Raw genomic sequence first — 72,089 nt, forward strand, 5'->3', positions numbered from 1 at the left:
GGAGGAATGTTAATCTGTGTATTCCATTGCTGTAATAGATCACGACCCCATAAATTTATCACTACATCAGCCACATATGGTCTCAACCTTCCTCTCTGTCCTTCTGGTCCTATACATTCAATTCATCTCGTGTTTTGTTTTACCTGAGACAGGGTTCCAATCCCTAAGAATTAAACATTTACCTCATGCAGGGGTCATTTTTGAGGCCAAGATTTATTAGATATGATAATTACATCCTCCCCTGTGTCCAGTAAACCGTCAAACAGTCTATTATTCATCTTAACTATCAATCTAGGACTATGACTATTTATAGCAGTTTGCCAAAATATACGTTTTTTATTTCCTTCTGTCGTGTTTGATTCAACTTCCGTCACTAGTTTATCATCCAGAGCGGTATGAGATAGAGACTCTCACTGAAAGTGGATCTTGCTGTTTTGCCTAGAGTAGTTGGCCAGTGAATGTTCAGATTCTTCCTTTCTCCATCCCTCAAAAGTTGGGAATACAGATGCATTCATCCCAAGGTGTTATATTTGCTTATGTTGTGAAATATTTGTTTAATGATGCAAAGATATGTTGCATTCTTTTATGTTTCATTTGCTGAACTCTGTGAAGCTGTTTTACTTTGCCTGCCTAAAAAACCTGATAGGTATAATAAAGATCTTAGTGATCAATGGCTAGACAGGACAGAGATAAGTGAGGCTTCCAGGTAGAGAGAATACATATTAGGAGAGAAAAAAAAGGACATGGAGGGGAGGACACCAGGGGACAGCCACCCAGCTACAAAATCAGCCATGCAATAAGAAGGAAAGAAAAGACATATAGAATAGGGAAAGCTAAAAATAAAGAGGCAAAAGATAGATGTGATAATTTAAGGAAAGCTGGCTGGCTAGAACTAAGTCAAGCTAAGGCCAGGCATTCATAAGTAAAAGTAAGCCTCTGTGAGCTCGATAGAGGGCCCTCAAAGAACAAAGAGTAAAAAATAACCAACTATATTCCAGCTTTCAGGTGGGTGGTAAGAATAAGGACTTATGTTTAGGGGGACTGGTTCAGTCTTGTGCTGATTCCCCAGCTGTCAGACTGAGGTCCCTGAGCTCCCACAAACCCTGGTCAGCTGTTTCTGTGGGTTTCCTCAGCATGATCTTGACCTATTTTCTCATAACACTTCCCTCTCTACAACTGGAATCCAGGAGTTTGGCTCAGTGCTCAACTGTGGATCTCTGCTTCTGCTTCCATCAGATACTGAATGAGGGCTCTAGGGATCTAGGGTGGCATTTAAGGTAGTCATCAATCTCATTATTAGGGAAGAACATTTAAGGTAGCCTCTCCATTATTGCTTACATTCTCAGTTGGGGTCATCTCTGTGGATCCCTGGAGGTTTTCCTAGTTCCAGGTTTCTTGTTAAGTCCATAATGGCTCCCTCTATTAAAGTATTTCTTTTCTTGCTTTCCTTTTCTGTTCTTCCCCTGACCTGACCTTTCTGATCCCTAATGTTCTCCTCCCCCTCCCCCTTTTCTTTCTTCTACCTCCCTCTGCCCTCCCCCATGCTCCCAGGTTCTCATGAAATCTTGTTCCTTTCCCCTTCTCAGAGGTCCATGAGTGAAATCAGTATTTATCCATAGTGCACCAATGGGCTTTGGGAGCTCATTCCACATAGAGGGTCACTCTCTCAGCCTAGACACATGGGGGGACAGCCTAGGTCCTGCCCCAAATGATGTGACAGACTTTGATGATCCCCTATGGGAGACCTCACCTTCTCTGAGGAGTGGATGGGGTGGGATGGAGGGTTGGTGGGGGTGATGGGAGGGCAGGAGGGAGAGGAAACTGGGATTGATATGTAAAGTAAGATTGTTTGAATTTAAATAAAATTAATTTAAAAAAAGAATAAGGACTGAGATCCTTATGTGTACACAGCAAGTATTTTACCCATTGGGCCCTCTCCTCTGCTCCTCTTGTTCTTTTATTAAGGGTCTTCTTTTCATATTATCCACTGACAGAGCAAGAAACATAATCTTAAAAATCAGCTCTTTTTTTCTTTGTAATTTCTTCGACTCTAGCAGGGGCAAAGCAAGGACCTTAACTATCCGTTTTTGCTCTTGCAGGAATTCCATGGGTTGGCACAAAAAGGAAACTATGTTTAGAAGCTGTTTTAGTAAAAGCCTTTGTTGCTTGATTTGCGGGACTTATAAGAAGTGGAAGTGTCAGTGCCGTGCATGTTTAAGACTTGAGAAAGCTTTATCTGGAGATGAAACTGCTTATCTCTACAAGATATAGACTTGAGAGCTAGGTTAAAAATGCACAGTTATTTACCATGATCAAGTTGACTTATTCAGCATATGCAAGGATGGTTCAAAACATGAATAACAATGGATAGAATACAATGAATGTAAGATATAGATTGATTCAATGGTAGACACCCTATAATTATTACAATAGAGTCAGAAAAGGCATTTGACAAACTACAACACACTTTTATGGTGGCAGTCCTGGTGAAACTTGCAATATAAGGAAGGAAAATATCTCACAATGAAAGAAACTATATGTGAAAAACCTATAATCATTATATTAAATGGAAATAAATTCAAATAATTTACACTAAAAATCAAGATAAGACAAAGCAGCCATTCTGAGTGAAGTAAACCAGACCCAGAATAATAAATGTTGAATGATTTTTTGCATTTGTGGATATTAGCTTTGAATCTACAGATATGTATGTTTCATTTAGAATATTTATAGAGGTAAAAAGTGTGGTAAGTGGCCATGGAGTTCAGCTATCAGAAGGGGTTCATAAAACATAATGTTATAAAGACTTAAAGGGGATTAATGGAGCATAAGAGTTAAATTGGAGTAAGGAAACAGAAGGAAAGGTAAACAAAATCTACTTCATATATGTACACACACACACACACTAGTTTGGATGGAGTTATAAATAGTAGAATGTTAATGCTCTTTCTAGATACCACAGACTAGTAAATAAGAGTCCAGTGCTAGAAATGGATTATCTGTTTTAGAGATGTGTTGCTCAGTCAGGTCCTATTAAACCCTCTAAACATTATAGGCTATTGGCAATGCAATTGGTTACCCTCTAGAACTTGACACTATTGCTGAAGACATCATATAATTAAATAGAAACACAGAAATATCAAGCTGGTACTGATGTGGAGGCTTCATTCCTATATGTTAGCTTTAATAGAGCTGAAAGGTACTGTATATAATACCAAAGGAATTCATTTTCAATTTTACACAACTTGGAATAATGTGATTTATGATAATGATGGCCAGGCATTATGTGTCCATTGGTACAATAGTAGAATTAACATCGTGGAAGGAACCTACCACTTTCTGATTGGATTTAAGTTCCACTCTGAAAATGAAACTCATATCTGGAACCATTGTGGATAGCCATGTTATAGGCCCTTGGGAGATAACCTACTACTGTTATTCTACTAAATGGACACAGTATTAAACCATCTCTCAACCATTGTCAATTAAGCTTATAATTACAGTAGATGGTAATTGAGACCCAAAACTGGCCAGTTGTAGAAAATAAGAGATTGCAGCTGCTCTGCCCTAAATGGAACATATATAAGTTGTTCTCCACAGCTCACAGATACTTGCAGGAGACGGAGGCAAAAAGACCATAAAAGTGAGAAACCTTTGATGAATACAAGGAAACAGTTTCCTCTAGACACATCAGAGCAGCTGCACATATGAACCCATTGTTACTGTGATAACATGCATGCACAAGACCTATACAAGCACAATTCAGACAAAATCCTAATATAGGAAGCATGAGGTCGGCATGAAGTTCCATTTTTTATCTGTTTTGGTTTTCTCTTTTTGTTCATCTGTTTTGCTTTCTTTGAGAGAGAACATGAAGTTGGGTGGTTAGGGAAGTGGGAAGGATCTGTGAGAAGTTGGAGGAAGTGAAATAATATAGTGAAAATATATTGTATTAACAGAAGACTCTTGGCTCTCCTAAGTCTACCATGTTCATGCTCCAGTGCAAAGTCACATATCCAAGGATATATGTGCAGAACAAATTGAACTTGTTGGTTTAAAAAACAAACTCAGAAAGTTGGGGGTTTGGGGAAGAAAGTATTGATCTGAGAGGAATGGTGTGGTAGTTTGTATTAGAATGGTCAGCATAGAATCATAGGCTCATAGATTTGAACACTTGGTGTCTTAGTTGCAGGAGAAAATGCAGGCAAGTCCTGACTGCCAGGCTACTTGGCATGTTGTGCTTTTAAATAAGAAACATGATACATCGTGCTCCTGAGTATTCCCAGAAGTCAGAATGCTGAATTCTAAAGTAGCAAGAGTAGCTGAGTAGAAGGCACACAGATGAGTCTGCTCTATCTTATGTCTCCTTTAATGTACTTCTTTGGCATAGAGACTGCCGTGCTTAGAAAGAAAATGGTTTCCATAGGCTCATAGGAAGTGGCACTATTAGGAGGTGTGGCCTTGTTTGAAATAGGAGTGGCATTGTTGGAGGAAGTGTGTCACTAAGGGTGGGCTTTGAGATCTCAGATGCTCAAGCCAAGCTCAAAATGGCACTTTCTCCCTGCTGTCTCTATATCCTAATGTAGAACTTTCACCTCCCTCTCCAGCACCAGGTCAGCCTGTGTCCCTCCAAGCTCCCCACCACACACATGACAACAATTAAATGCTTTCCTTTATACAGTTCTGTGGTTATGGTGTCTTTTCACAGGAACTGAAAACCTAACTAACACAAAAGTTGGTACCAGGGACTGGGATAATACTGTGATAGACAAGACCATGCTTTTGTTTGCAGGAATATGGAACAATTTGGCACTTTGGACTAGAAAAGTGGTTGAATGCTTAAAGCATGGTTTAATGGCTACTACAAGTATAAGCATAGAAGGCAGTTATGAGGGTGATTTGAACTGTGGATACTCAGCTCAAGATGTTTCCGAGGAGAATAATAATAGTATGTGGCTGAGAGATATTATTCTTGAAAATTTTGGCAAAGAATACGGCTGCTTTCTGCCCTTGCCTGTAAAACATTTGTCTGAGGTTAAGGAAATTTTCAGACAGCCTAGTATTAACTGTGTTGCTTGATTATTAGTGGTCACACCTATACAGATTTAAAATGGAAAGGAACAAGCTGAGTAAGGAATAATGCAAAATTACCATTGGTGGAGAAAAGAAGCATCAGGAAGTATACACAAATTTTGAAAAAGCCTGAGGATAAGTGGTATAAAGGGAGTGGTAACACTCAGAGCAGGGCCACCACCCAGCTAAGCTGCCAAATAGTGAAAAGGCGTTAAAGTGAAAATTAGTTAAAGCTTAGGGCCAAGCATAGTGGTACACTCCTTTAATCCCAGAAGTCAAAATGTATAGGCTAGTAGATGCCTGAGTCCAAGACCAGAGCAAGTTTCAAGACAGGCAAACATAGGCAGTGAATGAAATTATCAAATACAGAAACCTGGTGGAAACATATTTGAACAAGAGGGCCTTGTTCCAGCACCAGCAAATGGCAGAAACTTGGCAGCTTTGGCCACGTGGCTCTGGCTTTAGAGTTAAGGATAGATGAAAGGTATTATGAAATCTCCCTCCATAGTTAAGGAAAGCTGCTGAGGCCAGGCACATGTCAAGGGGTCCCTTCATGGAGGCCTAGATGGGCCATTGAGTGAATCTGTGAAGGTGAAGTCTGGATTGCCTTGGAGACACCAGAGCTATGGGATGCCTGCCAAGGAGAGCTGGCAGGAAGTAGAACCAGCCCAAGAGAATGAAGTATGATATTGCAGGCAACAAAGCTGAACTGACTTGAAGTTCTGAGGAGCATTTTAACATCGGACATGGAGATACAGACTTTGGAACTTGCCAAGTTGGTTTTCTGTTTTGCCTTGGTCCAGTATTTCCCCAGTATGCTCTCTTTCTTCCATTTTCGAATAGTAATGTACATCCTGTGTCATTGTATGTTGGAAGTATGTGATCTGCTTTTTGATTTTGATTTTATAGGTGATTACAGCAAATGGATTGCAGTCTCAGAAAAGACTTTGAACTTTGGACTTTAAAACATTGTTGAGACTGTGATAGACTACTGGGACTTGTAAAGTTGGACTTAATGCATTTCTGCATTATAATATGGCTACAAGCCTATGGGGGCCAGGGATGAAATGTAGTAGTTTGAATAGGCATAACCTCCATAGGCTTATATATTTGAATGCTTTTTCATTAGGGGGTAACGCTACTTAAGAGGGTTTAGGAGAGAGAGAGAGAGAGAGAGAGAGAGAGAGAGAGAGAGAGAGAGAGAGAGAGAGAGAGAGAGAGAAGGGCTTCCAGGACCATCCAGGAGCAAGCCAGATGCTCGAACCAAACATACTGACCTTTTTGAGTATATGGGCACTACTTGAAATCCAACTACTTTCTGTTGAATGGGATGATGTGGAGAATGGAAGTTGGGAGTTGGAAGTTGGTGGGCTTGTGGTCAGCAGGAGGTAGGGGTGAAGAAGCATTCAGTTGACCACCACCCAGAAGACCTCAAGAATTCATTCCTAGAGGAAGAAGGCAAAGGGCTAGAGGAAAAAAAATAGTGAAATGAGAACAACTGGTCACGCAATAGGGTTGAGCCAGGCAAAGGGCAGAATTGCCAACAAAGTACGGGAGAGGAAGTGGATTGGTTATGCCATCTAAGGTCCTCCCCAAATTTCTACAGTGACTTGACCCTGGTCTCCAACAAGACTTGTTAATGTCGTAGCAGATCTCTTTCCCCAAGTGTCTGTAAAGCAGCTGGAACAGATTTACAACTTGATGTCATAGCAAAGGCTATGGCTTTAGGCTAAAAAGCATGAACATATTCCTATGTCTATAGAGCCTGATGTTTTAATGTGATGAAATGCACCTTTAAGTCTGTGCTTAGAAGACAACCAAAGGTAATTTAAGATCTTGAGCTTGTGACTGAATAGTAAGTAATCAGTGCTCTATCAGTTTATCAGAACTCCATTTATCAATGGTAAAAACTCTGAACTTTTGAAATTGTAGTGTACGAATGGCATAGAAAGGGAACAAAAATCTGAAACAGTTCCCACTTTCACAAGCCCTTAAATCACTTAGTTATATCTTTACAACTTGTATTTACACATCTTAAATCATTCTCTGAGACCTCTGGAATTTATTTAAGCTTTCACATCCTCAGACCTTTATATAACTGAAAATATTTTCCTAGACCTTCAGAACTTGCACAGACTTTAACACCCTTTTTCCAACTAATCATCCATCATAGAAACAAGTAATTATTATCGAGAACAGTCATTGCAAATTATGTTCCTTTAGTGAAAAGTTGCAACTGAAATCTGTTTACACTTTAATAGGAAGCCTGTGACCAAGGCAAACCTGTCTGTATTTTTTATGAGACCTAGTAGCTTTAACTAACTAATGAACTGCCAAGGTGGTTGTACCCTTGGGGGAAGGAGCTGATTGTCTGCTGTTGACTAGCTGATAAAACTACAATTGGTCTAGACATCAAAGTGATCAGAGATTTGAAAAGGATAAACCAAAATGACAGACAAGTCCATAGGCCTTTACCAGGACAGTTATCCCAGGCTCCTGTGGTCTCCATGGTGTTGGGCATAGGAGTACAAGGGCAGCAACCTAGGCTGCCAGGCCCAAAAGATAAGAGGTATTTCTATGGAGGAGGAAGTGAGTGACTGACCTTACTTTGTCTAGGGAAAGTGGGATAACCAACTCTCCAGTGTTCTGCTTTCCCACAATTTGGATAGAGTCATGGCAACAGGTGAGGCATTGGGGCAATCTTGTCTTCTTAGAGACTTTGGGGGTCAATGCTAGGATCTGAGAGTCTCTGTCATGTAAGTATAAATATCTTAAATGCCATATTTAGCAAATCTCTGACAAATCTATTATACTTCTGAACATCTCAGGGCTTGTCTTTAATAGTTTATGATAAAAGAATAATTTCTGAATTTAAGCTTTTTAGTACCAAGAAAAGACTTATAAACACAGTCTACAAAGAGACTGGGAACTTCCTGATCCTTAAATATTGTACCATTATAGAATATAACAGTTCCCTGTATGACTCAGTTTACCAACATAGGTATGGCCTAATAATGCTAGCAAAAACAAGGTTAGACATATATCTTTAAATCAACTCTGTAGACCTGAAGACTCCCATCCCCTCCCACTCCACATGTAGGGTGATGCCCTCCATGAGGTGTAGTGGCACTGACCACGCCCATTGGGGGGTGGAGCCATGGGCAGAATGACCTGTGGAAGGAGGTCGGAGGGGGCCAGGAAAGGCGCTCTCTTTCTGGCATGACTCCCACAGGAGAGTATCGGGTTGAATTTCCTGGTGTTCATCTGTCTAGGTTGTAAGTTATTTCTCCCTGAATAAACATCTATTCGGCCTATTTGTTTATCCTGATCCTTATTTACCGCGATATCTGGTGTCAGAAGAGGATTTACCTGGGTTTCGCCCCCAGGCGGCAGAAGCCACCCCCCTTCCCCCACCTTCCCCAAAGGGCAGGGTTTAACCAGGTGGACTCACCACAGCTTTGGGACATTTGCCTCTTCCTTACTGCAAAGGAGATCTTTGCCTCTAAAGCAGACCTGAGAAGGTACTCACCGCTTAACATTTTTTGCCCATTTCCGCACGGGACTTTGCATTTGCGCAGAGCCGCTTGGCGGCACCCGCCCTGCTTGCACGCTTTTCGTCTTGTGTTCCAAGTAACTCCAAAAGTCCCCTTTTAACAAAATTCTGCTTGTCATAGTTTGTTAAGAGCTATTTTACAGGGACCGGAATCAGAAGGATTGTCTGCTGCCGGACAATATTTGGCGGCACACTTCTAGGTTGCAGAACCGGGATCAGAGGAGCCTCGGTGGCTAGGCGCTATTTGGTGACACACCTCCAGGCGTAACTACCATAAGCTGAGATATACAACTAAAAGCATCAAAGTTCCAGGACAGCAGAATTACACCTAAGGTAATTGTAAAATCCTTTGCAATTTAAGCTGATATAAAATCTGAGATAAATTGTTCCATAACTATGGCAGATAATTTTACTATGCAGAACTTTGGGAATTATTTTACTTCATATGTAGAAGGGATTTTAGCAGAAGAAACTTATGACTGGACCAATATATACTTTTATTTTGTAATAGCAATGGGTTTCATCATTAACATGATATTCTTAAAGAAATGGTTTGAGATTACAGCACACAATAAGGAACTTGTACAAACCATAGGAGACTTAGTAACAAGGATTCGAAACATTGAAAATGATAGAATTCAAAGCATAGAGACAAGGATTCAAAACATTGACAATGATAGAATTCAAAGCATAGAGACAAAGATTCGAAACATTGAAAATGATGATAGAATTCAAAGCATAGAGACAAAGATTCGAAACATTGAAAATGATAGAATTCAAAGCATAGAAAGTATAGAAAGAAAGGTTCAGAATATTGAAGATGGCGTTGGCGAGCTGACAGGTAGAATTTGTTTCATGTCAGATACCTCAATAACCAGAACAGAAACAATGCAATGCATTAACAAACTAGCAGAAACAGCTCGTTCCTGGTCGGAGGAAGCTACTAATAAGTTTAAAAAACTGGAACATCAGATAGAAAGACTAGATGACAGAATCTCTTCCTTGTCTGAGGATAATGGCAAGCTAGCAGATAGAACATTGTTTCTGGAAGGCAGTTTACACGCCATTCATTGAAGATTAAACTATCACAACTATTATTCTCTCTTCCTAGTTAGATATATTAGGTACTAGACTTACATTTTCTAGCTTAGGACAACTCTATTGTAAACTCCATTATGCCCCCACCCTAGGACTAGATATGTAGGTCATTTTGTTCTCGATTTTCCTTTTCTTAGAGCACACTTTTTATTCACTGTTTTGTATATAGTTTTGTATTAAGCCAAAATCTTTTCTTTAGACTAAAAGGGGAATTGTAGTGAGATAGTCCTTCTGTGGCACTGACCACGCCCATTGGGGGTGGAGCCATGGGCGGAAGTGACCTGTGGCAGGAGGTCAGAGGAAGAGCCGGGAAAAGCTCTCTTGCTGGTGGGACTCGGACAGGAGAGCATCCGTGGAAATTGCTGGTGTTCATCTGTCTAGGCTGTAAGTTATTTCTCCCTGAATAAACATCTATTCGGCCTATTTGTTTATCCTGATCCTTATTTACCGCGATAATGAGGGGTCATCTAAATCTGTCAAGTCATTTGGAGTAGGGACTATGACTTCTCTCCTATCCCTAGGTTAAGGGAATATCCCTCCAAGGAAGTTGTGCCCCCAATGTCCTTTTGTGCACCAGGAATACATCCTGGTTCCACTGTCTGATGTCCCTTAGACTGCTCAGTCCTTCTAGCTGAGACCCATGTTCAGGGGGTCTGAGTCAGTCCCATACTGGCTTCCCAGCTATCAGTCTGGGGGGGGGCGTTATCTCCTCCTTGTTCAGGTCAGCTGTCTCTATGTGTTTCTGCAGCCTGGCCTTGTCCTTCCTCTCTGCATCTGGATTCCAATTCAGCAGGAGAGCCATTTTCTAAGCCAGAAGTTCCTAGTTGTTTTTTGTTTGTTTGTTTTTTATTGTTGTTATATTGTTTTGTTTTGTTTTGCATCATAAAATAGGAATACCTCAGTCACTGGTTGTTTGGCTATGGTACTAAGTTTTAGGTTTTTATTTACTTATCAAGAATCATATATTAACAAAAATTATAATAAAATGTTATAAATTTTAAAATGTCCCATAGCCTTATAAATTTAAACATTTTAAAAACTGTCCCTTAAAGATATTCAGTTCTTACATTTCCTTCTAAAGAAGTTTAAGCTGTCTCAACTATCTGTTCTGGTAATATCCAACTAAAGTACCTTTTTAATTTCAAGAATTAATATATAGAATAGTTTGTAGAAGTCAAAAAAAAGTTTCAAAAGTATAAACAATTCAGTGTCTCTAAAATTAGTACCAAGTGGATGACTCTAACCTCACAAAGTCTGACTGCCAGCAAGATACATTTTTGAATATGAACACACTAAGGAGCAGTTTTAACATCTCATTAAATCAGCATTGTTTTAAATCCTATCTTTCATAAACCTTGATTTCAGAACAATAGAGGAATTATACAAAAATCTTATCCCAATTTAAAAGTATCCTTTGAAACTTGTCTCTTTGGCTGGCTCAAGCAATGTGGTTGCCCTCAGTCAGATTTTTAACTAGGCTGGCAGCATCAGGGGACGAAGCTACAATAGACACCTAGAATGCAGAACTGGGCTTTTTAGCACCTTCTCTTTGTTCAAAGAACCTCTGAATGGGTGGAGTTTGGAGAAAGAAAGAGAGGGAGGATCATAGAAGGACTATAATGACTCCTGACATCATTCTACAATACACATAGGTTAGGCCTTGCTCAGCCATCATCAGAGTAGCTTTTACTTGCAGCAGACAGGAACAAATACATGAATCCATAGCCAGATGTTACACAAAGAGTGAAAGACCTTAGAACACTAAGCCCTAAACAGGCTGTCTCCATCAAAGTGTTGTCATCAGGGCTCAGGTAATCCTGTGAAAGAGGAGGCAGAAAGAGTTTAAGAGCCAGAGGAGATGGAGAACATAAAACAAGGCCCTAAAAAACAACAGCATTGGTGCACATAAGAACTCAGAGTCACTGAGGCAGGATGCACAGGGCCTGCAAAGGGCTGCACCAGGTCCTTTGCATGTATATTCTGGCTTCCAGCTTAGTGTTTTTATGGGATATTCTGGGTATGTGAACAAGTGGGTCTCTGATTCTTGTGCCTTTTCTTGGTCTGTTTTCCTATTGGTTGCTTGCCTTGTCCAAATCCAATCTTGGGTTTTGCTTTATCTTATTTTATTATTATAGCTTATAAGCCTGTTTATTTTCTAATGAGAGACAGAAAAGGAGTGGGTTTAGATGGGAGCATATGTGGGGAGGAACTAGGAGGAGTAGAGGGTGGGAAAACTATGATCAGGATATATTATTTGAGAAAACAAATGTATTTTCAATGAAAGGGAAAAAATAAAATGAAAAATAATTTCTATAAAACAAAAAAGTTAGGAAAAGCCATCGAAACTTTTACTTCACTGCAACTCTAGTTTCCTGCACTGGGCCCACACAAATCAAGCCCTGTGATCAGTCAGTCAAGAAAAGTGGATGAGTTCAAGAAGCCCTACCCTCTATCACCGAACCATTGATAGATTCTGAGAGAAGGGGAATCGTAATCATTGTTTTCATTTGTGTATATATATATATCTTAACCCATATAGAAACCCTTACATCTATGGTCACACACAGCTCTGATTACTTTCAGGTATCAAGATGAAATAAATGGCCATGAATATGAGAAAGAGAACAAAGAGGAGGAAACATAGAGGAGTGGTAAGAATGGGGGATTAAATAGTTACAGCATTATGGACATTATGAAATTGCTAAAAAAAATAATTCATGATCGATTTTAAAGGCAAATAGCAATAGATGAAGACAGCCCATGTCAGCCTCAGGTCTCAAGTACACACTCACAGACATATGCAACTACATATACACACAGGAAAACATGCACACACACACACACACACACACACACACACACGCAAAAATAAGTACCTTACTACTTTGAAGTATTCATGACCTTGGGTATGCTTTACTTACTTCCCGGGTGACTTTTCTATTTTTAATAAACTCCAACTGTGGCTCAAAAACAATAAAAAAAAACCTGGTAGAGAGTGCTGGGGAAATGTTTCGGTGTGTTAAGTGCTTGCTTCTTAAGCATGAAATTCTGAGTTGTGATACCCTGCTTTCGTGTAAAAAGATAGCTTAGCAGTTCATGCTTGCAATAGCAGAACTTGAAAGCAGAGGCCTGAGGACCAAGAAGCCTTATGCTCCAACCAGTCTAGCCAACTGGTATTCCCCAAATTCATTAAGCAAGTCCTTCCAAGCAATAAGGTGGAGAGTAATTGAGGAATATATCTTAAGGTGATCTCTCTCTCTCTCTCTCTCTCTCTCTCTATATATATATATATATATATATATATATATATCTGGGAGGAATTTGGGGAAGGAAAAAAGATAAAAATATATTGTATGAAAAAATTAAATATATATCCATAAATGTGTGTGTAAATATATATTAAATATATATTAAACAACAAAATCTTGTAGAATCAAGTCTCTTGTAGAAAAAATGCTTCAGGATTTATATCAATCTGTGTTTCGGCAACACATAGCAATAAAGAACTTTGAATGTAGATTAGTAGTTAATTCTTAAGGTGGGGTGTTCTTAAAAATTAGTTTTAACCATCCCTGATCATAGATTAATTTTTAAATCGGATGAAAGCAAACAACTGAGTGCAACCTACATATAAGTGCCCAGAAAACACATAAAATCGCATTGGAAACAGGAAAACCAAAACAAAAAGTTAAGTGATACTCATGAACTTAAATTTTAACATTTGGTTTAATATAAAATGTTAATGTAATGTTGACAAGGAAGCAATATAAATCATTTCCTTTTTACATTATTGTCATTTTAATCAGTCTTTTAAGTTCTGTGCATTAACTTAATATAAGCAAGATGAGAAATATGAATGACATTAATTCTCCATTCTTGCTTCTAAGCGTAAAAGCTCTGTTAAGAAATAATATACCAGAATTGTGCATTTTTTACTTATACCTTATTGACTTTGTTAATGTTTTTTACATAAATGTAATCATACAAACTTTAGTTTTCTAGATAAAATTTGATGTTTTATATTGCAAAAAAAAAAAAACCCAGTTCAATATCATCTCGATATGTGAGAACTATGAGCAAAATTCTGAAACTTTTAACTATATTTTTGGTTAGTTGATCTGAAATCTAGTATGTTATTTAAAAATCAAAACAATATGGATTTATTATTGTTTTTGCTTTTTCTTACTAGATCTTTAAAATGGAGTTAGGTTTATTTAAAAAATGAATAAATGGTTATTTTTGTTTCATTTCCTAAGTATTTAAAATTCAGTGGTGTTGATATTCAGCGTGTGACAAGAAAAAACTAAACCTTATACAATTTTGATGTTTTGGCAAAGCAGTGTGTTCCCATTTCAATACATTAACAACATGACTAAATTACTAATTAATTGGTTTCATATGTTTTTCATACTATATCTTGAACAAACATATGCTTTTCTACATTTTGTAATCATATTTTGGAGTATCAAATATATAATACTTCTTGTATTTATTTGCTACACAATATTAGAGCAACTGTGGCAAATTTAATAGAAAAGAAACATCAGAATATTCTAACAGAATCATGTATATCATAAAGGAATAGTTATGCCATGAATCTTAAATGTCTTCCCAAGATTATTGATAAAAGCTGGTCTCAAGCTTATGGCTCCATGGCAGGTGATTGAAAAATTTGAATAGGCTATATTTCAAGAAATGCTCCAGGGCAGGTGGTAGAAACTCTGGAGTAGGTTAGCTCAAGAATGCAGATCAGTGTAGTCCCACTCCTGAAGGCTTTATAGGGACTCAGCCTCCTGATCTCTCTACTTACTGACCTCAAGAATTCAAAGATTCTCCCTCTTCCACAAGCTCTTTATCATGCTCTGCCTTGCTGAAGTTCCAAAGTGGTGCGATAAAACAGGCATTATGACACATCTAAAGTAGGGAAACAAACTTCTCTCCCTTACCAGTCTATTATGTCAGGCACTTTGCCCAACAACAGAAGGTAGACATCAAATCAATGTGAGGGAAACCCTCGAGGATGGTAACATTGAATCCATGAATTCTGATGAGAAGAGATTCAACATCATAGAGTCCACTCTGCATTTAACAGAACATGTAATATGAACAAAGAAGATAAAACAGGGTCCAAGAAGGTAGTACAACTTTCTTCTATGTGCTAACAAAGTGTGGAGGAACAGATGAGCCTCAGAAACATTCAGCCTCTGAGTGGCTTGAGACAGAACCTTGTCTTGTTTGTCTGTTCATTCTTGCTGCCTACAATAATATCCCAAACTGATCCTTGATAAATGGGCCACTCAGTGGGCAATGGGCATAGCTTTTTCTTACTGTTAAATCCCAATTGTTTCCTATAAACAACTGAAGACAGCCTTATATAGAGAAACTTAATACAGCTTAGGGGATAAAAGTGTTACTTTCAATAACTACCTGCCCTCCAAATATATATACAGGAAAGGTTAAATTGTCATGTCTGGTGTCAAGTACCCACAAATACAGCTAGTGAGGACAAGGGTGTGGTATTTTATTATGTAGTTTTTGCATATCTTCTACTAAAATTTGACTAGGTGGGATGAAGTACTATGAAGAATAATAGTTAAGAGACACACAGACACTCTCAAAGTTCTCCATGTTCTTGTAAGTCATTCTCTATAGAAATCAGTTACACACCTATTTTGCTACAAAATAAGAACTTTACATACTCAGTCTATATGATTGAGAAAAAACATTTAATAGTTAAAGGGAACAAACATCAAGGTGAAAAATTTAATCGGAGTAAGTAATCCAATTCATGTCGTTCCTGTCTGCCTCTTGTAGCATTATTTTCAAGTGCTCCTGCACATCAGCAAGCTTCTGTCGATCTAAACTGCCCTGAAAATGCCATCTCCCATAGCAATGCACAGGGATAGGATAAATTACATATTTAAGCTGCATCAAGGGTGTTAAGTACTCAAGAATTCTCATGAGCATAGGCATGGTGATTGGGTTGGAGGAAAAGCTGAGCACTCGGAGGTGGGAACAATGACTTAGTGCCGGGATGAGAACCGAGATTGTAGAATCTGTTAAAAGGCAATGATTAATTGCCAGATGCTGCAAGGTGCCAGAGATATTCTGCAAAAGGTTATAAAAGGGTTCACAATCTTCCCAGTACATTGGATTGTTGCTGATATTCAGCAGCTTTAAATGGTTGGCTTGAGGGCACTCAGACAGAAACTTGAAGTCAGTATAAGAAAGTCCGCAGAAGGGCAGATGTAAGAAATCCAAACCAGCTGGTAGGACCCTGCAGGGAGGAAACAGAAAGTATTTCTGAAAAATGAGGACTAGAAAAGGGGAAGTCTTATCCATGAATCTAGAACAAGCTATTTTGCACATGTATTGCATCAGCAGCAAATGGCGTGAGCTTTCACACACTTAATAGACTTGTGAAAGATATTTTACCACCCTACCAAATAAGATTTTAACCTTGACAATGTGTACCAATATATTGTTTTAGAGATGTGTGAAAATAGTATCTACTTAGTAATTACAATATAATCAAAGGGAGAGCTAGTTCACCTGCTCAGAAGAGAGGACAGAAGGAGCAACCAAATGGAAGGTCCCTTTAGCCAGTCCATAGTCCATAACTGACAGCCACTACAGTCACGGCCTGAGCCTTGGGGATTCTCCTAATGATCTGACATTACCGTCTATGGGATAAGGCTATGTGCATCTGTGCCACAACATAAAGTCTTTCTCTCAATTCTTCTTCATCCCTCAATGGCCAGAGGAGGCCTCCATTGTTCTTTTCACCTTTATATTTCTGGAATGAGCACAGTGCCTACACATGCTCATCTGACTACGTTTTTTTTTTTTTCTTTCTTTCTTTTTTTTTTTTTTTTTTTTTTGTAACTCCATTTTTCTCCACAGTTACACAGATACCCTTCCGTGGTTGTTTTAGACTCCCAGCATTGTCCATGCTGAGGGAGAAGGAGAACGGGTTATGGGAAGCTTAAGAATAACTAAGAATTATTTCTCTCATCTTAAAAACAGGCTACTATTGGAAAACCACAATGCATGCATTCCATTACCTTACCTAAGGACATTTTCAAGATGATCTGTGAGGCAAAAAGAAGATAAATTGAGCTCATTGAGATGGTCCATACGCCTAAGCTGAGATATAAAATTTCGGAAGGCTTTCCCATTCAAAGATCTACAAGTGATTTTCGACAGACAAAGTCTGTCCAGGTGGACCACCTGAGCCAGAAGGGTGGTGACCTCAGCCAGAGAAGCCTGATCGACCGACAGGTGATCAATACATTTCAGATCAAGATGATTTAGAGTGTCTCTGCAATCGCACAATTTATCAATTTGCAAATCTCGGCAGCACAGGTGCAAAGAGCCTGAGCTCTGCTGCACTTTATTCAGAAGCAGACGCAAAAATTCCCTCTCCCTTAAGGTGCCATCCAGGGAGAGATCCACTACTAATTCCATAGCCTGCTTGGAGGACTGAACCTCAGGTTCTGAACATGTAACACTAGCCTGGGCTTCGATTTTCATGATAGAGTGATCAGAGTAAGCACAAGAGTGAAAACAAGCAGGTGACTTTGTACTGATATCGGGGCAGATGGTCTTGCAGCCAGCATCCTGTCTTAAATCTAGGATCCTCAGTTTAGGACTCCTGTAGGAAAAAGAGAATACAGAACACTAAGAGATATCAAACATTAATATAACTAATCAGGATCAATAATATGTAGTGACAAAAATCATCCTTTTTTTTTCTTTTTGTCAATCCATATACCAGCTACCAGCAAGCCTTTCCTATAATAATATTATATCCTTTCTACATTTTATAACCAACTAATATTCACAAGTCTTACTACTCTTGTTTTCTATTATGTATATCTGTCAACAGCAGCACACTAATCTCTATTATAAAATTAAAACCCTCTGTAACACATTAGTTTTTAATATAACCTCAACTGATATACCAACCACTTCACATTGACTTTCAGAATTCACCATTAACTAACTGTGGAAGATTATCTGACTGTCTCTTCGAACAGGCTCCAGGATAATGTGTTGCTATCTTACCATATACATACTATACACATTCTTACTGAAAAGCTGAGCGATTGGCAGTAACTCCCCAGAACCATCACATCAATCATGTTTCAGTTCACTGTATTTTTGCACGCTTAACTTTCTAATATGGAGACATAAAAAGGGCCAAGCCTTTACCATTTCTGTCAGGGTCTTCTTATGCCCATCCACTGAAGGCACAACAGTGAACATAACAAAGTTTATCAGTAAACAGTGCACAATATTTTTTCTTTTATTCTCCAACAATCTTCAGCAGTCTTAATACTCTTGTCTTTCTTCTATGAAATAACACCATAATGCAAATCCATCAACATTGCTCTCAATCACTTACATTCCATATCCAACATTGTAAGACACTTGTTTTCAAAGTGATCTCAAGTGTTGGACCAATAGTGTCACGCAACATCTTCAGCATTCACTATTTACTGCCTTTGGGAGAGTAGCAGGCTGCATCATAACATGTGTCTTACCATGTGTCTATTAGTCAGGGTCTTACCTAGAAGCTGAGTTCTGAACAGGTAGAAATTGAAGACTCTCAACCATGGCTTTCAGTAGTTCACGCTGGGCTTCCCGCACACTCAGTGTTCCGATGTGGAGACAGGTAAAGGGCCAAACCTTCACCATTGCTGTCAGTATATTCTTATGCCTACCCATAAAGGCAGCAGAGAATAATGGGACAAAAAGCTCTCTTGGGATCTCATCAAGAGCTTGAATTGCTACAGGCTCATTATTCAGAAGACGATGTAGAGCAAGATCCAAAAGTGTGGGAGGTTCCTTCTTGTCCATCTTAAAACACATTCATAAGGGTGAGAAACATTAAGAAAACTTGACAAATATTCACAGTCTTCTTTGCAAGCATTGTTAGCAATATAGATAACAATTTGTAGAACAAATAGATGTTAAAACAATCACTTCTAGATAACTCTATGTGTAGGCAAAAGAAATTGGTTTGTGAGAGTATTAATGTCTATTTCTGTATGAATACACACATAATAAGGTATATATGATAAATAGGTATATATGATAAAATGCCAATAGAAATGAGCATAAAGTTAGTAGAAGACAATTTTGGTCACTTACATACATAATCCTGACTCCTGATATTACATCTTAATAGTATTTATACCATCACAAAAGAAAGGGTAAATCTTATACCATCATCATTATATTGGAAATAGAAAATAATAACACATCAAATAAACTGTGATTAAAGAAAAATGAATAATATTCCAGCCCATGACTTGTAATACTTGCATCACCTTTATTGCATATGAAGACATACCAAAATTGTAAGACATTGCATGAAAGAAGATGGTTAGGGGCTTCAAACTGATCTGAGCCTATAACCAGAAAGAAATATTATCCTAAAATACACAAATGTATCATAAAGATAAAGGGAAAACCACAGCCACTTATATATTTTTAAAGATACAAACAAGCAAACATTGTGGAATACTGTGGAATAATGGAACTAGTAAAAATGGTTCACTAAATCTAAATGGATGATTATTCATCCCTGTCCCTCACTCCTTACCAAAACTAATTCAAAATAGATCAAAGACCCTAATGTATAACAGGACACACTGAAATCTCTAACAAAATGTGAGGAAAACACCTTAACATATAGGCATACCACACAGGCTTTTTAAAGGGACTCTGTAAAAAGCTCAGAAAATAACAAGAATTGATTAATGAGACTGCATAAAATAAGCTTCTGCAAATCAAAGGAAATAATAAACTGTGAAATGCAGACACCAGAATATGTTCCCACTATATATATATTGCATGAATAATATCACAATCTATAAAGAATTCAAAATGTAATCACCAAATAGCATAATTGCTGAACCAACAAAGGGCGAATGCATTGCACAGTTCTCACAGTAATACAAATAGCCAATAAATGGATTTAAAATGTTAATCACAGCATTTAGATAAATGTTCATCAACAGCATGTGAAAATATGTACTGAAATGTATACCTTCCCAAGTCAGAATGGGGAAAATCAAGAAAACAAACAACAACAAATGCTAAGGTGAATATAGGGAAAAGGAACAGTTACACAACTGTCTTGGGAGTTTCTAGAAGACAAATACAACCTGTGGTTTCTCAAATTCAGCATTTAAAATACATATTCACACACATATGTATTATATAATATATGTTAATATACACATAATGGTTCCTTCTTTATATTGACTCTGTTATGTTCTTATGTCCTCCAACCATCTTGCGTTTGCTACAATCCCTTTAGTCCACCAAATCAGTCATTTTATTTTTATTGCATATATATCATATATCTAATGATATATATATATGTGTGTGTGTGTGTGTGTGTGTGTGTGTGTGTATGTAAGTGTTATAATGAAGTGCAGTATTATGTACACTATTTAAATATTTTAGGTGAGACACATCCAAATTGACAGAAATTTGGAAAGTATGCCTGGCCCGGAATATTCAAATATGTTGAATTTGTAAAGTCCAATTGAGGAATTGTCCTACTAGAATGAATGATAACTAAATTCACTTAGATATCTTGAATGGTATCTTGGAATACAATGATAATAGTATTTGAATAAATCATCAAATTCAAATGAAATCCATAGTTAACTTCTTATCACTTCGGCAATACTGATCTCCATGTTTTTAGTAATTTTTTTAAATTTAATTTTATATAACAAAGTCCAATTAAATGAAAACAAACATTTATACACAATATTTGGGAATTTGGGTGTCGTTCTTTCCAAACTACTTCCTGCTGGTAAGGGGCGCTGTTTTGGGGGATTCGAAGAAGATTCAGATATCCTAGCTGTAGTATGTAGGGCTGTTTTTAGTAATTTCTTAGATCTATAAGTTATCTATACTAGGAAAATCTGGGTGAACATTTTCTTATGCACCTAAATAAACTTATAATTTAAAGGATAATAATAGGTTATGTTCTGCCAGATAGTAGTAGTGAAAACCTAGAATCCCAGCCCTCAGGAGCAGAGACAGGTATATCTCTGTGAGTTCAAGACCAGCCTGGTCTACAGAGCAAGTTCCAGGACAAGCTCCAAAGCTACAGAGAAGCCCTGTCTCAAAAAACCAAAAATAAATAAATAATAGGCCATGTTCTGAGATACACATCTTTAATACTACCATTGAAGAGACAGAAGCAGGAGGATCATAAAGGCCATTGAACAGTTACCTGGCAACAGTGTCTGACAAAGTTCCAATGCATTCCCAAAGTTCCAGAGCTCAATGTACTAAATGAAATCAAACTCATCTATAACAGTTATGAAACATAGGTACAAATTAAGTAAAAATAATTAAATACTGTAGAAAAAGAAATACATATATACACAGTTCAGCCCTTACCGTTTTAAAAGCCTGGTATATAAAAGACATCTCAACACGTTATCTTAGGTTGATGAAGAACTCCAAGTCCTCATTCCACAGCTGTGGAAAAGATACCAATTCCTTCTCAGGAATGTAAATCTTTGAAGAGGAGGAGGAAGGGTGTATGGAGAACATTAAAGAAGGAGTAAGAAACAGTTAGTCACATAATTGAGGCTACCATCACTTCAGGAGAAACCAGTACCACCCAAGAAACCGCCACCTCAAATGAAAGCTATGCCACAAGCCGATTTAGAGCCACCGAGAGAACATTCATTAAGATAACAGATTAACTCCTCTACCCTGGCCATTTAACTCCAGTTTAACTTATTAAAAGAGTTTTGTAGTTTACCTAAGTGTGAGGGTCCTTTAAGTCCTCTGACTTTCCATGTCCTCAACAGTAGCAGCCATTCATTTTCCAAGAGGTGTTCCCCCGTGGCGGGCACGCCACAATCTTGTTGGCGACTGCCCTGGCAACAGCCACTTCTCCAACTTAAAGCAGCCGCTGGAAAATTCTAATTGGCTCTTTAGAGGTCAGGTGACTCGTCTCTAGATCCTTCCGCTACACTGTACCATGTGCACACATAATCAGCAGATTCCGTTGTATGTGTCCTTCCGCCTCCCTCGATATTCTTAGATAAAAAACTTTACCTATTAAAAAAGAATCTATGAGTGAGACATAACTACTTCCTGATACAGTTTCTACCAGGCCAGGTCTCAAGTTCAGATAATTAGCAGTCAAAATTAGTGGGCACAGTAGCAAAATATTTTCATTTAAAATTCAAGGATCACTTACTGGAAAACATTGTTCTACCGTAGCACTCTATTTTCTCTTGATAAAGAAACTTGCCAAGGTGCCTATAGTTAAAAAAAAAAAATGGAAACCTGGACAGGATCTCTTTTTGTTTAAGACATAATTGAGGAGCATAGGGGCATAATACTTCTACAAATAAAACTGTCAAGAACAACAACAGTGGATGAAATGAGTCCTTTTTTTGTTTGTTTATTTTATTTTATTTTGGTGTGCTGATCTCTCTGCAGAAAAAAACATTACACTTTTATCCTGATAGTTCAAGGATAGAATATCCACTCATCTTAGAATAATACTGTCAATAGAGGTGTTTTTTAATTTGCATTTATGTAGACAAGGCTGGAATCAAACATAAACAGCCTCTGCCTCCGCCTTCTGAGGACTGTGAGGTATTCACCAGAGTATACTACTCAGATAGTTGTTGAAGCTAATAGGACATTTTTATCAGGCAGCTGGCAACTACCCTGGTTGTTTGGGACTCCGGTGCAGTTCCAAGACTTTCTCAGAGTGAGTTTATAAGTACAAAACTATATCCTGAGTTACCACACCTCAGTAAGAACAATTATCCAAAATTAGAACTGCAGAGGCAGTTTAAGCTAAAAAGCAAGTTTAGTACACATCTTCATTCTATTAGTTCTGGTCCTCTCAAGAATCCTGACTAACAAACACAGTTGGAAAAATCAGTGTTCATTGCTAAGACTGGAATATATGATTAGAGCCACTTTTTGTTATATAAAATCTAACTTCCTTGTTCAGCTCAAATAAATATATAAATGATTGCTTGAGATGTCTTCCTTCTGAATCCTAAATATAAAATTACTGTATAAATGCCACCCTAATGGCAACTAATGGGAAGCTGAGGGAAGAGAACCACAATTTCAAGGACTGTTGGGGCAATAGAGTGACTTCAAGGACAGCCTGGGTAATTTAGCAAGATGGTCTCCAAATTTTTAATAAAAGAAAAAAAGCTGAGTGAGTCACAGAGAGTCTGATAAGTGTGTGTGTGTGAGAGAGAGAGGCTCCATGTTCATTTGCTAGTACTTCACACACACATAAAGATAATTATAAAGCAAGATGCACAGAAAGATAAAACAAGGAAATGTACTTTTCTGCTTATAATCTATAACCTCAGGATTTATGCAATTTCAATAAATGATAAACTAGAAATTTCTTACATGGCAGATAATGTTATAGATTTGGGATGGTGCAGTGTGTATCTTTCTTGATTTTTGTTATTAATACTCAGAGAATTTTGTATGATGTATCTTAACCATATTTCATCTTTCACAGATCCTCAAAGAGTCATCCAATTTTATATTCTCTTCTTTTTCTTTTAACCCACCAAGTCTGACTTTTGCTGCACATGTACTATTGGATTTGTGTCCTTCTACTGGAGCACATCCTTAATGAAAATGAACTCTCTGTCTCTCCGAAGTTAAGAATTTTGTGACTCCCTCCCACTCGATTATGAAATTTTGTCTACCATTGAACTTGTGCAAGGCTTTGCACTTCCCAATGATGCCTTGTCATAAATGTTATGAATTCATGTGTGCAAAGTGGTATTAAAAGGTTTCTCCCAGTTTGTAGCTTGTGATTTTTGTCTATTTCATGGAGTCTTTCACAGAGCAAGCTTCTTTTTGTTATTATTAAAATAGGTTCTGGTTTGTTGTATTGTTTGCAAAGTAATTTTTGAGGTCAAGTCAAACAACTCTCCCTAAGCCTAGATGCCAGAGGTTTTCTATTAGGATATTTTCAAGAAGCATTATATTTTTACCCTTTACATTTAAACCTATGACCTACTTTGAGTTAAATTTAAATAGTTTCTAAGGGCATTTTGCCACCCACTATGGATATCTAATTGTTTTATCATTATTTCTACAAATGTCTTTCCTCTGTAGAAAATGGTTTTGTGTCCTCAAAATTCAGTTTCACAAATGTGCATGAATGCATTTCCACATGCTGTTTCATTTTAATGGCTGCTATAATGTGACCTAGTGAGTCCGTACATATTTGCTTGCAAGTTTTCATTGCAAAGGGTCATTGGTATGCTTTGAGGCCTCTGGCTTCTGCTACACTATTGATGATGGACTGTCACTGGAACATTTCTTGGATATCCGGTTGTTGTCCTGTGTCGTGGAAACTTTGGTGTCTGCACAACTTGTTCCTCCTTCACATGCCCCAGCAGTTCATAGAAGGGGTGGGTGCTGGGTGGGCCAACTCATAGCCCTGGTTTTGGGCCTTTGTGGTAGCTGAGTTGGTCAGCCTGCCAGCTTTTCCCCATCCTCACCTCCAATTGAGCTCTCCAGCATTGTCCAGTCTAGCTCACCCACTGCAATAGGCAACAGGGGTAGGACTAGTTCTTCTGCTCTCTAGCCCTTGGAGTTGGCTCACCTGCACCCACATCACCAAGTCCACCTCTACTGTGTTTCCTATTTGAAGTGCAGAGCCCACTCTCTCCTGTTCCCATTCTTCCCAAGGTTATTTCTTCTGCCTTACACAGGTAGCAGGGCTGTGGGATGGAGGGAGCATCTTTCCCTCACCCATGGGGGGGTGGGTCCAGTTCTCCCATGCTTATGTCCTTGGGGCAGGCTCACCTGTACCATCCTGTCCCCTAACCCCTGCTGACAGTGCCATCTCTACTGGGCTGCTCAGGCAAAGTGCAGCTTTCCTGTTCTCATGACCTCCGGGCCAGGTCTCCCATCTGGGGCTTCTCTCCATTGTCCATGGCAGATAAGTCTCCTGCTCTTATGCCCTTAGGGTCAACTCAACCGTGCCCCCTGCCAACAGGGTTGGCTCTAGTGTTGCCCAGGCAATGTGTGGGGACTTTTTTCCCAAGTACTGCAGCTAGTGAAGGGTAGGACCAACTCTGTACAGCCCTGTCCTTACAGTCTTTGGAAGTGAATAAAATTTTCAGTAAAAACAAAGTGATGGCTTTGATTCTTTTCTGTATCTATGATAAAAACACATGCTTAAAAAGCAAATTAGGGATCAAAGTGTTTACTTCATACCATCGTAATGGGAATCATACTGGTTTGAGGAAGCTGTTCCATCTCAACAGTAACCAAGAACAGAAAGAAAAGAATGCATGCTTGCCAGTGCTTGTTTCCTTTTTCCATTTAGATAGTCTAGGATACCTTGCCCAGGAATTGGTTTTCCTTACAACAGTTAAGATGGGTCTTCTCACACTATTCAACATAATTAAGATATTTCCCTCCCAGTTATACTCAGAGCTTGATCAATCTTGCTGGTGATTTCAGATTTTGTAAAGTCCACAAATAACACTTAATTACACATAAGACACGCTAAAATGTTTATTTTTATATATTTTATTTTAAATTTTGTAGAATAAATACTTGAAGACAAAATACTAATATTTAAGACATGGTAAATAGAATCAATTATATTGGTTATTTAATTAATAACTGGTAAATAATTAGGAGAATTCTGGGGTACATTCTGCATCCATTATCAGAGGGTCCCTAGAAGAACTTAACCAGCTAGCTTCAGGCCACATTAATCTCTGATATAGTATTTATAAAGACTTTTTTCTCATTCAAAGATATTATATAAAGTAACATTTGACATATTCTGTTGTTTTTATGTGCGTTGCGTAAATATTAAGTGGATAACTTGAATGTATTCTACAAGAAGACTTGTCATTATTTTTAAGATTATCATTTTTCACTTTTTACAGTACCATTTCTTCAACAGTGTAATGTTTCTAAACTCAAAAGGCTTTATCTAGTCTACTATCATTTTTCAATATTTGGGTTTGTGAATAATATTCTCTTCTGATTCATTCATTATTTTCAAAGAAAAATACATTTATTTATTTATTTAGTACATGTGAGAGTGAGCGAGCGAGCGAGATGGCCTGCATGGAGAGGTCAGAAGACAACATTTGGGAGTCCATTCTCCTTCCACCACATGGGGTCTAGGGATCAAATTCGAATCATCAGGCTTTGTTGCAAACATCTGAAGCTGTCTCACAGGCAGGCCCTATTCAGTGTGTACTTCTGTGAGACACTGTTTTAACATTGCAGTTTTGTCACTAGCAGCAGGAGCTCACACTTAACATTGCTAGCAGTGCCACCTGAAGAGCCTCCTTTAGATCCTAGAAAGGCCTCTCCTTATCTGCATCAGGACCTGTTTCAACTGCCCTGATGGGTAGGGAGCAGGAGTTACAGTGCCATAAAGTTGGAGAGTGTGTTGATTTAGAAGGCAGAAAAGATGTACTTAAAGAGAATCAGCTGGTACATGAGACCACAAATGCAACAAAGTGTCTCAGCAGCTATATATGTGTGTGGTGTGTGTGTGTATACATATACATATATGCATACATACATAATACATACATACATACATATATACTGAGGCTTTGAAGCTAGTTATCCAGAAACTGTGTTTAGAAATTAAAGTACATGCTGTTCAACTCCTTTTTTATTATCTGTAGAGTTCTGTCTTGAGGAAGAGAAATGTTTAGGTACATTGCATGGGCTTGCTGCTAGAGAAGGGAGTGCTAACTGAGATACACCACTTATCATAGGTTTCCTTCATATGGAAGTCAAGGGAGAACAGGCTTAAAATATGGCTCATTAGTCACTTAAACAAATCTCTCTTGTATGTTTCTCAGAGAAAAAGGATACAGATCTTACTGCAGGTATTCTATTCAATTTTGTTAAAAACGTCTGATTGTCAGCCAGGTAGAGATGGAATCAGAACTAGGAATGGGTAGGGGTTTTCCTCTTTTCTTGGTCCCTCTATTTCCTATCTACCTATGGTCCTTTGGTTTTCCATATGACACTGCAACATCTTCGGTTTTTGTCCTGAATTGTTAGAAGATATCATTATTATTCCACTTTCAAGACAAGGCTAAGTGTTACTATGAGATGTAATAAGTAGGATTCTGAACTCTCTGTGATTCGGCCTTTACAAGGTGTGGAACCTTCTATGAGTTAGTCTCTCTTTCTAATTGTGGTCTTAGTAGTCATTTGTGGGTAGCCCTATGAAAGCTGACCAGTCTTTTGATCAGATGAGGAAGAAAATGACAGCTGCTGATCCAGTCCAATAGAAGGGTGGGCTCTAACTCAAGTGGGGTAACAATGAAAAGACAAGACTAGGGCCAGAACTGAGTTCACTGCCTTGTACTTTAGGCATACCCCTAAGATTCCAGAAATGGTAAGCTTGGGATAAGAAGCCCCAAAAGGATATCATATTGAAACTTGCTACAAGACAGACTCTCCTAGGGGGCAAATGGGAGATATTTGATAGAGACATATGACAAAAATGGGTGACAAATGGAACGGGCTTGAGTTTTGAGGATTCATCAAAGTGCAGAGTAACTAGAGCTCTAGCGTTGGGGAGGGCAGACTGTATGTATATTTTTTCCACTCAGTATATTTTTTCCACTCTACCTTGACTTGGAGCCAGAAATGGCTAGATGCTTGAGAGTGTACTTGCTGTTGAGGAAAAGCAAAGGAATGATGCCTGTGAAGCAGGTCCCTTTGTGAAGGAGATGGCTAAGTGAGGAAGCTTTTGACGAAAAGGATGAGGAACGAGACACTTTTTCTGATGTCTGTGGGTGAGTCTAAACACAGGCACTGCTTTGCGATGCTGGGGTAAAGATGAATTAGAAAAGACTGGATTGGGTACTAGTTAGTAATGCCCACATATCTCCTGGCCATCTTGATGTGTAAAATGATAGTCATGGGAGAAGGATAGATTTTTAAAATCTCTCTAACCAGCACATACTTTTGAATCCTCCAGTGCAAAAGCTGTACCCCTGTATCCAAGAAATGGTCATTCGTTGATGAAACAGTGGAGTGTAAAGGCCTAGAGAAGTGAATAGATGATTTGAAAACAATTACTTTGGGTAACAAAGCATATTTCTCAAAGGAGAAATATCTTCCCACAGCATGGAAAAAGAGACCCCGAGGCAGGGTGGAGGAAAACAGATCATCTAATTTGATCCATTGCTAGCACTTCTTTATGCATACTTCAAGACAAAAAGATAAAGACTGCCTCTGATCTGTGCAGGTAAGAGGTTGCATAGCATGTAAGGGTATCAGGAATCAGACAGAATACAGGAAACTTACCACTTTTTTACCTGAGCTGAGAACAGAGGAAATCTAGGAAAATCTGAACAAAATTACAGGACTGAAGGATTGAATATAAGGACAGTATACACAGCTCAACTGCATAGCTGACCAGAATCTCTAGGAAGTTAGACCTAGTCCTTAACAGCTGCTATACCTACTGCCCATCCTATATTATGGTCTGCTGTGCTGCCAGTAGAAAGATATTTGGTGGATGTGGAGGCAGAGCTGTATCTGGAGCACTATAGAAGGAGCATATATATCAGGTAGCAGACAGTGTGAGAAAGAACTCTGAATTCTGTTATAAAGCATTCAATTCTGTTTCTTGTTACTTATCACAAAGGAAGAAGAAACAGCAAAATAGCCTCGAGAAATGGCCCTCATGCAAACAAAGCTGTAGGCTACACCCAGTTACAAATGAAGAAGATTACTGTTTAAGACATGATGAAGGCCTCTTGCTTCCAATTTGCTAGGGAGATCTTGTCACTTACACCCTCTCTAGGGGACCACGTACGTCTCTCTTAGGGTCCTTCTTGTTTCCTAGCTTCTCTGAAATGTGGATTGTAGGCTGGTAATCCTTTGTTATATGTCTAATATGCATATATGAGTGAGTGCGTACTATGTTTGTCTTTCTGTGTCTGGATACCTCACTCAGGATGGTTTCTTCTAGTTCCATCTATTTGCCTGCTAATTTCAAGATTCCATTGTTTTGTTTGTTTGTTTGTTGTTTTCTGTTGAGTAGTACTCCATTGTGTAAATGTACGTTTTCTTTATCCATTCTTAAGTTGAGGGGCATCTAGGTTGCTTTCATGTTCTGGATATTATGAGTAATGCTGCTATGAACATAGTTGAACAGATGTCTTTGTTGCATGGATGTGGATCATTTGGGTAAATGCATAAGAGTAAAATTACTGGATCCTGAAGTAGACTGATTCTCATTTTCCTGAGAAACTGCCATACTGGTTTCCAAAGTGGCTGTTCAAGTTTGCACTCGACTAGTAGTAGAGTAGTGTTTCCCTTTCCCCACATCCTCTCCAGCATAAACTGTCATCAGTGTTTTTTATTTTAGCTGGTCTGACAGAAGTAAGATGGTATCGCAGAGTTGTTTTGATTTGCATTTCCCAGATGGCTAAGGATGTTGAGCAATTTCTTAAGTGTCTTTCATCCATTTTAGATTCTTCTACTGATATCTCTCTATTTAGTTCTGTATATCACTTTTAAATTGGATTAGTTGGTGTTTCAGTGACTAGCTTCTTGAGTTCTTTGTATATTTTTGAAATCAATCCTCTGTCAGATGTGGGGTTGGAGGGAGGTAGGAGAAAGAGGAGGGGAGAAGAGGAGGGGGAAGGAGAACATGGATCAGGAAGAATAAGTCGGGGAAAGAATAGAGGAGCACAAGAAAAGTTATACTTTAATATAGGGAGCCGTTATAGGTTTAAAGAGAAATCTGGCACTAGGGAAATGTCCAGAGATCTACAAGGATGACTCCAACAAGAATCTAAGCAATGGTGGAGAGGCTACCTTAAATGACTACCTGAATTGCTATCCTGGAGCCTTCAACCCAGTAGCTGATGAATGCAGAAGCAGAGATCCACTGAGTCGAACTCCTAGGTTTCAGAGAGGGAGGAGTGAGGAATACAGGTGTCAAGAACATGCTGGGGAAACCTACAGAAACAACTGACCTGACCAAGTGGAAGTTCACAGACCCCATTCTGACAGCTTAGGAACCAGCACAGGACTGAACCAGGCCCCCTGAACGTGGATATCAGTTAGGAGGCCTGGGCAGTCTATGGGGCCTCTAGCAGTGGAACCAGTATTTATCCCTAGTACACAAATGGACTTTGGGAGCCCATTGCCCATGGTGGGATACTCTCTCAACCTATTTACATGGGGGAGGGTGTAGGCCCTGCCCCAAATGATGTGACAGACTTTGATGATCCCATATTGAAGGCCTCACCCTTCCTCAGGAGTAGATGGGGGGTGAAATGGGGGGGTCGGTGAAGGACATGGGAGGATGGGAGGGAGAGGGATTGATAAGTAAAATAAGATTGTTTCTAATTTAAATAAATATCTATCCAAAGTATTGTGTTAATTGAGACTTAAAAAATAAGAGGTGAAGGCAAAATATGTAGGGATCAATACTAGAGAGGGTTGGCCACTATCTGTGCAGGATTTTGGAGTAGATGTGGGAAATGGGCACAAAATATTGATAATGATAAATGGAGGAACAGATGATATGGCAAGGTTAAGTAAAAGAGACGAGAGAGCTAAGGAGAAAGTTGACCAGATTTTCTTTTAAGTGTATTCTGCCTGTTTAATTGGGATTCTCCTCACAATCATCATGATGAGTTTTGCCTGATGCCTTGAAACTTTAGGTTAATAATTACAAACTCCTCCTTTGTAAACTCACAATTCTTGGTGCACCTTTCACATTGAGTCTTTATTTAATATTGATTTAGTCTCTAAGTTCTCCCATCAGCAATGCATTTAATCCAGTTTATAAAGTTAATAAATCATGCTTAAATCAGGTAATAGATGTATTATCTCACTTAAGGGCATGAATACTTATATGTTATTATTATGTTGGCCCGTTTTATGTGGATTGTTCTAGCTTTTTTTGAATGTTTTTCTTTATTCTTGATAATCTTATACTTGTATACAATGAAATGTGATCATATCTATTGTCTTTTCCTCACCCTTACTCCTCCTAAACTCATGCCAACATGACTTTCTTCCCAAATTCATCTTTTCTCTTTCTTTCTATTTTTATAATTCTCTAAGTGAATTAGCATTGCCAATATGCTTATGATGTGGTGCCATCTGCTGGAGAATCATAAACCTATCAGTGGCCACATCCTCAAAAGAGAATAATTTTCTTTTCCCCCAGAATCTACCATCTACCCCATCCATCCATGGTAGAATTTTTACTAGTTTGCTCTTGCTTAGGTCTTGTGCAGGAAACCACAGCTTCTGTGCGTTCTTGGTTGTGATAACTGTGTCAAATCCAGAAGACGAGATTTCAAACCACTGCCCTCATCCTATGTTTATTACATATTTCCTGTCTTCTGCAATGTTCACTTAGCCTTAGAGGCAAAGGTTGGGGAATATTGAAAAGGATTTCTCACGTGGAGTCTAACATTCACATATTCTCATTACTTAGACCAGTTACCAGTCTCTGTACCAATTACTGTCACTGAAATAAAAAAACAGAAAGAAAAGAAACTACTCTGACCACTGTTATGCACAGGCCATGTCTATGAGTACAAAGTAAATATTTAGAATGAAATTTGACAGAATGACCACTTAGTAAAATAACAATAGCCGGTTCTACTGTAGGGTTTATGACCCACCTCCAATCAAGCTATGGTCTTTTGATCAGGAATACAGTACCAAACATGAAACACCATTCTGTGAAGCAGGCCTCAGCATCAATTAGAAAGTAGTTAGTCATCTTATAACAGTTATACAACTAGTATACCACTGGATACCTCTTTTCTGGCAGGTTGATATAAGACCTGCATGCTCTAGAGCTAGGTAAGACCGTCAAAATCTCCTCTCCCCTATAAGCCTGCATAGCACCTCCCAACACTATGAAAGCTAGCAATCATGGAGGAGCTTTATAGGTCTGTTTAAGGTTTATTCATTTATCTCCTATAGCCAAGTTTTGGTATGTTCAGCAATAGAAATTTGCTATGTGGTTATGGTGAGTAACCAAAGGTAATTGACATAATTTGTATACTGTTTAACAAATAATGTAGGTATGCATCCCATGCCTTGTACTGTGAGTTTCATTTTAAAACGAATGTATTCCGGAAGAAGCATTGTTAACACATCCAGGATAATTCCATTCTAATAACACAGACACTGTTTCTGGGATGCTGGTACATCTCTATCAGAGACTGTCCAGTCTAACTGATCCCAGTTTTGTTTTTGTTACTTGTGTCTGTCTTTCCTAACCTCCCATGTTCCATGGCCAGGCTCATGAGACCAGTTGTGGGCCTTGTAGCTGCTCACAACCATCTGTAACTCTGGTTTCAGGGGATATAATACCCTCTTCTGGTTTCTGCAGGCACTGCATACATGTGGTGTATAGAAATGCATGCAGGCAAAACACACACACACACACACACACACACACACACACACACACACACACACATTAAATAAAATTTGACAAGAGTATGATACGAAATACATAGTAATATTGAACTAGCAGGCAATCATATAGTTCCAATCCAGGGGAAGTTTAGAAGATAGTAAAATTGAGATGGTTGTTGGAGGTTTTTCTTAGTTAAGGTTTCTATCACTGTGTTAAACCCCACAACAAATAGCCACTTGGGGAGGAAGAACTGATTTATTTCATCTTACAGTTTGTAGTCCATCATTCAGGGAAGTGAGAGCAGGAACTAAAAACAGCAACCTGAAGGTAGAAACTGATGCAGAGGTCATGCCTGATCACTGCTACTGGCTTGCTCAGCTTGTCTTCTAGTATTATCCAAGACCAGCAGGACAAGTTGGCACCACCCTCAGTGAGCTGGGATCTCTCACATCAATCATTACTCAAGAAAATGCTCTACAGGGTTACACACACACCAATATTGTAGGGGCATTTTCTTAATTGTGGTTCCCTCTTCCAAAATGATTTTAGCTTGGGCAAAATTGAAGTAAAACCAGCTACCACAGAGGCATTTGATGAGGAAGACCTTTCACTGTACTTTGTACCACTGTCATTAATGGACTAGAAAGTAGATTCATTAAAATAAAAACATAATTCTTATTTCTTTATTTATTCCCAGAGCAACCTTACCTTTAACAAATATGCATAGTTAGTGATATAGAAGTCTGTACATTGATGGTGATAAATATTTGAGAGAACAAGCTTCATTAGCTAGGTAGAAGCTGCACCCTTTTATGGAACCTTGACACAGCAAGTTTGCAATTTTCCAACTAAAGAATGTATTTCCAGATAAAAATTAAATCTAAATAACTAAGAGTTTACATTAAAAATAAGCAATTGAGCCCATTTTTCTTTAGGATTCAATTTTTGTGAGTTTCACCAATTCCTTAACTGTCAGTATGTGTCGTGTATTAGAGGTGACATGAATTCCCTATAGACAGGTTATTTTAATGTCTTTTTGTTTTAATATACTAGCTTTTACTATTTTGTTGAAGAATTTCATCCACTTAACATTTGCATTAGTTATAGCTAATTAAGATCTTAGTACTGACATTTTGTTGTTGTAATTGATTGTTTTTCTGGGTAGGAACATCCCCTCTAATCTTCTGTCGTGATGGAATGATTTCTCTGGCAATGTTTTGATTCATTGATTAGCATTTGGATGTGATTATTATAGATTTTTGTTTGGGGATTAGCATTAGGCTAACAAAAATATCTTTTGATTATAAAAAAGTTATTCTGAAATGATAATGATATTGGTCATGAAAATAAAGGGAAAATACTAAAAATAAATTCCTTGCAACCTATTCTTCCTCAGAACTCATGCAAATAAAGAAGGGCAAGAAAATACAAAGCAAATAATCAAAAAAGCAATTTGTAATTAACCCCTTCCCACATTCTGAACTTAAAACATCTTTTATTTATTTACTTAGCTATGTTTCTGTTTTGTGATAAAACATCATAATTAAAAGCAATTTGGAGCAGGAAGGGTTTTATTTCAATCTACAACTTCTAGGTCACAGTTCATCACTAAGAGAAATCAGGGCAAGAACTCAAGGCAGGAACCTGGAGGCACAAACTGAAACCAAAATTTGACACAGTTTTATAGCTGACGTGTTATTCAGGAACATCTAGTAATTTTTTAAGGTAGTCCATCTTTGCCAGCGTCCATTTGGTGCTGTCGGGAGCTCCAATACCTTATTCCCAACCATGACCTAAGGTCAATTGTACAGCATTCTGTCTGGCACTGAACTTCATAGTGGAGGAAATATCACTGTTCCTATGAAATTATTTAGGACATATTTCCCTGTCTTTTTTTTCTTCATGTGGGTAGTTACTTCTACCATATTGTCTCTTGGGTTGTGGGAGTGTTCAAGTAGGCTGTAGGCTGTACTATGGTCATCAATGCTGCAACACTGTATCCCACCAGGAACCTCCAGGGCAGAGGCCAGATTAAAGATGCATGCTGCAATTATCTTCATGCTTCTGTGATGCACTTGTGGTATGAGATAGCTTTGTACAGTAAGAAATGCTGCTTGACAGGATACAATTCTTTATACTAGCACCACAGGTCTCCATATGGCACTATGATGTGTCCTGTTATGAACACTAAACTGGGTACAGGGACTTTGGGTATTTTCCTGGTGAGAGGTTTGTTAATTGGCACTAAGGACCAAGGCAAAGTCTTCTGGATTATTTTCTGTCTAACTTCCCAACACTTGCATAACGAAAACTTTAGAAAGCCACCTTCTAAAATTTTCGCTCAGGGGTCAAAAAAAAAGTACGAAAGAGAACTGCAAATATGTAAATGAACTAAAATCTGAGGAGGAAAGGAATTGGCTCACACACAATTGCTCCTCTGCATGTCTGTTATTCTTCTGTCTCTTTCTCTCCTGCTGTTCTCTGTTTCTCTCCAGTTCAGGTATAATTCTTTTTACAATACAATGTCAGGCTTGAGTTTCTCAGGGTCAGCAAGGTAGATAAGATTTACACACAGAACAAGAAACTAAAACTCTGAGGAGAAGCTTTTAGCATTACTTAAGGCAATTTGCACAAGGGCTGTAATTTGCACAAAAAAAAAAGAAAGAAAGAAAGAAAGAAAGAAAGAAAGAAAGAAAGAAAGAAAGAAAGAAAGAAAACCTGGCGCCTTCCAATGCTCTGACCTCAGGGGCAGACAGGCCTTCAGGAAAGTTGACTTTTCCTTGAGGATGAGCAAATGGGCTAATTACCTTCTCAGGGGAAACAGGAGGGAGCAGTAAATCTCTGAGCTAGTCTTTAGTTAATAAAACAAGAAGTTTGAGGATGTTTTAGTGCAGGGTTAGTTTACATTATCGCTTCTCTATCTGCCATCAAGGTAAACCAGGGCATGCTAATGTATTCTATCCATCTAGGCAGCTATGAATCAACTACTTTGGGCATGTAGTCCTTGGATATCTAGGAATGTCTTAGATGGAATGCTTTTGCCTGGGCCTTAAACACTAACCAAATGCCTGTCAATAAGGATAATTGCAGGAAGGCAGATCTCTGCAATGACAATGAAGAAGGGAACAAGGACCTGATAGTGGGAGACAGTTTCACACATAGCTAAGGAATGTAATCAGTAAACTAGGACCTGTTAATGGAGAACAGGTTTTACACATAGCTAGGGAGTGTAATCAGTAAACTCTAAATGCATGGGAAAAGAGTAGGCTTTAGGTATTCTCACAAAAATTAATTATTACATGAGTTAATGAAGGTAGTTTATAGCTTGAGTTAGCTTTTCCACAGTACATACATATATCTAAACATCACATTGTATGTTGCAAGTATGTAGAACTATTTTACAGAGTTAGAAATGTGAGTGTACTCACACAGAGAATAAGACCATGTAATGACAAAATAAGAAGGCATCTATTGCTTGGCATGGTGATGAGCACCTTTAATACCAGCACTTGAGAGGCAGAGCCAGATGCTCTGTGAGTTCAGGCTAGCTAGAACTACATCATGAGAACCAGCCTCAAAAATGGGGGAGGGGCATCTAACAACTATTTTGAATTGCAAACTACCACTGCTAGCACTTTGAGCTTGGACTCTGAGTTAGCAGAACTGTGAAGAATCAATTTCTGTCATTTAAGTCAACAGTGCTTGCTATTTTATCATGGCAGCATTGACAGACTGTTGTGCCAGATCAAACACAGATGGGTAATTTTGGAGACCTGGGAGAAAAGGCAATACCTAGAAATTGCTTTATGATTCAGGGTTTTTTTTGGGGGGGGGCGCACTAGAATTTTCCTTTAGGGCAATGGCAACATTTTGGGAGTAGACTGAAGCACTTACACAACAGTATGAGGTACTGTTACTGTACCATGTAAGTTGTTAATTGTGGGATATTTTATTATGGAAAGTGTAAGTAATTCAAAATTTATGTCTTAGTCATATACTTCACAAGCATTAAGCACATTCAGGTCCCCAGTCTTCATTTCCTCCTTCTTATAGCCTGTGGTTACCACTTTTCTTTCTGTCAGTATGAAATTTACTTTGCTAGATAACATTTTTCAGAAAAGAGAACGGAATAAAATATAGAAAGATGTAAAGAATCTTGTCATAGGTATATTTTCAAATACCCAAGCATAGACAAAATGAGAATCTAAAGTTGAACCAAAAAATAATCAGTGAATATATTTGTAGGAATGATGGTAAAATTAAAATTAATTGTAGAAACTCAATATAAAAATGATTTCATATTTAAAATGATGGAATCACAACAAGGACCACTATTTATGACATTCCAATGGAACAACGGTAGCACTTACATCTTGGGGGCAACCAACAGTTATATTATTGGACTTCAAACCTGCCATGGTACTGTAACCATAGGCAACTACCAGTTCTTGGAGAGGTCATATATCTTGGAGGAGAAGCTGCTGCTATCATCTGCGTAAATCAATATAGTTTCCAGTTGTATTCTAAACATAATTTATCCTTATACCCACAGGTAAGTATAACTCTTACCCTAATGTTTAGGCTTCTTTTTGCAGCAAATGGAAATTATTACAAAGATTTATAGCTAGCCAACATGCAGAGAATAAGTGACTGTGGATCTCATTGCTCCAATTTGTCCATCTACAACACAACCCTCACATCTAAGGCTCAGGTTACATAGCAGAAGAAGGGGTGAAAAGAGTCTCAGAGCTAAAGGACCAAGAGGCCTACTGTAAGACATTATCTTCTATACATGACAGGGATGCTGCACTCATAAATATCAAAGGTTTAAATGCTTTAAACAAGACCCGCATAATGACAACACTAGTTGACATGAAGTGGATGACAGAAATTTCACACAGCCCACTACTAGATAAAGAGCTATAGGTAATCAATAGCCGCTGAGGATCAGGGAGAGTTAGTTTTCTCCAGGGATGAGTCCTAATCTCAGGTAGGTAGTTAGCTCTAAACTCATGCATATAAGAGCAACACTAGATGGACTCAGTAGGGTGTGTGTGTGTGTGGTGTAGTATATACATGTGTGCAAAACAATAATAATTAATTGTACAAGAAGAGGTCTAAATCCAAGAATCAGTAGTGGGTAGTAGGGAGGATTTGGAGGGGGAGAAGGAGAGATAGAAATCATGCAAATACAGTATACTCACTTTCAAAAAATTAAAAATTTTCTAATACTAAAATGAAAATTTCAGGCAAATGTATGAAGTTGAAAAAATTATACTAAGTGGGGTAACCCTGGCTCAGTCAGACAAAGAAGGCATGCTATCTTTGCTATCTTCCACATGTAAGTCCCAGCCTCAACTCTTCGTTCAACATGAGTACTTGTGGAAGCCAGGAAGCTAGGAAAGGCACGCTCAGGGAGGGGAGTCACCTTAAAAGAGGGAGGAGTTTAGAGCATAGGTAAAATGAAGGTGCAGAGGAGATAATAGGAGGTAGAAATGTTCAGATAAGGAGGGGAATGGATGATGGCAGAGATAAGGAAATGGATGAGGGTTAATTAAAATAGGGGGTATGAAAAATAGGTAGAGATGAGATTGGGTATGTTCATGGCAATATGACCAGAAGGAATTAGATAAGCTGATGGGAGAAAAGTCATCAATAGGTTTACTCAACTGCAACATTTGCAATCTATAATAACAACTAGACCAATAAGATATGCCCACTGATACAATGATGGAAAGGAGGTTGGAGGTCGGTAAACATCAGACTTCTAATTATATTTAAGGCCAACTCCATAGGAAGGAACTAATGTCTGGTACCCCTAACCTGGCCAAGAATCTGTGGCTAGGGAGGCCCTAGTTCCTAAGAGAGGAATCTAATTCTAATGCTGATAGTTTGATAATGGACAGAATATCAAATTGTATTCTAAATACCCATCCTTACAAACATATATTTGTTCAGCTGTCATCCCTCATCGGAAAAACTTCGTTGTGTCATGGGCTGAAGTTAATACAATGACCCTCAAAGTACAAAGAATAGCAATTGAGTTGCTTGTCCCTAAATGGGCTATCTTATCATCCATCCCCCCCTCAGTCCCCAAGACTCAGGGGCAGTCTGAGACGAGAAAGCAGAAAGATCATAAACACAAGAAACTGGTACATGGATGGTGGAAAAGCTCATGAGGCTCCATTCTTAGCAAAGGAAGTATTGGCAGTTGATTCCTGCTAGGAGAGAAAGAATAGTGTTTTTCTCAGCAAGAGTGGGCTCTGATAGGTTCTCCATGGTCCAGTGGATGAGCCCATATCCATGTGTATATGGTGAACATAAATTTGACTCAGTGGGCCATATTTAAAAAAGATAGAAGAGGGGAAGGTGTTGGAAGTCTGGTAGTGGAGATGGGAGAGAGGGGTGCATGTGATCCAAACACATTTGATAAACACAATTCTCAAGGAATAAATAAAAAGTACGTTTTATCGTACTGAGTATCCTAGAATTTTAATTCTGTACATAGTTCAGTGTTGCTGATTTACTATGAAACAATGGCTCTAGAGAGACTGGAGAGGTAGCTCTACAATTAAGAGCACTTGCTGTTATTCCAGAGGACCTGGGTTATGTTCCTGGCATCCATGTACAGATCCTGTGGCTCACAACTGCTTATCACTCTACTTCCAGGGTTCTGATAACTTCTCTGGTTTCTGCAGACCTCTATCCATGTGGAATGTACTCTCACAGAAACACATGCATACAGTTAAATAAAAAATAAATCTTAAAAATGAACGCTCTATTCCATTTCTATGGTACAGGATCAGAATGAAAAAGAGGACTCCATGAAGAAGAATCTTTGAATTTTCAAGCTTTGCCTCAGTGACTGTGTATGAGAGAGTGGAAAGAGCCTGACCTGAGCTACCAAAGTGTTGGAGGTGGAGCTCATACTCCTTTCAAACCTCTGTGGATTTTTATTTTTGTTTGTTTATTTTTTTGAGACAGGGTTTCTCTATGTAGCTCTGGCTGTCCTGACAGACCAGGCTGGTCTTGAATTTACAGAGATCCCCCTGTCTCTGCTCCCCAAATGCTGGGATTAAAGATTAAAGGCATGCACCACCACAATCCAGCAATCACTGGGTATTTTTTTCATTTTTTGAAACAATCCATTTTTTTATTTTACACATAAATTCTAGTTACCCCACCCTCCCCTCTTCCTGTTCTCCCTATCTTCCCTCCACTTCACCCCCTCCAACTTTCAGAGAGGGTGAGGCCTTCTATGGGGAGTCAACAAAGTCTGTCACATCAAGCTGAGGCAGGACCAAGGCTATCCCCCCTCTATCTAGTCTGAGCAAGGTATCCCTCCATAAGGAAGGGGCTCAAAAAAGCCAGTTCAGGCACTAGGGATAAGTCCCTGAACCCATTACCAGTAGTCCCATAGACTGCCCAAGCCACACAACTGTCACTCACATTCAGATGGTCTAATTGGGTCCTATGAAGGTTCCCCACATGTCAGTTCAGAGTCAGTGACCTCCCATTAGATTGGGTCAGCTATTTTTGATTCCCCATCATAGTCTTGTCCCCTTTGCTCATATTGTCTCTCTTCCCTCACTTGGACTGAACTCTTGGAAGCTCAGAACAGTGCTTAGCTGTGGATCTCTGCATGATCTTCAGTTACTGGATGAAGGCTCTATGATGACAATTAAGGTATTCATCAATCTGATTACAGGGGAAGGCCAGTTCAGGCACCCTCTCCACTATTACTTAGAGTTTTAGCTGGGGTCATCCTTGTGGATTCCTGGGAATTTCCCTAGCATCAGGTTTCTATCTAGCCCCTTAATAGCTCCCTTAACTGTGTTCATAGCAGCATTATTCATAATAGCCAGAACTGGGAAATAACCTAGATGCCATTCAAAAAAAAAAAAAAAAGAATGGATAAAGAAAATGTGGTACATTTACACAGTGGAGTACTACTCAGCAGAAAAACAAAACCTTGAAATTCACAGGCAAATGGATGGTATTAAAAGAAACCATCCTGAGTGAGGTAACCCAGTCACGGAAAGACAAACATGGTATGTAATCACTCATAAGTGGATGTTAGACACAGAGCAATTGATAACTAGCCTACAGCATTTAACCCCAGAAAAGCTAGGAAACAGGGAGGACACTAGGAGAGGGAAACATGGATTCCCCCTGGGAAGGGGAAATAGACAAGAACCTCTGTGTTTTTTTTTTTTTTTTAAAGATAGACATATTATCAGGAGAAAAGAATATGGTAGTTAAAATAAAAATTTCAGAGAAACAATAGTAGAACTGAGGTATCAAAATAATTAGTAAACTTGAAGGTCTGGGTCAGTTGAGATAATCCAGTCTGAGGAACAAGAGATTAAAAACTGGAAAAATTAATGTAGCCCAAGAAACTTACCAGACTCCACCTAGCAAATCAACACTCATAATGAGCTTTTTACATGGAGAAGAGAAAAATCATTTGAATCATGAGTGCTGCTCAAAATAATGACAAAAATATTAATAATCTATGTGTCTAGGAAGTTTGATGTATGAGGTAATCTCAAAGATATAGCAAATGCAAGTTTGTGAAGCTGCATGTGAGCACTACATTAAAAACATTCCAATGCTGTTTGTATTAGTTATACTGGTTGTCTGTCATTCTTCCTTAATGAAAACTGATCAAATATTGAAGGGTGCATTGTAAGTGTGAAACTATATTGAAGCAGATAGAATTTTATTAAGGAAAACAGTATATAGTCTGTGAACAAAATTATAAAGTCAGTGAGGCAGTCTGTAAGGCAGGCTCAAGATGGAAGAGGGAATAGAGTGGAGAAGCAAGTTGGTGAATAACTGGTAGTTAAATGAAACTGAATAAGAATGAGATCATCCAGGGAATGGGAACACCACCACATGAACTGGTGTTAGGAGGCTGAGAACAGAAATACAACCCTCTCAAGTGAAAGCTCGGCTTCCTGGTGGGCACCAGCCCAGGCTGTGTAGTTAGGCAGAGCTATTGCAAAGTGTGATTCAAGAGCTAAGCATTCTCGGCAAAGTTGCTTCCTCCTATCTAATTGAGCTGTCACAATTGGTGAGAATGGGCATCTGACAGGGATTCTCAAAGGATAGCCAGGTAAAGCGCTTGAGTCAGGAAGCCTTCTCCTCCTTTCCTTGGTCACTACTCTCATTTCTTCATACACCCACTTACTGTGCATTGCTTTGCAGATCCTCCAGGGATGGGAGGTGGGGAGACAATTGGGGAGTGGATTTAGCTAGGGTGACGCTTTGGCTCACGTGACTGGCTTGGTGCCCACGTGGGCACCAGCCCCCGCGCCAGCTAGTCCTGCTGCGGCTACCTGTACCCAGCACCCACCCGCATTCGCGCAGCACCATTTCCTTGAGCTTTCCTGGTTACTGTGAGCCCTGAGAGGGCACACAGGCCTGCCCCGGGTTTCCTCAGGTCAGTACTGAAAGGCTGGCTCTACCAGCAACCAGGCAGGGGAGATGGGGGTGGCATCTAGAACCAGCAGTAGTGGGAGGGGAGGGGGAAGGAATCCAGGAGATAGGTGAGGAGGGGACGCGCGGGCGGCTCAGGAAAAGGGAAGAAGGAGGACTCCGCAGCTGGCTCTCTTCCCTCACCCCACTCCCTATCCGTTTTAGAGCGGGGGGGGGGGGCGGGTAGGTTGAGGGGGCCCGCAGTGCGACGGTGAGATGCAGATGTGTTCTGAAGTGATCCACTCACACTCCAGGCTAAGACGATAAATTGACCCGGACCAAAGGTAGGGTGGGTGTGGGGCAGGCTGCCTCCAGAGGTGGGGGAGGGGGATGGAGTGCGGAGTTTGGAGAGCATCCCGATTTGATGCCCAAGGCCTGAAAAGAAATGGCGGCTGGGATAAACGGGGGAGGGGGTGGCGGAGGAAAAGGTTGGGTGATGAGTATGGGCTGCAAGACAGGTTCCCTGTCTCTGTGCATCTACTGACCACGCAGCCCCTGCTCCTGTGTCCTGTCTGCAGGTCTGCACCTCTGTTGTTTCCAGAACATTGTGGCATCTGAAAGGGAGGATCAACCTGCCCAGGATCCCTGCAGGTCAGTGGATAATGACAACATGGGCAGACGCACGCGCATAACTTGGTACCCCACTGCCAGTCCCCTCGCAAGCTCTTCCATGTAACACACACAGAGCTTGCTGCGCTGAAGGAGGACTGAGAAGGTGACAGACCTGTCATGGCATGGCTGTCTCAAGGGTGGAAGAGGGGAAGAGGGGTGCAGGCGGAAGGCACACTTGGAGGGTTGGCACAGACATGGGGACCCCACGAAAGGGCAGGATGCGGAGACTGATATTAATGAACCTCTATTCTGCCCTGCGTCTCGGTCTCTCATAGCTCTCCTTTGCTTCCTGTTTCCCCACCTTTACCCTCAGGACAGGAAAAGGAGGGAATCTTGACATGGAAGAACTCCGCGGAGAAAAGGAAGGGAAGCTGGAAAAGGAGGGAAAGGCGGAAGATGAAGTGGAGTCTGAAAATGAAGAAAAGTCAGACGGGGAAGAGAAGCCCGACAAGAAAGCAAAGCCAGCCCGCGAGGGGAAGCTAGAGGAGGAGGCAAAGCCAGATGAGCAGGGACAACCACAAGATGAGGGGAAGTCAGAAAAGCAGGGAAAGTCTGAAGGGGAGGGCAAGCGCCAGGGGGAGGGCAAGCAGGATTCCCAGGCAAAGCCAGCCAGCGAGGCGCGCGCAGCAGAAAAGCGCCCTGCTGAAGATTATGTGCCCCGGAAAGCAAAACGAAAAACAGACAGGGGGACAGACGATTCTCCCAAGGACTCCCAGGAGGACTTACAGGACAGGCATGTAAGCAGTGAGGAGATGATGAGGGAGTGTGCAGATGTGACAAGGGCTCAGGAAGAGCTGAGGAAGAGGCAGAAGATGGGAGGTTTTCACTGGATGCCAAGAGATGCACAGGATGCACTAGTCCCCCGGGGCCAACGGGGAGTCAGAGGAATGAGGGGTGGAGGCAGGAGCCAGAGGGGCCTACATGACATCCCATACCTTTAATGCCTTTGGCCTTCTATTCTGATGTCTAAGATAAGAAAGAACACTCCTGGCCCTGCTTTACCTGGCAGATACTTGCCAGGCCTTGTGCTTTAACCTTCAGCCAAAACTCTGCTTTAGGTGTCACCGTCCTTACCAGCAGCCTTTTGACCCAAATACAGTGCTCTGTGACTTTTAGTACAGGATTTTCACCCATGTGCATGAAAAATATGTTCATGGTACATTGTAACACTGAATAAACAAAACAGTTTGCTGAACTACAGATACAGTATCAGTTTGTTTTTGTAAGAATGTAAATGTGCTTTCATAATGCATATGTGCACAAATAAAACTATGAAATGTGTACATTAAACAGCTAGCAATGGCTTTTCGTGCAAGACAAACATAAATAGGTCTCACATGTACACAGTAATTAGTCATATTAGCTGATAGATGTGGACTGCATGCCATCCCTCTCCCGTGTGCCTATCTTGGCTCTTTCCTAACATTGTCAGGGATGTCCCTACTCCTGTGTCTCCCATTTTATAGTCCCTCTATATGTGTCCCTTTTGGTTATCTGTGACCTTCCTTCTTTTCCTGACTCAGTTATTTCTCAGTTTTCCTAAAGAATATGGACTATATATGCCATAAGGTGTTTAAAGCTGAAGTGTGACAATAGTACACGATAAACGATTGAATGAATTGTTTGAATGAGCTTACAAAGGCAATGGCATTCAAAAATGCCTGTTGTTAGAACATAAAATTGGTGAAGTTCACCTTACCTCTGGTACTCACAGCTGAAAGAATCAATGTGTCACTTTAACAGATTCCTTACTATAAAGCACTCTTGTCATCTTGAAATGGGCACAACATTTGTCTCATACTTCCCAGATAGAATGCTAGAGAAATGAGCTGTGTTTGTGGCCTGTCCCCAACCCCCAGCAGGTATTCAGGGAGGAATAGCTACTATATCACTCCCATGCAGTAGCAGGAGCATTGATAGAATCTGACAATTGGGAGATTGTCTCCTATATGCCCAGGCACAAGTCCAGGCAGTAGAAAGGTAAGGACTAAGAATACTGTGATGTCTGTCAGGCACTGTGACCTTTCTCTGAGGCCCAGTAGTGACGGAGGCTTTAAGTTGCTACTCACTTCTCTAGAGTCACCGGTGAGCCACAGTTCACCCATCCTTTACCAATATACAAGTGAATGAAGCCTTATTCTCCCTTTGGAGTGCTGTCACCAGTTACTTGTGTGTATTCCCTTTGCTTGGACCTTCATATATGCCTTTTAGATTCTTTTGTCTAAGAAATTGATTATCTGTTTGTTTCCTTGATTTGTGTGTTTTTATAAACTTAACTATCATATTCACTAAATTTATATATTACAGGTTGTACCAGGGAAAATATCTATAGTGGTCATTTTGTTTTCCTTATGTCTTAATATGTTACATGCAGATTATCTTTCCTAGTTTTAGTTTACTCTCAAGAGACTCTCATAGAATCTTACCTGCACACCTTAGCAGACCAATCAACATATTTGTGTTTTAAATCCTTAGTAGTGATCACAGATTCCATGAACCAGATCATCAATATCACCTGAGAGGTAAGTAGAAACAAAACAATCATGTCAGGCTCTACCTCAGGTATACTGAATTAGTCCCTCCTCTTTTTTTAGCTCATTAATCCAATCCTTTCATAAACACAAACTAATTTTTTAACAAGATCTCCCTGCTTATGGGAGTTTCATGAGTTTCTCCATTGCCACCTTTATATGGAATACAAGATACACAACTAGGATAATAGTTTTCCTTCTCTAATGTAAATTAGATCTTGAAATCAATGGTTTAAGACATACAAAGCTTTTAAATTGTATAGACTAAAATTTAAAAATTAGAAATCTTTGATTGCAATTCAATTCAAGTAAGGTAAATATAATTTTATGAGATTTTTGTTTGAATGTGTGTGTGTGTGTGTGTGTGTACTATGAGTTCTGATGAAGAATTTTTAAATTTGGATTTTGAATTAAAATATGGAGAAACACACATCAAACCTAAAGCATAGCCCATTCGTTTCATACTCATCTTTCTGGGACCTAACACAAATACTTGACATGTATTAGGTACTTGGCAAAAATGTAGATGACTAAGTCAGGAACAAACCACCGATTATTACCCAAGATTAGCATCCAAATTTGTGCCTAATTTTAACAAATAAGTTATCTACTGGGGTTTACTTATGGCCTCAAAAGGACTAGGTTGTCATGAGCCTTGCAGGCTCAACAGGGAGTGCTATAGCACACAGTCAAAGATGCCATTATTAAAGAATACATTAATTAACACAAAGGAGTGTTCCTATGATTAGTAAGTAGAACTTTTCATCCCCAAGAAGACTAATGAAGCAAACAACTAGAATATTTGTGCTATTCAGTGACCCTAGGGCAGATTTTACATTTGCCACAGGGAACAGAGGTTCACAAAGGAAAATAAAATAAAAAAGACTGGCAGAGTAGAAATCTGGGAAATGGAGTGCTGGGCTGTAAAAGTAAAGCACATATCTAGAGATGATCTTGCTATACTGAGTTTAATGGGATTAACTTGGATTTTAGTGAGTACATATGTCATATTGTTTTTTAGCCTTGCCCCATATAATTTCCAGTTTGGAATGACATCTATAGCAAGTAAAAGATCTACATTAAATTCAGACCTCATGACCATGCATATTCAGTTATATTTAGTAAATACTAATTAGAATCTATCAAGTCTTAGAAAGTATAGTTAGACTACACTGTACTGGGTTTTTGGAGCAGACTAGGTACCCATGAACCACCAAATAGTGATTCCCTCTCTTGGTTATACTCTACACTTGAGAAACTGTTCATGACTTGTTAAAAAATCGTAGTAGAGATAACATCTGACTATGGGAATGATGCCACCACTATGAAGTTGTTTAAGTCTATTATCTTGAGTAGCAAAATTTGATTAGGGATACCAGATACCCCAAATTTATTCCAAATGGTTTTTTTAAAAACACTAAGTCTTAGTAAGTCAGGAAAGCAGACTGTATTTTTCAGAGTTCTATAGAGTAATAGAATTTACAGAATGGATATATACATATATACATACATATATGTATATACATACACATATATAATGACCCCTTTGGGAGGTCAAATGATCCCTTTATAGGTGTTGCCTAAGATTAGCAGAAAATACAGATATTTACATTACAATTCATAACTGACAAAATTGTAGTTATGGAGTAACAATGCAAATAATTTTATGACTGACAGTATCCACAATATGAGGAACTATATTAAAGAGACACAGCATTAGGAAGATTGAGAACCACTGTTATATAGACTGGAAGCAGAAGGTGTGGCCCAAATTAGGAGGGTCTTCCCACTTCAAAATATTTGAATTAAAGGTTTATCTTCTCCCTTGAAGATCCAGGTTAGAAGTGGACATTCCAACTTCAAATTATTTAATTAAGAAAAAAATATGCCTCATAGGTCTGTCCCACCATCCCACCATTTTTAGGTTCTAGTTAATTCCAGTGGTAGTTAAGTTGACAACCAAGATTAGTCAGCACACACAGGTATATTATGAAATTCGTGCTGTTTCGTTGTTTTACATGCCTCTGTTTGAATTTTGAATTTCCCCCTAAGTCCCAAGTGGTAAAAACGTAGTCTTCAGAAGAACATTATTGGTGAGGGAGCAGAGCCTTTAAAAGATTGGGCCTCTGCCTCTTTCTGAACAAAGTGTGAATGGGGAAGGGCAGTGGTGAGCCATAGGGGGTGGGGTACAGGAAGAGAGGAAGAGGGGAAAATTACAGTGATATCTTGCTTGTACAAATAAAGCCTGTTTGAAGGTCGGAGAATGGAGCATATATATGTATATATAGAATAATATATATATTATTCTATATAGCCTTTCTTATATTAATTATAACCTTTTCTAACTTTTAGACAAAAATAAAGGGGGGATATGTGGTGATACCTTGCTTGAGCAAATAAAACCCATCTGAAGGTCAGAGAAAGGAGCTTGCCACTAGCTAACCATAGAGGTCTGGAGGTCTGTACAGACAGACAGGAGTAACACAGCTGGGCATAAACAGGATACAATCAGGGAGAAACAGGGACTTCCTCTCTTGTCTGCTGAGATGCAAGGAGGTTAAGGTGTGGCAGTGGCTTGCTCCTTCTCTCTGATCTCTCAGCATTTTCCTCTATATCTGATTCTGGGTTTTTATTACTTAGACCAATTAAGAACTCCATTTACACCCCCACCATGATGATAATGGACTAAAACTCTGAAACTGTAAGCAAGCCACACCAATTAAATAATTTCCTTTATAAGTGTTGCCATGGTTGTGGTGTCTCTTCTCATAGCATAGAAACCCTAGCTAAGACAATGTTCATCTGGAAATACTGGCACAATAGCTTCTTCTAAGATTATTTGGGTTGTTTTTATAAGTTAATTCCTTGAAGCTATAGGATTATAGTCGTTATTTTTCTGGCTGTTGGTCGAACTGTTCTTGGCCACTGGACACCACTTATACTCCTTATATTGTAAACCTTTCTCATCTTTACTGTGTCTTTGTTACTTTTCTATTTTTGTGCTAAGATATCATGTCCAAGGTAACATAAAATAAAGACTCTAATGGGTCCTACAGTTTTGAAGTGTGAGTCCTTGGCTATCATAATGAAGTATGGCAGTGGGCAGACAGGAATGATACTAGAACTTATATCTTAAGACATAATCCAAGGCAGGGAGAGAAAAAATAACTAGAAATAGCATGTTCCCAGTGACATGTATCCTCCATCAAGGTCACAGGTCCTTTCCAAACCAGTTCCACAAACTGGGGACCAAGTATTCAAACATATGAGCCTATGGGGACCATTTTCATGCAAACAAACACACTATGCAAGGGCAAACAAACTTTTGACTTTGTAACCTCTGACTTCACTGGCTCTCTGGACCTTTTATTTTAAGGGATGCTATAATTAGATTGGGCTTACCCGATCTTCTTGTCAAGGTCAAAATGATTTCAGAATCTAGCATGTCTTCAAAGCCTGCAGAACAACATATAAAAAATTGTATTTGATTAAGTGGGGAAAGGTAGGTATACACTGCAGGGTAGTAATTTGCAGAGTCATTCTTAGAATCTTGCCTGGAATAGTTTGCTTTCTGTTTCCTAAAATTCGTGTGTTTTCCTAATATAAAATACATTCAAATCTTCCCAAAACTCCCAGTACTTTCAGCCAACTAATGGCATTATCTCAAAAGCCAAAGTATTATCATCTAAAACATCTAAACTAGATTAATATGAGGACCTTGTACATAATTCATCAAGTAAAGATCTTGAAGACTGTTCTTCCCATTTGTGGATTTGTAAAACAAAGTAAAATTCTACCTGAAAAACTCTCTAAGTGTTAGTAGTAGTTTTCAGCCAAAAATAAATGGGTGATATAGAAGATGAAAATACTTAATTGGGATAAAGTATGTCTCTCTTGGTTATAAGGCATGGGAATTGTCTTCTGTGGCTCTCAATTGTATCTTGCATGAAATTACCTCTGTGTTCTTGTTTCTGTCCTTTGTATTTAACCATTTGGTTCTTCCTTCTGAGTAATCCTCTATTTTAAAATAAAGGTAGCATGCGTTTCCAAAGCCTGATTTAAAAAAAAAAAAAAGATGTCCTTTCATTTTGCATTGTATCTCTTTCATTCTAAGCATACAGTTTTGCTTCACTGGAGATAAGGTATGCTTATCTCTACCTTTTTTTTTTCTCTAACTGAGGTGTTTCAGTGGGGTTGTTCTTGACTCCTAAAGGACAGGTATGTTCACTGTTACTGGTACCTCCTATCTTTAAGCTAGAAGGGTTACATGAAAACACTGTGCTTTGAATACCTTATTTCTCTGTCACTGGTCTCTGTACTCCTTAAATTTCACAGAGGCCATTTGATTTGGTTGAGAGAATATGAGCCTAATTATTATTTTTAACATTCCAATTAGTGTACATTTAATGTAGGAAATGATGGAATTAATTGTACTTTCTGTGTGTGTGTGTGAGTGTGTAGTTGTATGCATGCACAAGGAGCACATGGTGATCAGAAGACAAGTTGCAGGAGTTAGCTTTCTCAGTTTTCTCCTTCCACTATGTGGGTCCCTAGGCTTAAACTCAGGTGTTCAAGGTTGACAGCAACCACTTTAACTGGCTGAGCCATGCCATTGGTCCTATTCTGTCTTTTTCATCTGACTATAATCACCTGTTTCTATGAACATTGACCGAATCACTTTCTTTTTTTTTTATTTTTTTTTATTTAATTTGTTATTTTACATGTAGATCCCAGTTCCCACTACCTTTCTCCCTCCCTTTTATCCTTTCTGCCTCCTCACATGCACCCTGAACACCCTCCCCTCCCAACCCCCCAAACCAGTTCCACATGTAGGGCAATGCCATCCAGGTGGGGTCATGTAGATCTGTCAGGTCATGTGAAGTAGGGACTAGGATTTCTCTCCTGTCTCTAGGTTAAGGCAGTTATCCCTCCATGGGGGATGTGTCCTTTGTGCACCAGGGATACATCCTGGATCCACTGTCTGAGGACACTTAGACTGCTCAGTCCTTCTGGCTGAGACCCATATTCAGGAGGGCCTGAGTCAGTCCCATGCTGGATTCCCAGCTATCAGTCTCGGGGTCCTCTAGCTCCTCCTTGTTTAGGTAAGCTGTCTCTATGTGTTTCTGCAACCTGGTCTTGTCCTCTCCCTCTGCATCTGGATTCTAGTTCAACTCAGTGTTTATGTATGGGTGTTTGCTTCTGTTTCCAACAGGTACTAGATGAGGGCTCCATGGATAAGTTAGTTGTTGATCTCACTATCCGGGAAGGGCATTTATGGTAGCTTTTCCACGGTTGCTCAAATTGTAAATTGGCAGCAGTCTTTTAGGTCTATCTTTCTTCAGGTTCAAATTTCTCTTCAAACCAATAATGGCTCCCTCTTTTATGTTCTCTCTCTCTCTCTCTCTCTCTCTCTCTCTCTCTCTCTCTCTCTCTCTCTCTCTCTGTCTGTCTGTCTCTCTCCTATTCCTACCGTGACTCAATCTTCCTAGTCACACCTGCTTTCCTCTAGTCCCTTTGTCTTTCTCTTACTTCTCTCTCCATTCGCTGCCCCCCCCCCACTTCCCCTGTGCTAAGGGGGGACTTGTCCCTTACCAGTTCTGTGAGGGACTTTATATGAATCTCTTAGAATCTACCTTGTATCCTAGTTCTTCTGGTGGTGTGAATTATAGGCTGGTGATCCTTTGCTCTAGGTCTAAAATCCATATATGAGCGAGTACATACTATGTTCCTCTTTTTATGACTGGGTTACCTCATTCAAGATTGTTTCTTCAAGTGCCATCCACTTGCCTGCTAATTTCATTATATTTTTTTCTGCAGAGTAGTATTCCATTGTGTGGATGTGCCACATCTTCTTTATCCACTCTTCATTTGAGGGGCATCTAGATTGCTTCCAGGTTCTTACTATTACAAATAATGCTGCTATGAACATAGTTGACCAGATGTCTTTGTTGCATGGATGTGGATCATTTGGGTATATGCCTAAGAGGGGGATTGCCCCGTCCTATGGTAAAGTAATTCCCATTTTCCTGAGTAATCAGAGTACTGATCACCAAAATGGTTGTATGAGTTTGCACTCCCACCAGCAGTGGAGGAGTGTTCCCTTTTCTCCACATCTTCTCCAGCATGAATTGTCATTGGTGTTTCTTATTTTAGCCATTCTGCCAGGAGTGAGATGGTATCTCAAAGTTGTTTTGATTTGCATTTCCCTGATAGCTAAGGATGTTGAACATTTTCTTATGTGTCTTTCAGCACTTTTGATATCCTCTATTGATAATTCTTTCTTCAGTTATGTACCCCATTTTTTAATAGGGATATTTGGTGTTTTGTTAACTAGATTCTTGAGTTCTTTGTATATTTTGGAGATCAGCCCTTTGGCGGATATAGGATTGGTGAAAATCTTTTCCCAGTCTGAAGAATGCCGTTTGGTCTTGTCCACTGTGTCCTTTGCCTTACAGAAGCTTCTAAATTTGAAGAGGTCTCATTTATTAATTGTTTCTCTCAGTGTCTGTGCCCCTGGAGTTATGTTCAGGAAGCGGTCTCCTATACCAATTTGTTCAAGGGTACCCCTCCTATTTTCTCTTCTATGAGGTTCAGTGTGGCTGCATTGATGTTGAGGTCTTTGATCCATTTGTACTTGGGTTTTGTGCATGGCAGTGCATCTGCAGTCTTCTACACACCCTCATCCAATTGTGCCAGCACCATTTGTTGAAGATGCTGTCCTCGCCCCATTGTATTCTTTTAGCTGTTTTGTCAAAAAGCAGGTGTTCATAGGTGTGTGGGTTAATATCAGGATTTTCAATTCGATTCCATTGGTCTACCTGTCTATTTTTGTGCCAATACCAGCTTGTTTTCAGAACTATAGCTCTGTAGTAGAGCTTAAAGTCAGGGATGGAGATTCCTCCTGAAGTTCTTTTATTGTACAGTGTTGTTTTGGCTAGCCTGGGTCTTTTGTTTTTCCATATAAAGTTGATTATTATCCATTCAAGGTCAGTGAAGTATTGTGATTGGATTTGAATGGGGATTGCATTGAATCTGTAGATTGCTTTTTGGCAAGATTGCCATTTTTACTATGTTTATCCTACCTATTCAAGAGCATGGGAGTTCTTTCCATTTTTCTGATATCTTCTCTAATTTCTTTCTTTAGAGCCACAAAGTTCTTATTATATAGGTCTTTCGCTTGTTTGGTAAGCGTTAGCCCAAGATGCTTTATGTTGTTTGTGGCTATTGTAAAGGGTGATGTTTCACTGATTACTATCTCAGCCTCTTTTTTGTCTGAATAGAGTAGAGTTACTGATTTTTTTGAGTTTATCTTGTATCCTGCTAGTTTGCTGAAGGTTTTTATCAGCTGTAAGTGTTCCCTGGTAGAGTTTATTGGGTCGGTTATGTAAACTATCATATCATCTGCAAATAGAGACAGTTTGACTTCTTCCTTTCCAATTTGGATACCCTTGATCTCCTTTTGTTGTCTTAGAGCATTAGCTAGAACATCTAGTACGATATTGAAGAGATATGGAGAGAGAGGGCAGCCTGTCTTGTTCCTGAATTTAGAGGAATCGCCTTAAGCTTCCCTCCATTCAATTTGATGTTGGCTGTTGCTTTACTATATATTGCTCTTATTATGTTTAGGTTTGTTCCTGTTATCCCTGATCTCTCCAAGACTTTTATCATGAAAGGGTGTTGAATTTTGTCAAAGGCTTTTTCAGCATCTAGGGAGATGATCATATAGTTTTTCTTTTTCAGTTTGTTTATAGGGTGGATCACGTTGATAGATTTTTCATATGTTAAACCATCCCTGCAATCCAGGGATAAAGCCTACTTGGTCATGGTGGATGATTTCGCTGATGTATTCTTGAATTCGGTTTGCCAATATTTTATTGAGTATTTTAGCATTGATGTTCATAAGGGATATTGGTCTGTTGTTTTCTTTCTTAGTTGTGTCTTTGTGAGGCTTGGGTATCAAGGTTATCATGGCCTCGTAAAAAGAGTTTAGCAATGAACCTTATATCTCTATAGTGTGGAACAATTTGAGGAGTATTGGTATTAATTCTTCCTTGAATGTCTGGTAGAATTCTGCACTGAAGCCATGTGGCTCTGGGTTTTTTTTGGTCGGAAGGCTTTCGATGACTGCTTCTATTTCATTGCGTGTTATAGGTCTATTTAAGTTGTTTGTCTGTTCTTGATTTAATTTTAGTAAGTGATAGTTTTCCAGAAATTTGTTCATTTTCTTTGAATTTTCAATTTATGTGGAATGTGGTTTTCAAAGTGTGACAGGAAAATTGTCTGGATTTCCTCTTTGTCCATTTTTGTGTTCTCCTTTTTGTTTCTGATTTTGTTAATTTGCATGTTCTCTGTCTGCTTTTTCGTTAGTTTGGATAAAGGTTTGTCTATCTTGATTTTCTCAAAAAACCAACTGTTTGTTGCATTGTTTTTATATTATTTTCCTGGTTTCTATTTTGTTGATTTCAACACTCAAGTTGATTGCTTCCTGGCATCTACTCCTGCGGGGTGAATTTGCTTCTTTTTGTTCTAAGGCTTTCAGTTGTGCTGTTAATTCTCTTATGTGACTATCCTCTGTTTTCTTCATATAGGCACTTAGTGCAATGAACTTCCCTCATAACAATGCTTTCAAGGTGTCCCATAAGTTCAGATATGTTGTGTCCTCATTCTCGATGAATATTTCAAAGTCCTTAATTTCTTTCTTTTTTTCTTCTTTGACCCAGGAGTGGTGCAATTGCACATTGTTCAGTTTCCATGACTTTGCAGGTTTTCTGGGATTTGTGTTGTTGTTGAATTCCAATTTTAAAGCATGGTGGTCTGATAAGTTACAGGGGACTATTCCTATTCTCTTGTATCTGTTGAGGTTTGTTATGCCACCTAGTACGTGGTCGATTTTAGAGAAGGTTCCATGTGGAGCAGAGAAGAAGGTATATTCTTTTGTTTTTGGATGGAATGTTCTATAGATGTCTGTTAACCCCAGTTGAGACATAACTTCTGTTAGTTCTTTTGTTTCTTTGTTGAGTTTCTGATTGGTGGTCCTGTCTAGTGTTTTGAGTGGAGTATTGTAGTCTCCCACTATAAGTGTGTGAGGTTTTATATGAGCTTTGAGTTTTAGTAGTGTTTCTTTTACGAATGTGGGTACCTTTGTATTTGGGAAATAGATGTTCAGAACTGAGACTATTGATGGATTTCTCCTGCGATGAATATAAAATGACTGTCTTCATCTCTTTTGATTAATTTTGGTTTGAAGTCTAACTTGTTAGATATTAGGATAGCTACACCTGCTTGCTTCTTATTTCCATTTGATTGGAAAATCTTTTCCCAACCCTTTACCCTGAGGTAATGTCTATCTTTGAAGCTTAGATGTGTTTCTTGTATGCAGTAGAAGGATGGATTCTGTCTTGGTATCCATGTTAGCCTGTTTCTTTTTATAGTGAGTTAAGACCATTAATGTTGAGGGTGAGTAAGGACCATTGATTGTTGATGCTTGTTTGTTGTAGATTTGTTGTTGGCAGTGGTATTGTGAATATATTTGTCCTGCTTTACCCTTGGTTTCTGGTGCATTAGATTATCTGTTGCCTACATCTTTGTGGGCATAGTTAACTTCCTTTGGTTGGAGTTTTCCTTCCAATAATTTCTGTAGGGCTGGGTTTGTAGATACGTATTGGGAAAATCTGTTTTTGTCATTAAGTATCTTGTTTTCTCCATCTATAGTGATTGAGAGTTTTGCTGGGTATAGTAGTCTCTTAATATAGTGTTCTCTTAATACTTTTAGAACATCTATCCAGGACCTTCTGGCCTTGAGGGTTTCCATGGAGAAGTCAGGTGTAATTTTGATAGGTCTGCCTTATATATTACCTGTCCTTTTTCCTTCGCTGCTCGTAATATTCTTTCTTTATTCTGTATGCTAGGTGTTTTGATTATTATATGTTGAGGGGTCTTTTTCTTTGATCCAACCTATTTGGGGTTTGGTATGCTTCTTGTACTTTCATGGGCATGGCCTTCTTCAGATTTGGAAAGTTTTCCTCAATGATTTTGTTGAATATGTTTTCGGCACCTTTGAGCTGGACTTCCTCACCTTCCTCTATGCCTATTATTCTTAGGTTTGGCCTTTTCAGCATGCCCCGCATTTCCTGGATGTTCTGTGTTAAGGATTTGTTGTATTTACGATTTTCTTTGGTCAATGAATCTATTTCTTCTAGTTTATCTTCCGTGCATGATATTTTCTTTTCCATCTCTTGAATTCTGTTGGTTATGCTTGAGTCTGTAGTCTAGATCTTTTGCTCAGTTTTTCAATTTCCAGCATTCCTTCAGTTTGTGTTGCCTTTATTTTCTCTATTCCAGTTTTCATGTCTTGAAACGTTTCCTTGACCTGCTTAATTGTTTTTTTCCTTGGCTTTCTGTACTTTCTTTACTTACCTTAAGAAATTCATTCATTTCTTCCACTTTTTTGTTTATTTTTTCTTCCATTTCTTTAAGGGATTTTCTCACATCTTCTTTGGGGGTCTCTATCATTTTTATGATGATAATTTTTAAGTTGTTCCCTTCTGCTTCCTCTGCTTTTTTGTTGTGTTCCCATCTAGTTGTGTTAGATTCCCTAGATCTCGTGGTGTCATGCTTGTACTTTCTGTTGTTAGGTGTTTTCTTGTATTGCTGTCTTCCCATAGCTTCTTCCAGTAGGTGTGGGTGGGGTCTCTCCCTCTCTCTATGGTACTTCTCCGGTGGGCTTATGTGGGTCAGAGGTTTGATGTCTGTATCTCTGGGTGGTTCAATGTCTCTAGGTAGTCTCTCCACAGGCAGGGGCCCAGGGATGTTGGTCAGCGATCAGGCTCCAGCAGAAAACTGGCGATGGGGGTCAAAGATCCCGAAGGCTGGGACTCTGGATGTTCCTTGTGCCTGTAGGCAGATCTAGCCTTGGCCTGGTACTCTCCAGCTGAGGCCTCTTTAGCAGAGTCCCTGCTATGGGGGTTAATGATCCTGCTGGCAGGAACTCAGAGTTTTCCGGCAGAGATAGGCGGATCTCTGGGAGGGGCCCCTGACTCCAGTAGAAGACCGATGGTGGGGGTCAGAGACCAGGCAGGTGAAAATTAGGGTGGTCCCACGTGGATAGGCAGGTGTCCTGTGTTCAGAGCTGCTCCCAGAAGTTCCCCAAAGTTGTCTGGACTGTTGGCCCCACCCTCTGCTCTTAATTGTACTTTCATACATGTATATCATATATTTTCTTATAGGTACCCCAGTTATTCCTCCACTATTTTACTTTTCTTGAAAATTAACTTGGTGTCCATGGTAGGAATGAGTTACATGCATAGGGATCCAATGGAAACTCTGAAAAAAACACAGGCAATTCTCAATCATATTGGTTGTTGTCCACTAACTAAAAGCCCTACTGCTGAAGACAACACATATCTCATTGAGTCAAGATGGTGCCTAACTACAGCCTTCACACTACTGGCTAGTATTCATGGTGCTGAAAGATACTCTGCATGCTACCAGAGTAGAAAATAACTGTTAACCTATCTATGAACCCTCTGATCTACAATGGGGACCTACCCTGAAATTGTGCAACAAAGTGGAGATAACTGTGGTAGTTACAATGAGAATGGCTCCCATAGACTCATGTGTTTGAATGTGTTGCCCATAAGGAGTGGCACTATTAGAAGGGGTGTCCTTGTTGGAGTATGTGTGGCCTTGTTTGAGGAAGTTTGTCACTATGAGGTCCCAGTTATTCCAAGCTTGCCTAGTGTGGCATTCACTTCTGCTGTGTGTTGATTAAGATATAGAACTCAGCCCTTTCTCTAGCATCATGTCAGGCTGCATGGTTCCTGTCATGACAATAACAAACCAAACCTCTAAAACTGTAAGCTAGCCTCAACTAAATGTTTTCCTTTAAAAGAATTTCCTTGGTCCTGGTGTCTCTTCACAGCAATTGAAACCCCAACTAAGACAGTAACCAACCACTGTCTGATTAGATAAAGGCCCACTCCATGAGACAGAACCCATACATGAAACAGCTTTAGTAGCCAAGAACCTGAGACTGTATTCAATGAGCCCAGGGGAAAAAGAAATACTATTGTTTTGCTAAAGGAGCATAGTAATAAAATGACACCCAATGACATTCTGCTATACCCATAGATGATCTAAAATCCATCTTCAGAGAAACTTTCATTTGCAGTAGATGGAAACTAACACAAAGACCCATAACAATGTGAAGAGAGTAACAATGTTTTGGAGGACTCGGTCCCAAATAGTGTGTCTTCATGAAACCCATCCTCTCAGCGTTCAGGACGCTCTGCATAAGTTAAAACAGAAAGACTATAAGAGCCAGAGGGGATGGGTGACTCTCAGGAAACAGTGTCTTCCAGACACAAAGTGGCTGATGCACACACGAGCTCACAGAGACTATGATAGCATGCTCAAGGCCTGTACAGGTTCACGTCAGATTTGTCCCCAGCACAGAATGGGGAAAGTGGATAACAAGTTCCCACCTCTAACCAAGAAGCTATGTGCAATTGACATCCACTTGCAAAGGAAAAATCAGTTTTCTGCTATGGAGTTTCACCTGGTATATTAACCAAGCTAAATGCTAGGAGCCATGCTCAGAAGTAGATGACCAACACAAGACAAACTCAATGATATTTTTTAGACTTTTTGTCTCTTGTTTTGGGGGACACTTCTTTTTGTCTCACTGGTCTTTTGCTTGCATATTATGGTTTCTAATTTTGTATTTTTATGGATCTTTGTGTGTATGTGTACAAGCTTGTGTTTCTTATGTTTTCCTTGTTTTGTTTTCTTTTCATTTCCATTTATTTGGGTTTGTTTGTTTGCCTGCTTACTTTCTAAAGACAGAGAGGAATAAAGGGTATCGGGTTGTGTGGGAGCTGAATTGACGAGGATCTAGAGTTGGGGGGAGGGGAAAGCATGATCAGAATATATTGCATAGGAAAAAGAAATTTTTTTCAATTAAAAAAAATGAAATTTATCTCAGTATGATTGAGTGCTTTGAATTTTAGATAATTTTTGGCAACTCATTGGTGTTTGTATCAAAGCATTCATTTTTTTTTTACCCTATGCCACACTCTCAAAAAAAGTTGTAATTTTAGTGTATTTTACCATTTAGATAGGATAAAATTTTCCCAAATCGATATCACTCCCTAAATATCTCTTTATTGCTATATTTGGAAACAATCAGCAAGAAACCAGGAGATCTTGTCAGAGCTTTGTGTGGGGTTTGCCTCAATTAAATAATAGTTTATCATGCATTATGATTCCTATATAACTTCAGATACTGTTTCTCTAGCCTGTGTGCTATTTAGCAATCTATGTTCTTGCAGTTTCAAGAAAAATGTCTTTTACACCCTGCTTGTCCCTCACAAGAAGGAGCTTTGCAATGCACCTTTTTCAATTAGGATCTCCTTGTATAGTCTTGCCTGGTCAGTTTGCCACATAGACCTGGGTAACCCCAAACTTGTGACAATAACACTGACACTGTCTTTCAAATCCTGGGATTGTCATGTATTGTCCCAGAGGGGAAAGAACATATTTTCATTCATAGTAGATAATGAGAACGATATTCCTTAAATTTCTTCTATACTCATTCTTTATTTTACATATCGACCCCAGTTCCCTCTCCTTCCCTCTTTTCCTCTTTCCCTCCCTCCCTCTCTCCCACCCCCCACTCTCCCATCCCATTTTGCCCCCCACTCCACAGGGAAGGTGATGCTTTCCAGGAGGGATCAACAAACTCTATCAAGTCATTTGGAATAGGGACTAGGCCCAGTCTTTTTGTACACCAGGCATCCATCCCGGTTCCACTGTCAGAGGTCCCTTAGACTGCCCAGACCTTCTAACTGAGACCCATGTTCAGGGAGTCTGAGTCAGTTCAATGCTGGTTTCCCAGCTATCAGTCTGGATGTCCATGAACTACCCCTTGTTCAGGTCAGTTGTCTCTATGGGTTTCTGTAGGCTGGTCTTGTCCACATTTTCTTATCACTCCTCACTCTCTGCATCTGGATTCCAGTTCAGCTCAGTGTTTAACTGTGAATGTCTGCTTCTGTTTTCATCAGCTACTAGATGAGGGCTCCATGGTGGTAGAAAAGTTAGTCATCAATCTCATTATCAGGGAAGGGCATTCAAGTTAGCCTTTCCACTGTTGCTCGGATTGTTAGTTTGGGTTATCCTTGTAGGTCTCTGGACATTTCTCTAGAGTCAGTTTTCTTCAAACCTATAATGGCTCTCTCTTTATGGTATCTCTCTCTCTTTTTCTCTTCTCTATTCCTCCCTTGACTCAATCTTCCTGGTCTCACATGTTTTCCTCTCCTCCCCTTCTCTTTCTCCTAACCCCCTCTCCACTCATAGCCCCCCCATTCCCAATATGTTCAGAAGATCTTGTCCCGTCCCCCTTCTGTGAGGGACCTTATATGACTCTCTTAGCTTCCTCCTTGTATCCTAGTTTCTCTGGCGGTGTGAATTATAGGCTGGTGATCTTTGTTCTTTGTCTAAAATCCATATATGAGTGAGTACATACCATATTCCTCTTTTTGTGACTGGGTTACCTCATTCAGGATGGTTTCTTCAAGTTCCGTCCATTTACCTGTGAATTTCAAGATTCCATTGTTTTTTTTTTCTGCTGAATAGTATTCCATTTTGTAGATGTGCCACATCTTCTTTATCCATTCTTCAGTTGAGGGGCATCTACTTATTTTCTAGTCACTTTCTCAAGCCACTCTTAGATATTTGTTATTGAGTAATTCAGACAGCACTTCATAGTCTGTCCATTCATTTTTAGGAAATTTCTGATAAGCCATCGCCATAGATCCCAGTGAATCAAAGTACTTCTAATGAGCATTTTATTTCTCTTACTTGTGGTAGTAGCACGTACCCTGCCACTAGAACTCCATTACTTAGGGATATTGTCATTCACAAATAAAATCAGGTAGTCCAATTTCACTGTAGAATTCATCTCCATCATCTCCAGTCTACAGAATCCCACAGAAATCTTCAAAAATTCAAGTACCTTCTTGCCAACTCAGTTTTAATACCTTATGGGCATATCAACAAAAATGTATCTTTCCCATACTTCAGGGTTTTTTTCTTTCCTTACTACTGTCCTTACTTTATTAAAAAAGCCAGAGAAGGTGCAATGTTTGTCAGTGAAATTATGATACTATAATGTGGTAAGCTTGATCCTTATCTGCATTTACTGTTTCTGAGGGATGGGGAACTCCTTTAAAACTACCTTAGAACCAGCCTTGTGCTACATGTGTTCTTAGTTTTCTATAGTGTCTTCTCTATGCATATTCTTTAACATCTTCAGATGAGAACAATTGCTCTTTCATGTTTTTGATAACTTTGTCTCTCTGCTTAAGTGACATAGTTATTTGATTTCAGAGATGTTTTCAGCCACCCACTTTATTTCACATGACTAGTAGCAGTTATATTAATAATTGTGGTATGTCTACTGACCTGTCCTAACATTCACCTACCATACTTTCCTGATCTTCAAGGAATGTTATTTTTCCTGAAACGATATTTAAGGAAAATACATTTCTTGAGTAGTTAAACTTAGAACATGATTTGGAGTTTGAGTCCCTCTTATGGTGAAGTAGGAGCTGATGGGCATTTAAAAAGTGGTGGTTTAGTAGGCAGCCATTAGGTGAGGGGGCATATACTTTGAAAAGATTCAACAGTTCATGTGGGAGAGGGTCCTTGGCAGTTCTTGGAGAGGATTCTTATACGAAACTAAGTCTGGCCCCATCAAGCTGTCCCTAGCTTCCTGTTTGATCTATGTTCACTTATTCCTCAACACACTCCTACCACTACCATCCATTCACACAACAGGGAACAGGGATTGCTGTGCCAATGAAGGCATCACGTTTTTGGAAGTTAACAATGAGCTACTTTGTGTTTTTTTTAATTACTATATCTTGGGTTAGCACTGTAGTGATAGAATCTGTCTAATAACTATATGAAGTAGCTCTGATGTCTATTAGTGTAGCCAAGAAGTGCAGAGAAAGAAACAGGGACTGTAATAGCAATCCTCCAAATCCTAGCCAAAGTGGCTCTGTCTTTTAGCAAGCAGTCATTTAGCTACTCTACTTGCCACAATGAGACCAGCAGAGTCCCCAATAAGGTCAAGGACAAAGTACACAGAAACATAACTTCCCCAGAGTTTATCTTTGTCTTGCAATGTTTAAAGCTATAGTCATCTCTATTGAACCCAAATTTACACAATTCCATTGTAGCACCAGAACCATAAAATGGAAACTTTGTAGGGTTAGGGTATATATGTTGTATACCTCCTCCTATGAGAGATAGCTGATAGCTGTCGGTCCAAGAGAACTTTCCCACAAAAGGAAGGATTTTTTTTAGACAGAGTTTCCTCTGTATTTCTTTGGAGCCTGTCCTGGAATTAGCTCTGTAGACCAGGGTGGCTTCGAACTCACAGATATCTGCCTGCCTCTGCCTCCCAACTGCTGGGATCAAAGGCATGCACCGCCAACGCCTGGTGCTTAAGGGAAGGATTTAGCATTAGAAAGAGAATAAGTCACAAGATGGTATATGCATAATGATTGGACATTATGGCATACCAAATAAGACAGTGTTCTATATTCATGCTGTTATCCCCACACTGAAAGTGTGATATAAGTAATGGGATCTTACCATGCTGTTTTGTGTTTTTTCTAATACTTTCTTTAGCATCCCTTTAGCTTCTAAGCCCCAGGACCAGGCCACATTCAGATGGAATAAGTGGCAATAAACTTTTAGAGTACATCCCCAAGGTTACCCCATGCAATCCTACTATTTTCCACGGGATAATGCCACAGAAGTTTGTTTTGTTTTCCTGCCCACCCATTGTAAAAACTGGTTTAAAAATACAGATGATATCATGCCCACCTGAAGGTGTCTACCATGTTTAGAAAATGTAAGGACACCTAAAAGAAAGTTTAAGAGTCAGACACAGGCAAAATATTTTCATTGGCTAAAACCAAAACCAAACCAAACCAAACCAAACCAAACCAAACCAAAAAAAAAAAAAACAAAAACAAAAACAAAAACCACTGGATTTCCTCAGGCTCTGCCATAAATGTAATGAATCTACAGCTATTTAGAACATCCATGGTATTTGTGACCCCAGTCTGTTCAAATGTCCCGTCCCTTACATAGCTTTGTAGAGGTAGGGCAAGGGACTGGACAAACATATTCAAGAGCCTTCTAATGTAACTAAGATCCTTATGAGGCAGGTCAAGAAATCCAGTTTTCCAGGACCTGTTCAGTTTAGTGGTCAGCAGGATCCCTGGCAGCCACAGCTATGGGCTATAGCAACAACAACCTGAACAGATACTAAGGGGGTAGAAGCTTAGAGAAACAATGCTAGCCATATTTAAATCCCTGAACTTGGAGCAGGCAATCTCTGTTCAGTAATAATGACAGAATATCCAACAAAGGGATAAACTGAAGGCCTTTTAATTAAATCCCTTTCTGGAACGGCATAAACTCAGACCCTTCAAAGGTAGCACAAGTACTTAAAACAAGAGATAAGTAGATTGCAATGACAGCACGTCAAGGGGGTTGAAGAAATGTTTACCACGATCATAAGCTGTTAAATGAGAGAAAAAAAAAGTCTTGGTGACAGGGGCAGGCTACATCCCTGTGATTTGTTGGCTCACAGAGGCAATTGAAGAAATGCCCTCAACACTGTATAAAGCAGTGGCTCTCAACTTCCCAATGCTACAACCCCTTAATAGTTTGTCACAGTGTGGGGACCTCTAACCATAAAATTATTTCATTGCTACTTCATAACTGTAATTTTGCTACTGTTATGAATTGTAATGTAAATATCTGATAGTCAGGATATCTGATATGTAACTTCTGTGAAAGGGACATTTGATCCCTCACCCAAGTGGGACTGAGAACCACTGGTATAAATTATTGGAAACTTTAGTTAGTTTTACAGCTGGACTGAGTAATACATCTCTGTTGCTGAAGAAATCATATACTTTGATTGCAGAACATGGGGAAATTAATTTGAGACTGAACTGGAAGTTCTCACCATTGTGGCCAGGATTTGAAGTGCCAAAGGCCACTAGATACCTAATTTCTTAGGGTAAATTGTTACCGATGGCCCTGCTCCTCTATGAGCCTGTTTATTACATTTTAGGTACACCCTGTGGGAATATTCCTCCCAATGCAACAGTTACAGAAATCGTGTGGGTGCTATAAACAACACCGTGACTGGATCTTATGCCTGTTCCATGGGAGGGTCAGGTTTGATACTGTGTATAAAGGGCAAAAACACTTGTGGCGGGGGAAGACATTCATGGGCCCTAAAGGCTCCTTCTGTGTTTCAAGCTGTGTGTGATATTGTGGGGGTGGGCCATAGACCACAACTTTGCCTATGTCCCTGTCCATGCTGCCACTGTCCACTGACCTTCAGGAATTCTGGATAGGTCACTCCTCTTCATGTATCACTGCATTCTGGAGAAAGCTGAGGCAGAGAACTGCAGACAGGGCACAGAGGCAGGGCTTCAGCTATCAGCAAAACTTTGTGTCTGCCCTTAATTCATTGAAATTCCATTTCTTTTTCTTTTTAAATTAAAATTGGTGAGATTTTGGATTGAGAATTTCATGCATGAATACTCTATTTCCATCATTTCTACCCCTTATCTCCCTTGTCCATCTTTTACTGTTACCCTTTCCCTCTCAATTTCAGGAGTTCTTTATTTCCTGTTTGCACACATCAGGTCCAATTTGTGCTGATCATATACTCTTGGATGTGTTGCCTTCCAGTAGAGTATGATAGATTTACCACGGGCCACACCCTTAAAGAAAAATGACTCTCTATCTCCCCTAAAGCTGTCAATTGCCAATAGCTTCTTGGCAAAGAGTGGGGCTTCACTCCCACATTTCTACTCCATGCAGGTCTTAGGTGTGCCATCACAACCACTGGGAGTTCACATGTGCAGTTGCCTTGTTCTATATAGAAGACACAATTCCTTGCACTTTCCACCCCTCTGCATCTTCCACAATGATCCCTTAGCTTTTGGAGGAAGGCATATGCCACAGATGTACTGGCTTGGGCTGAGCATTCTGAAGTCACTTGTTTTCTGCTGCTATGCCTACAGCAGTAGACAGATATCCACTGTCTCTTTTTGGCAAGCTTTATAGTGTTATGTACATCTCCCCAAATTCCCTTCTCTACTTTGCTTCCAATCCCATCCCAATTTAACCTTTCCTGTTCTATTATTCCCCTTCAAGTCTTTATACCACTAAATTCTATCTCCACTCCCTGAGAGCGTCCAACCCATTTCCCTTACGAATTTCTTAACCTCTGTAGATGATCCAAATATATCTGAAGATTCAAATCTAACTCCACAAATGAGAGTAAACATGCAACATTTTTCTTTCTGTATCTTATCTACCCTACTCAGAATGATTGCCTTCAAATCCATTCATTTATTTGCAAACTTCAGAATTTCAATGTTATTAATAGTGGAATAATATTCCATTGTGTAAATGAACCACATTTTTATTATCAGTTCATCAGTTGGTGGGCATCTAGGTTGTTTCCTGTTTCTGCCTATTGTAAATAGAGCAACAATAAACATGGCTGTGCAGGCATTCCTATGGTAGGATATGGAGTCCTTTGGATATATGCCTAAGAGTCATAAAGCTGGATTGTAAAGTAGATCCCAGATTCCTGCAGAATGACCACAAGGATATCTACAGTGGCTGCACTAGTTTGTACTCCCACAAGCAATGAATAAGTGTTCCCCCCTTTCTACAGCCTTGCCAACAGGTCTTGTCTTTTTCTTTGTTTGCTTAATCTTAGCCATCCCTACTTTAATCTGAATTTCCCTGCTGCTAGACTCAGCCCCATCCACTGCCATTTCTGGTCTGGGTTCCGAGACAGATGTATACAGTGATGACTGAACTGAAGAAATATGGGACAGGTTTACCCTCTTTGGGCTCGCAGAAGCCTATTTGCTATTTGTGACTTTCTGGTGACTGAGTGGAACTTGTTCAGTTCCTGTGGTGAGAATCTGTCTGAAGACTTGTATTCTAGTTTCATCTCTGCTGCCATAATAAAATCCTCTTATCAAAAGCAACACAGAGGAGGTCAGGGTGTTTTTCAGGTTTTAACAGTCCAATATTGTGGTTAAGGTAAGGCAGTAACTTAAAGCATCACATCCAGAGTGGATCCTTTTTGTTTGCTCTCTTAATACTCAGCTTGCTTCCTCTACTTTTCTACAGCCCAGCTTCCAGCTTGTGAAATGGTGCACACAAAGGGTTGGATCTTCCCACACCATTTCACAAACAAAACAATCCCCATGGGACAACCTGATCTAAACAATCTCTCTATTGACACTCTCCTCCCATGTGATTCTGGGGAAGAATGGTGCCTGCTTTGGTTTTGAATGGTCCATGTGAGCACTGTGTCATCAAAGATCTTGTTGCCCAAACCCTGCCCAGCTGCCTGAAATTTCTCTACCACAGAGAGACCAAGAAGTTGTAGATGTGATGGGTTAGGGAGTGGAGCTTCTCAAAAGGAGGAAGAGACACCATCCTATCCACTGATGTTTTATGGGTTGCCTTACAGTACTCTTTGAGAATCCTTCTTAGAAACCAGTTATCACTGGATATGGCAATCTAATCAGAGGGTACCAAGCAATCATTCTTCAAAACCAGCACTGCCTTGCTACAAAGTGCGGCAATCATGCCTGACAGGAGTCTGAGCTGCCATTTGGAGTGATGGTACTTCAAGACACTTGATTCTCAGTCTCTTAGCTCCTTGCTTCACATGGTCTTTCTTCCCAGGTGAGATCATTCATTTTCCACTAAATGCCAGTGACTAACCCATTAATCTGCATCCCATACTTTTCTCCACCACCCCAGGCATGACTTGACACTCATCTATTGAGCATCACTACATGAGTGATCCAAATTATCAGACTCAAGTCTTCAGGAATATGTATTGAAGAATGACAACATAAGAAAAGTTCTCACATGTACTAAAGTGTAGGCTGGTAGGGGAATATTCACATACACTATTGCATGAAATACAGGATTAATTTTCGCGTGGCGACACTAACAGAACAAAAACAAAAGGCTTGGTAGTTTCTAAATTGAGCTCTGGAATAAAGACACATCCGTGCTGATGCAGTTAGAGAAATGGAGAAGGAAGCCAAATAACATTTGCCATTGTGGCAGTCAATTGTCTGTGGCATTTGCTTGGTGTTTGCAATGGGATTTTAATATCATATTGCTTTTGGTCTTTAGCACGGGCTAAAAGGTTAAGAGGGAGACATGGCAGATGTCATTAAAAAATAACTTCACTAAGTTGGGAAACCAAGAAAAATAAAATCAAATAACAACATAACCACCCCCTCTTTATCTTTAATTGGCAAAGACATTCTTTCCTTCTCAATGTGGTACATTTTGTTGAGTCTGTGAGAAAAAAAAACAATTTTCATTGTTTCTAACAAAAATATAAACGAAGATATTTTTGTGGGCAATAGATGTCAAAGGCTGTGAATCTAGCACAAATTGTGATACAGCAAACAGTTTCCTGAGTAAAAAAAAATAGATGCCAATAAAGATGGAATTAAAACTTTATACTGGCCCCGAACCCCCTGGGTTGGTCCCTGATCCTGCTGCCCTGTCTCCGGTCCCATCGAGAGCAGCCTTGGAGCTCTGATACACCCCCCACCCATCCCCACCGTGAGAATGCCCCCCTACCCTGTGCCCTACCCTACCCCTGATCCTGACACTCTGGTTGAGCACTGGGACAGAGGGTGGAGCCAACAGTCTACCCTACTGGAGACTTCTCGGAGCAACTCTGAACAAAGGAGACCTGCCTATCCACGCGGGACCACCGGTAATTTCCACCTGCTTGGTCTCTGACCCCACCTCCAGTCTTCTGCTGGAGTCCGGACCCCTCCCAGAGATCTGCCTATCTCTGCGGGACCACTGTGATTTCCTGCTGGCATCTTCTACTGGATCCTCATCCTTGACCCCATCCCTGGGTCCCTGTCTGCGGAGAGACCGCCTAGAGGGCTTGGACCACACAGAGCTACAGATATTGAATTTCTGACCCACATAAGCCCACCGGGAAGTACCATAGAGAGAATCGGAGACCCCACCAACACCTACTGGAATAAGCTATGGGAAGAGGCAATACAAGAGAACACATAACAACAGAAAGACAAGCATGACACCACCAGAATCTAGGGAATCTACACCAACTAGAACGGAACACAACAACAAAGCTGAGGAAGCAGAAGGGAACGACTTAAAAATTACCATCATAAAAATGATAGAGGCCCTCAAAGAAGATGTGAGAAAATCCCTTAAAGAAATGGAGGAAAAAAACAAACAAAAAAGGGGAAGAAATGAACAAATTCCTTAAGGAAAGTACAGAAAGCCAAGAAAAAAACAATTAAGCAGGTGAAGGAAACAGTTCAAGACTTGAAAACTGAAATAGAGAAAATAAAGGTAACACAAACTGAAGGAATGCTGGAAAATAGAAAAACGGAGCAAAAAATTGGGAACCATAGACACAAGCACAACCAACAGAATTCAAGAGATGGAAGAGAGAATCTCAGGCGTAGAAGATAAACTGGAAGAAATAGATTCATCGACCAAAGAAAATCATAAATCCAAAAATCCTTAACACAAAACGTCCAGGAAATGTGGGACACCATGAAAAAAAAAACCTAAGAATAATAGGCACAGAGGGGAAGGTGAGGGAAGCCCAGCTCAAAGGTGCGAAAACATATTCAACAAAATCTTCGAGGAAAACTTTCCAAATCTGAAGAAGGCCATGCCCATGAAAGTACAAGAAGCATACCGAACCCCAAATAGGCTGGACCAAAGAAAAAGACCCTCGACATATAATAATCAAAACACCTAGCATACAGAATAAAGAAAGAATATTACGAGCAGCGAAGGAACTATATAAAGGCAGACCTATCAAAAATTACACCTGACTTCTCCATGGAAACCCTCAAGGCCAGAAGGTCCTGGATAGATGTTCTAAAAGTATTAAGAGAACATGGATGCCAGCCTAGGCTACTATATCCAGCAAACTCCAAATCACTATAGATGGAGAGAACAAGATACTTAATGACAAAACCAGATTTTCCAATACATATCTACAAATTCGGCCCTACAGAAGGAAAAAACTCCAACTTAAGGAAGGTAACTACGCCCACAAAGATGTAGGCAACAGATAATCTAATACACCAGAAACCAAGGGTAAAGCAGAAATAATATATTCACAATACCACTGCCAACAACAAATCTACAACAAACAAGCATCAATAATCAATGGTCCTTACCTCACCCTCAACATTAATGGTCTTAACTCACCTATAAAAAGACACAGGCTAACAGAATGGATACGAAGACAGAATCCATCCTCTACTGCATACAAGAAACACATCTAAGCTTCAAAGATAGACATTACCTCAGGGTAAAGGGTTGGGAAAAGATTTTCCAATCAAATGGAAATAAGAAGCAAGCAGGCGTAGTTATCCTAATATCTAACAAGTTAGACTTCAAACCAAAATTAATCAAAAGAGATGAAGACGGTCATTCCATATTCATCGCAGGAGAAATCCATCAATAGTCTCAGTTCTGAACATCTATGCCCCAATACAAAGTCATCCACATTCGTAAAAGAAACACTACTAAAACTCAAAGCTCATATAAAACCTCACACACTTATAGTGGGAGACTACAATACTCCACTCAAAACACTAGACAGGACCACCAATCAGAAACTCAACAAAGAAACAAAAGAACTAACAGAAGTGAGGTCTCCAACTGGGGTTAACAGACATCTATAGAACATTCCATCCAAAAACAAAGAATATACCTTCTTCTGCTCCACATGGAACCTTCTAAAATCGACCACGTACTAGGTGGCATAAAAAAACCTCAACAGATACAAGAGAATAGGAATAGTCCCCTGTAACTCATCAGACCACCATGCTTTAAAATTGGAATTCAACAACAACACAAATCCCAGAAACCTGCAAAGCCATGGAAACTGAACAATGTGCAATTGCACCACTCCTGGTTCAAAAGAAGAAAAAAAAAAGAAAGAAAATTAAGGACTTTGAAATATTCAACGAGAATGAAGACACAACATACCTGAACTTATGGAACACCTTGAAAGCAGTGTTATGAGGGAAGTTCATTGCACTAAGTGCCTAGATGAAGAAAACAGAGGATAGTCACATAAGAGAATTAACAGCACAACAGAAAGCCTTACAACATAGAGAAGCTAATTCACCCTGTAGGAGTAAATGCCAGAAAATAACCAACTTGAGGGCTGAAATCAACAAAATAGAAACCAGGAAAACAATATAAAAAATCAAAGCAACCAAGAGTTGGTTTTTTGAGAAAATCAACAAGATAGACAAACCTTTATCCAAACTAACGAAAAAGCAGACAGAGAACATGCAAATTAACAAAATCGAAACGAAAAGGGAAACATAACAACAGACACAGAGGAAATCAAGACAATTTTCAGGTCATACTTTGAAAATCTGTATTGACACAAAAATTGAAAATTCAAACGAAATGGAAAAAATTTCTGGATAACTATCACTTACCAAAATTAAATCATGAATAACAAACAAACAACTTAAATAGGGACCTATAATACTCAATGAAATAGAAGCAGTCATCCAAAGCCTTCCAACCAAAAAGTCCAGGGCCAGATGGATTCAATGCAGAATTCTACCAGACATTCAAGGAAGACCTAATAGCAATACCCTCCTCAAACTGTTCCACAAGATAGAAACAGAAGGTTCAGGTGCCAAACTCTTTTTATGAGGCCACAATAACCTTGGTACCCAAGCCTCACAAAGACACAATTAAGAAAGGAAACTACAGACCAATATCCCTGATGAACATTGATGCAAAAATACTCAACAAAATACTGCGCAAACCGAATTCAAGAACACATCAAAGAAATCATCAACCATGACCAAGTAAGCTTCATTCCTGGAATGCAGGGATGGTTTAACATATGAAAATCTATCAACGTCTTCCACTATATAAACAAACAGAAAAAGAAAATCCATATTACTACTCTCCCTAGATGCAGAAAAAAGCCTTTGACAAAATTCAACACCCTTTCATGATAAAGGTCTTGGAGAGGTCAGGGATAACAGGAACATACCTAAACCATAGAGCAATATACAACAAACCAACTGCCAACATCAAACTGAATGGAGAGAAACTTAAGCCAATTCCTCTAAAATCAGGGAACAAGACAAGGCTGCCCTCTCTCTCCATATCTCTTCAATATCAGACTGGAAGTTCTAGCGAATGCTCTAAGACAACAAAAGGAGACCAAGTGTATCCAAATTGGAAAGGAAGAAGTCAAACTGTCTCTACTTGCAGATGATATGGATAGTTTACATCAGCACCCAATTAACTCTACCAGGGAACTTCTACAGCTGATAAGAAACCTTCAGCAAACTAGCAAAGGATACAAGATAAACTCAAAAAATCATAGCCCTACTTTTTTCAAACGACAAAGACACAGAGAAAGAAATCAGAGAAACATCACCCTTGGTACAATAGCCACAAGCAACATAAAGTATCTTGGTGTAACGCTTACCAAACAAGTAAAAGACCTACGATAATAAGAGCTTTGTGGCTCTAAAGAAAGAAATTAGAGAAGATACCCAGGAAAATGGAAAGATCTCCCATGCTCTTGGATAGATAGGATAAACATAGTAAAAATGGCAATCTTGCAAAGCAATCCACAGATTCAATGCAATCCCCATTCAAATCCAATCACAATACTTCACCGACCTTGAAAGGATAATAATCAACTTATATATGGAAAAACAAAAGACCCAAGATAGCCAAAACAACACTGTACAATAAAAGAACTTCAGGAGGAATCTCCATCCCTGACTTTAAGCTCTACTACAGAGCTATAGTTCTGAAAACAGGCTGGTATTGGCACAAAAATATACAGGTAGACCAATGGAATCGAACTTGAAAATCCTGATATTAACACACACACCTATGAACACCTGCTTTTTGACAAAACATTCTAAAAGAATACAATGGGGCGAGGACAGGCATCTTCAACAAATGGTGCTGGCACAATTGGATGAGGGTGTGTAGAACACTGCAATGCACTGCCATGCACAAAACCCAAGTGCAAATGGATCAAAGACCTCAACATCAATGCAGCCACACTGAACCTCATAGAAGAGAAAGTAGGAGGTACCCTTGAATAAATTGGTATAGGAGACCGCTTCCTGAACATAACTCCAGGGGCACAAGACACTCCAGAGAAACAATGTACTAAATGGGACCTCTTCAAACTTAGAAGCTCCTCTGTAAGGCAAAGGACACAGTGGACAAGACCAAACGGCATTTCTCAGACTGGGAAAAGATTTTCACCAATCGGATATCCGACAAAGGGCTGATATAAAATATACAAAGAACTCAAGAACCTAGTCAACAAAACACCTAACAACCCTATTAAAAATGGGATACAGAACTGAAGAAAGAATTTTCAATAAAGGAAATCAAAAAGGCTGAAAGACACTTAAGAAAATGCTCCACGTCCTAGCTATCAGGGAAATACAAATCAAAATAACTTTTGAGACACCATCTTACTCCTGCCAGAATGGCTAAAATTAGAAACACCAATGATGACTCATGTTGGAGAGGATGTGGAAAAAGGGGAACACTGCTCCATGGTGGGAGTGCAAACTTGTACAGCCATTTTGGAGATCAGTATTACGGTTCCCTCTGGAAAATGGTAATTAGTTTACCAGAGGACCTGGCAATCCCCCTCTTAGGCATATACCCGAAGTATTCACATCCATGCAACAAAGACATTTGTTCATAGCAGCACTATTTGTAATAGCAAGAACCTGGAAGCAACCTAGATGCCCTCAATTGACGAACGAAGATATGGCATATCTATACAATGGAATACTACTCTGCAGAAAAAATAATGGTATTTTGAAATTCACAGGCAAGGGATTGCACTTGAATAAACCATCCTGAATGAGGTAACCCAGTCACAAAAAGAGGAACACAGTATGTACTCACCCATATATGGATTTTAGACCTAGATCAAAGGATCGCCAGCCTATAATTCACACCACCAGAGGAACTAGGATACAAGGTGTATTCAAGAGGATTCATATAAAGTTCCTCACAGAACTGGTAAGGACAAGTCCCCTAGAGCACATGGGGAAGTGGGGAGGGGGCAGCGAATGGAGAGGGGGAATTAGGAGAGAAATGA

General features: G+C 39.4%; 2 protein-coding genes across 2 annotated transcripts; one reads left to right on the top strand and one right to left on the bottom strand.

Annotated features, from left to right (window-relative positions):
• Window positions 1-15,487: 15,487 nt before the first annotated feature.
• On the bottom strand, window positions 15,488-18,586 carry LOC127218421 (melanoma antigen preferentially expressed in tumors). The gene is made up of 3 exons (XM_051179430.1): window positions 18,297-18,586; window positions 16,794-17,378; window positions 15,488-16,001 (listed from the first exon to the last, which is right to left on the bottom strand). The coding sequence occupies exons 1-3, from the start codon at window positions 18,584-18,586 to the stop codon at window positions 15,488-15,490; spliced, it is 1,389 nt and encodes a 462-aa protein (XP_051035387.1).
• A 23,568-nt stretch (window positions 18,587-42,154) lies between these two features.
• On the top strand, window positions 42,155-43,472 carry LOC127218414 (transcription elongation factor A protein-like 3). Its single transcript, XM_051179425.1, has 2 exons — window positions 42,155-42,251; window positions 42,591-43,472. Exon 2 carries the CDS (start codon window positions 42,611-42,613, stop codon window positions 43,211-43,213), a length of 603 nt encoding a protein of 200 aa, XP_051035382.1. The 5' UTR covers window positions 42,155-42,251; window positions 42,591-42,610; the 3' UTR covers window positions 43,214-43,472.
• The last annotated feature ends 28,617 nt before the right edge of the window (window positions 43,473-72,089 follow it).

Source organism: Phodopus roborovskii, unplaced genomic scaffold (genome assembly GCF_943737965.1).
Source record: "Phodopus roborovskii unplaced genomic scaffold, PHOROB, whole genome shotgun sequence".
In the NCBI taxonomy this organism is placed as follows: Eukaryota; Metazoa; Chordata; class Mammalia; order Rodentia; family Cricetidae; genus Phodopus; species Phodopus roborovskii.

Coding starts and splice junctions, on each gene's coding strand:
- LOC127218421 (XM_051179430.1), bottom strand. CDS start 18,586: ATGGACAAGAAGGAACCTCCCACACTTTTGGATCTTGCTCTACATCGT. Junction 17,379..18,296: donor GTTCAGAACTCAGCTTCTAG/GTAAGACCCTGA, acceptor TTTTTCCTACAG/GAGTCCTAAACTGAGGATCC. Junction 16,002..16,793: donor CATCTTGAAAATGTCCTTAG/GTAAGGTAATGG, acceptor TCCTCCCTGCAG/GGTCCTACCAGCTGGTTTGG.
- LOC127218414 (XM_051179425.1), top strand. CDS start 42,611: ATGGAAGAACTCCGCGGAGAAAAGGAAGGGAAGCTGGAAAAGGAGGGA.